The sequence below is a fragment of the Cygnus atratus genome, chromosome 11 (genome assembly GCF_013377495.2).
Source record: "Cygnus atratus isolate AKBS03 ecotype Queensland, Australia chromosome 11, CAtr_DNAZoo_HiC_assembly, whole genome shotgun sequence".
NCBI classification, from domain to species: Eukaryota; Metazoa; Chordata; class Aves; order Anseriformes; family Anatidae; genus Cygnus; species Cygnus atratus.
The window spans coordinates 395,180-448,992 of record NC_066372.1 but is presented as its reverse complement, the minus strand read 5'-3'; the positions used below and the strand labels follow the sequence as shown (position 1 = coordinate 448,992).

At 43.6% G+C, this 53,813-nt stretch overlaps 2 protein-coding genes across 8 annotated transcripts in view; both read right to left on the bottom strand.

Annotated features, from left to right (window-relative positions):
- CEP152 (centrosomal protein 152) overlaps positions 1-16,768 on the bottom strand; it is a 21,848-nt gene extending 5,080 nt beyond the window's left edge. Inside the window, exons 1-21 of one of the 6 annotated variants that reach the window (XM_035554043.1) lie at positions 16,538-16,768; positions 16,053-16,175; positions 14,622-14,722; positions 14,302-14,368; positions 13,750-14,091; positions 13,087-13,255; positions 12,136-12,276; positions 11,135-11,274; positions 10,639-10,839; positions 9,244-9,391; positions 8,036-8,127; positions 7,032-7,195; positions 5,768-5,975; positions 4,158-4,271; positions 3,923-4,053; positions 3,607-3,735; positions 3,309-3,444; positions 2,350-2,529; positions 1,404-1,676; positions 1,141-1,272; positions 356-1,006 (exon numbers count right to left, since the gene is read on the bottom strand). In XM_035554043.1, coding sequence (XP_035409936.1) covers positions 356-1,006; positions 1,141-1,272; positions 1,404-1,676; positions 2,350-2,529; positions 3,309-3,444; positions 3,607-3,735; positions 3,923-4,053; positions 4,158-4,271; positions 5,768-5,975; positions 7,032-7,195; positions 8,036-8,127; positions 9,244-9,391; positions 10,639-10,839; positions 11,135-11,274; positions 12,136-12,276; positions 13,087-13,255; positions 13,750-14,091; positions 14,302-14,368; positions 14,622-14,722; positions 16,053-16,139 — 3,606 coding nt within the window. In that variant the 5' untranslated portion in view covers positions 16,140-16,175; positions 16,538-16,768. Of the gene's footprint in view, positions 1-355; positions 1,007-1,140; positions 1,273-1,403; positions 1,677-2,349; positions 2,530-3,308; positions 3,445-3,606; positions 3,736-3,922; positions 4,054-4,157; positions 4,272-5,767; positions 5,976-7,031; positions 7,196-8,035; positions 8,128-9,243; positions 9,392-10,638; positions 10,840-11,134; positions 11,275-12,135; positions 12,277-13,086; positions 13,256-13,749; positions 14,092-14,301; positions 14,369-14,621; positions 14,723-16,052; positions 16,176-16,374 lie in introns of all 6 variants that reach the window. The other 5 variants (XM_035554042.1, XM_050713003.1, XM_035554045.1 and 2 more) reach the window with 5 other exon arrangements.
- Positions 16,769-21,144: 4,376 nt separating this feature from the next.
- On the bottom strand, positions 21,145-53,037 carry SHC4 (SHC adaptor protein 4). Of its 2 annotated transcripts, XM_035553893.2 has the most exons (13): positions 52,570-52,877; positions 51,538-51,739; positions 44,334-44,404; positions 36,450-36,513; positions 35,454-35,573; positions 33,754-33,807; positions 30,778-30,829; positions 30,120-30,246; positions 28,005-28,182; positions 26,371-26,431; positions 24,833-25,012; positions 23,108-23,361; positions 21,264-22,401 (listed from the first exon to the last, which is right to left on the bottom strand). In XM_035553893.2, the coding sequence occupies exons 1-13, from the start codon at positions 52,728-52,730 to the stop codon at positions 22,246-22,248; spliced, it is 1,680 nt and encodes a 559-aa protein (XP_035409786.1). In that variant the 5' UTR covers positions 52,731-52,877; the 3' UTR covers positions 21,264-22,245. The 2 variants fall into 2 exon arrangements, with proteins under 2 accessions (XP_035409785.1, XP_035409786.1); XM_035553892.2 differs by having other exon boundaries at positions 21,145-22,401; positions 51,538-53,037.
- Positions 53,038-53,813: the final 776 nt, after the last annotated feature.

Genomic DNA, 53,813 nt, shown 5'->3' with positions numbered 1-53,813 from the left:
ACCAGTAGACCTAGTAATTGCATCCCAGGTGCTTTAGCCCTGCAAAAGAACTGAAGACAGCAGCTCAAATCAGGACATGATGAGTTTTGAACAGGCTCCCAGACTTAAGATGGCAGGTGCACCTCCTTAATTTATCTGTCTCGGTGCTATAAAGGAACGCTCCTAACCTGCTATTCCTCTTCTTCAGACACTGAGAGTGTTAGAGATATGCTTAGCCTCTTCCTTTTCACTCGCTAGCCGTGCCTTAGCCCTCCCTCACAGGTCTAAAGGACTCTTCCTACCAGTAAACGTAGGTAGGAGTCTGACTTCTCAAAACCCTCTTCTGGTTGGCACTTACCACTTACAGAAGAATTACCTCTTTCCGTTCTTGCTTGTCCTTTTCCAGAATTGTGTGAACTGTTCTTCTGTAGGCCTTCTGTAAGCATGCCTTCAGTTTGCCTTTGCATTGATTATTTAATTGATCGGGAGCATCAGAACACCTGTCCTTCCAGGAACACTTACTAGCTGCGCACTCAACTAGCTCTTCATGGACTTCTTGCAACACGTGCTCAAGCTCAACCAGAATCTTCTCCTCACAACGACTGATCTCATCCTGAAGTCTCTTTGTTTCCTGAGCCTCCCACTCCCGCTGCTTCTGGTCTAGTAACATCTTCATTTCCGCCTCTTTCTGGGCGGAGAGACTGTTCTTCTGCTTTGCAAGATCCTCCTTTGCGGTGGCAAGTACCTCGTTAATCTTGGTTCTGTGGTCATCCAAGAAAAAACGGTAGTCTCTCTCATTCTGCTCTTGTATCCGCAAGATTTCTTCTTGCTTTTCTTTGTTCCACTGAGCACGGGCTCTGGCTAGTTCTGCTTTGATAGCCGCAGGCATTTCTTCTTTCTTTAGCTCCAACTCCTTCCTGAGAGAAACCACCTTTTCCTCCAGCTCTTTCATTCTTGCTCCAGACCTCTCTGTATTCTCATGTTCTTTCTTCCACTTCTCTTCGGCAGCTGAGAGAATCAGGGCTAACTGATCAACATATAAAACAGACCCGATCAATAAACACAGAATTCATATTAAAGCGTAACTGAGTAAATAATTAAGTGTACCTCAAAGTAAAGGAATAGCTCAATACCATCACCCATATGAGTGTTTTCAGCTACCTGCTTTGCTGCAGTCCCTTGGTGTTCCCTTTCACATTTTTCTTCTTCCGTCTTTATATTTACTTTATACTCTCTGAGGTCTCTTAATACTTGCAGCCACTTGTCACGAGCTTGGGTTAAAGCTTCCTCTACCTGTGAACAGGTAAAGAGCCTGCTTCAGTCGCCATCCCTGGGAACATTTTTATTATTACTTTCACATGGCAGCGAAAGTTGTGCATGGCAGTTACAATGGATCCAGGCAAATTGAACTATTTTTTTGTTACCTGGATGGCAAGGTGTTTACAGTATTTATTTTCCAGTTCTATTTCAAATTCTCTTAAGGCCTCTTCAGAGGACATATTTTCCTTCAGAGCCTTCTCGATCTGCAGCTTCTGATCTGCAATGATCCTTGCTAACTCTTTGAATGAAGCATCATCCACTACTGTCACTCTGTCAGTTTGGCTGCCACAGTCATTGCAGTCAGCTACAGTTCTTCTCACTTCTTCCAGCCTATTTCGCCATTCTCCTTCTATCCCTCCAATGACTTGTTCTATATTCTAAGGAAAAAAAATACATATATTTTTAAGACAATCTGCCCATTATTCAAATATAAACACACCTGCACTGGCATTTAACAAGCAAAAGTCAGCTTACACTAGTAAGCTTCCCTGACAGCAGAACACCAAAACCGTGCTCTGAGAGCACCGAGGTTCTTCCAAGCCACGTCTCTACATTTCTGAAAAGCATCAAAACCTAACGCTTTGAGGCGCTTCTTAGTCAGTGGGTCCCCTCACGCTCTCCCACTCCCCCGCGCCCTCCAAATACACACTTCCCGCTATCTGTTTGTTAAAGGAGATGATTTTTCTTCCTCCTCCCAGCTTTATTCTGTGTGGAAGGAGACAAAAGAAGACTTTCTCAGGATGACCAAATCAAACAGAATACAAAGCATAAACATTCAACACCCAATTAGTGTGGAAAACTCCAGCATGTTATAGCTGTGATTACGGTCTGTATGCTGCTTTACAAGGTCTAATTTTGCAAAGATCCCAAGCATACGTCATACCTACTGACTTCATCAGAAGCGCCTGAAACAGCAGACCCTTAACAACCACCTCAAACGGCAGAAGCACAATGAGTAAGTCTAGTGCACATACATACAAGTCCTCCTTCTGAAAATAAATTGGTTGCTTCATTTGGTTCATTTGAAATCCCCAGGTAAAAGCTCCATACCTTTTTTTCTTCCTTCTCCCAGTGGACTTTGGCTAACGCGACTTCCTTTTCAACCTGCTCTCCTTTTTCTTTCAGCCACTGCTGCTTTGCTGCTCTCATAGAATCACTGTATTTCTCTTCAAGCTTGCTCCTCAGAAGGTTAAGAGACTCTTCTTTTTCTTCTAGAAGCCATTTCTTGAGCTTGGCCAAAAAAAAAAGTGGCAATAATACTAAAAACACACCACAGATGAAGCATTCTCCAACATACAGCAAATTGCTCTGGTACAAAGCAGTGAGAATGCATGAGATGCACGATGCACTCTCTAGAGCTTGACTTTACCAACAACCCCTAGCACAGGAGATTTAGCTCTCAGAAAGAGGTGTTGTAAGGCACAATATCAGAGGTTACTACAGCCTATTGCCCTAAAGCACATTCTCTTATCTAGCATCCGCATCTCCCAGCGCTTTTTCAGCTGCATCTCTTTGCTGTGCTGGACTAAGCAAGACAGCTGACCTCCCTTCAGTCATTCTGCACTCATAGCTTCAGGAAAGCAATGCTGTTAATCAATGCTGCAGACTCCATTCGCTATTACTTAAAAAGAAAAAAAAAAACACAGCATTTGCACATCAGGTTTCTACAGGGAGAAGGAAACTTGCACTGTCACTAAGGTCTTTTGGAAACAAGCTCGAGATTGCAATAGCTCACGCTGCTGGCTGAATGGTCTCCAGGAGTCCACTTTATAAGAAGGACAACTGTGGGAAAAGGCATTGCCATTGGAAAGGGTTACTGCCACTGTATGTTAAACCACACAGCACAGCAGTAGGCTAACTTAACAATCAATAGGTCACACTGCTTATCTTTCTGATACGGCTGCATCTCTTCCAAGGCTCTGCTCCAAACAAAGTTCAAGCCACTCCTGCACATTACATTTTTAAAACAGGATGAACTGAGAGTGGTGTGTAGGTATGTCCAGTAGTACCTTCTCTTCTTTCAGCTGCTGCTCTTGCTCAAATTTCTGCCTTAAAGTAGCTTCCAAGGTGTCCTTCTCACCACAGACCGCTATGTAACATTCCTTCACCGCAGTCATCTCTCTGTTCAGCTCCTCTATGGTAGCCCTTCACAGCACAGATTACTCATTAGCAAACAGTCTTTACACTCACAGGACACTCAGTCTGTTTTAAAAAAGCATAACTGGCACCAAGGGCCAGACAGGAGCGGGGATGCTTCAGGAACAATGACAAAAAAGAAGAAAAAGAAAAGAAAAAGAAAAGCCTTACTTCAGCTGCGAGACCCTCTCTTCGTGACTTTGTAGAAGCTGCTGGTTTTCTGCAGCATACTTCTCGATCAACTCTTTCTCAAACTGGGCTTTCATATCCTCATGATGTCGCTGATAAGTTCTTTCACACCTACAGTTCCAGGAAAGGAAAGGAAAGGAAAACACGCTTTAGTCCCCCTTGTAAATGGAGTTCTGCTCTTCTTTAAGCAAGAAACCAGATTTCCAGTGCAGACCCTTCCCCACAAACAGCTGGTACACAAACACACATGCAGGATAAAAATATCACAAAAGAAACAAAACAGAGTTAACAGACCTACCTGTCAAGCGCTTCTTGCTTATTCTCATCAAAATCTTGAACAATCTTTCTCATCTGACAGCAGAGATCCAGGTTTGAGTTTTTCAGTTTTTCCTCATTTTCTTTCAGTTCTTCAATAGTCAAAGTATGTTTCTGGACAAAGAGAAGTCAAGTAACAGGCAGGTTTTAAGGACCCTTTATAATGCAGGCTTTGGCACTTTTTGTTTTAAATGGAATACACAACATTTTTGTCTCACCTGAACTTCTTGCAGCAAAGTTTCATTTTCCTTTCTGAGTCTCCAAACTTCTTCTTTAAGATTATCAAGAACTAACGGATTGGCCACCAAAGGATCATTTGTATTCTTCACTGCCTAAAAGTTAAAAAAAAATTATTATAACTTTCAAGATTTATATGCTTTGAAAATTGATACTTTAAAAACAGTTACAGCTGTTGAATAAGTATTTTACTTAGAGAAACTAAAAAACAAAAAACCTGAAGTAAAGTATTGCAGTGCAAATATAACAGTATCACTGTTATCCTTGAGAAACAGCTCTAAGTTTTTTTTTTTAAAAAGCACGTACTCAACATTGAGCTCAATGAGTGTTACTATCCAAATCAAGAGAGTATGCCTATGAAGCATACTATATTCCTGTCCCACATCCCGGTCACAATGTACAGATTACAAAAGCAGAAATTATAAATCCAATCGTATTACAGTTGGAAGTTAATTATGTGGTCGAGAGAGGCATAATATCAGTGATTTTTCGTGGATCACAGAATGGTTTGCGTTAGAAGGGACCTTTAAAGATCATCTAGTCCAACCTGCTGCCATGAGCAGGGACACCTTCCACTAGACCAGGCGGCTCAAATCACAGCACTCTCAGACATATATAGTTTAATTTTGGGGTGGTCTTGTTTGGAGTTGGATTTCATGATCCTTGTGGGTCCCTTCCAACTCAGGATATTGTGACTTCCAAGGATGAGACATCCACAACTTTCTTGGGCAACCTGTTCCAGTGCCTCTCCACCTTCATACCGGAGAATTTCTTCGTTACATCTAACCTCAGTCAACCCTCTTTCCAGTTCAAAACAGTTATCCCTTGTCCTATCACTACATACCCTTGTAAAAAGTCTCTCCATCTTTCTTATGAGCTCCCTTTATGTATTTGGAAGGCTCCCATAAGGTTTCCCTGGAGCCTTCTCTGCTCCAGGCTAGGAATTGCAAGCTCTCTCAGCCTTTCTTCATAGGAGAGGTGCTCCAGCCCTCTGAGCGTTTTTGTGGCCCACTCTAACAGGTTCGCATCTTTCTCGTGCTGGGGGCCCCAGAGCTGGATGCAGTACTTCATCCAGTAGTGGAGCAGAGGGGGAGAATCACCTCCTGGGACCTGCTGGCCACACTTTTTATGCAGCCCAGCATACGATTGATCAAATTACGGCGTGAATGCAATGAGAAGGCAATCTATTTAATGTCTCATCCATGATACCATTGGCTTTCTCAGAGAAATTACAAGTCTTTTGGGATAAAGAAAACCTACTTTCTCCAGTGAAATACAGTTCTTGTAGAAAAGCAAAGTGGTTATTAAGTGTTATCAAGCAAATAATCCATCATATCAGAACTGACCTAATAAGATATATTCTGCCCAAGTTCTGCTATTCAATTCGTTTCTTTTTCACCAAAGATAAGAAACAAGACATCATGAAAATGACTATTTTCCTTAAGATCAAAGACAGATCTGCTTAATTGCTGTGACCATAGCTCTCATTAAATTCTTTGACCTGTTTTCACAGTAAGTTTAAATGATGGTTTGGCTTGCTAAAACCCAGTACATCTTTACAAGGACTTAAAAAAGTGTAAAAAGAACAAACCTCTGACTCTTTTGATGCTTTTTCTGCTTTCAACAACTGCTTGAATTCCTCTAATGCCTTCTGGCAATCCTTAAGATCATTTTGTAATTGAGTAATCTGGTTTCTCTTCATTTTATTACTGCTCAATAAGCGCTCCAATTCAGCTTTTAATTCTACAATAATTTCGTCTTTAGAGAGTTCTTCGTCCATGCCTCTGTTCTGTATTATACTATTAGGGAAGACATAACCAGATCAGCATTTAAAAGACAAAACACACTTATCTGAAAGGTAGTGCAACTAACAGTACCAGAAACACAGAGGAAAAAAGAATGAAAGAACACGAATACAAAAGCCATATGTTTTCTCATCAAGCTGCAATTAACAGCAGAAAGAACAAACTTTCTGTATGTTTCCACAAAAGATCCATTCTCACATGACAAAGTACTTCAAGACAACTTGATTGGTTGTTTTAAAAACAGCTTGGGCATTAAGTAACTACGTGGAATCTTTGAGCAAATAGGTATCCATGCAATAACCCCTACAAACAGCAAGAAAATCAAGTATTTCCACAGGCAAAGATATGGCTGCTTCTTATTGAGAAATTACGTTGCACTCCATATGCAGTTAAATTGCCCAAATATATATATATATATATATAAAAATATCATCAAATATATATATATATATATATATATATGTATATATGTATATATGTTCTCTACTACATTCCAGATTTTACCCACATAGAGCTACAGTTAAAGCAGGGTTCAAGTCTTGAAGAACACCAGGCTATTCTCACATGCCATGCAACGCTGACTAGGCATAATAAGTGAAAGTCCTCCTTACTTTGCTACACATGTTAAATGCTTTCTAATGCATTCTCTAATGCATTCTCATGGCAATTGGTAAAAAAAAAAAAAAAAATGGTTAGGGGTGTCGTTTCTTAGCGTAGGCTTCTAACTTATACCGTGAAGACAAACCTATTTCATTTCTACAACTTCCCCTTCGCTCCAGAAAAACACCAAAAAGAAAGGAACAATAACATAGTCCTTATGAAACCTGAAAATTTATTAAAGCAGAAATTAGGTATCTAATTTATGGTATTAGTTCAGTTTCCTGTTTCCCAGATTACCTGGCAATACAAGCAGTATTTCAAGTATTTACCAGGAAAACCTACATATTGATCCAGTAACACCATCTTTTACTAAAGAAACTGAACTCGCACATTACTTGTGTAATTTCTTGGGGATTTTAGATTTGTCTTTCAGTAAGAATCATTCAATACCTGCAGAACCTTGCGTTTTTCTGGGTGATTTTTTTAATTCCCAAATCTACATAGGAATCACTGAGGTTTGTATGCAGCTCTCCACCTGCATCATTCAAAAATACTCCATATTTGGCAGCAGATTCATAAAAAGTTATTTCTTCTTTCAGTTCCATTAATTCTTCCTTGAAGTAAGAGACAGAAAAAATGATACTCAAAGAAACTACAAGTAAACATATTAAGACCATGGTAACTCTTCTAAAGAAAACAAATACATGGAGCTATTCTTTCTAAATATTATCTAATTATTATTCATTACTTAAATGATCTAGCTTTAGGTGGTGTTTTTTTTACACCATTATTGTTGATACCTCTAGCAATGCATATGTTAAGACTACAAATTAATTAGGTAATATTTTCTGCCAATTAGTACATACTATTGTTTCTTTCACAGTTGATACATGAAACAATTATTTTTTCTTCCCTCCTGACACCCTGTTGTCATCCATTTTATTATAGCAGAAACATATATAGCTTATTACTCTAGCACATACTAGGATTCATTACTTCAAGATGACAGATTTAGACAAGTCAAATACCTGAGCTGAACTGGAAAAATAGATTTTCACTGATATTTTAGAGGACTCCCTAGCATTCCCTCTTGTTGGCAAAAGGTAAGTTTCAGAAGGTAATAACTCCAAACATCCCTATAGGCCCCCTATATGATATCCAGCACACTGAATTTACATTCTTTTTTTTGGAAGCAAGTTAGACAGATGTATGATATGATTTGTGCTGATATACTCCCCCACGTTTTAATTACAAAAATAAAAAATAGAGTTCCAGACATAATACTGGGAGATAAAGTAGTAGGTAGTTGTTTACTGAAGGGAGTTGTGCTAGCTTCCCCAACAAATGAATAAGAATTTCAACTACCAACCTGTTAGCTATAACGCCCTTCCCTCTAAAATCCAAACCAAATTAAAATCAAACTAAACATTACATATTTTATAAAATAAATTAACCTGCAAAGCCTTGTTCATGTTATTGCTTATCATATGTGCAGACTGAGCTTGTTGCAATTGAAACCGTAACTGATTTGTCTCCTGTATTGAGCCTATTGCAAGGGGGGAAAAAAGGAGAGAAAAGGTAAATCAAAAACTTGCAAGAAAGACTATGCAATCTGAAAAAAGATCACTGTTAAAAATAGCCACGTTGACTCTGGTAGTAAGTGTTACTCTCCTTCCCTGAACTTGCTAATACAAAATACAAAGAACAAAGGCAAGAATACTTCTCACTATATCAAACAGGTGAACTTGGACTACTACAGTTCTCCAATTTAAACAGCAATTTGTTTTAAACTTTGGGAACTACGGTAACTCTGTTTTTTCAAAAATTTTATAGTCACTTTAAAATTAATGAGATCAGGAACAAGATTTGCCAAATGTTTGGTGTGCCAGGAAGTTAGCAAAAACAGGACCATCTTAGAAAACAGGCCACTTTCACCTCCTCCACAGGCAAGGAGTTTAGCTTTATGAGTTTGCAAATTTATTATTGGTCTAAGGCATTTGATAAATATAGCATGGAGAAAAGTCATGGTGATTGGCCAATTGGCAGCTATATCTTAAATATCATATGTATTACTTATTTGCTACATAGTACAGATCTAATAAGATTTTTCTCCTCCTTTCTTACTACCAGGCTCTCTAGAGACTTTTCTTCTAGACTACCACAGTTCTCAAGCAGAATACACACTTAATCCAGGATCCATTAAGAAAGACATTTTATTTACTTAAGAGGTTTGGATTCTAAGAAAGGACATACCTAACTATTAGAAGACTTCGGTGTCTAAAGGTAGGCACAAGTCACATACAAAAATCAGCAAAAAAATCCCACACACTATTGTTACCGATATAAATTCTCAAGAACCAGTCTCCAGCCACAAAAGCAATTATTTTCAAATCTCTCAGGTTTGAATTTTGAATGGCAATTCAGGGTTGTTCTTTTACTGTACAAGAAAACAGCAAAGCTCTGCTTCTCAAAGACCTATCTATTGAAAACCGCTTTATGTCTGTTTATACTGAAACTTCACAAAATGAGGAGCTTTAATTCTGCTACTGCTGTATTTAAATTGTTGGTTCCATTTCAATAGGAACACAGATTTGCAGTTTCATACTTCAGAAAATTTGAGTCATATCTGCAAGAAAAGATAAGGTATGAGTACAAGGCTGACCTGTTTGCAGTAAGTTTGCACACTGCTTTTGGCTTTCTTCTAGACTTCTTGTCAATCTATTTATTATTTCAGTTTTTTCACATTTGGTTTCTTCAAGCATTTTCTCAAGTTGCTTAATGTGCTCTCCTAGATTTTTGCAGAGTTCTTTCTAGAAAGAAACATTATTTTTATTCATGTTATAAACATCTACCCATCCAGGACAGCTCCAGATACAGAAAAAGAGGCAACGCATAAAAGACGTGAGGAAAAAAATATCAGTCCTAAGGGGAAAGAAAGGCCAGCCAAATTAACCACAGCAGAAATGCTATCCTTGGCTAACAAGTCACCTCTTACAGCAACTAAGTTTTCACTAAGAGACAGTGAGTATACCCATATATAAACATACATGGATGTGAACCATTTTGTGCTTCCTAGAGCAGTTCGTTTTTGACATGTTGGACAGGCCCTGCAATTAGTGACGTATACTTAGCTCACTGCAGAGAAATCAAGCCTTCACATTATTTACCTTAAGCCTGAGCTTAAATCATCTTGTGTCTACTGAGCTTAAGACAAGCTAGTAAGTTTCAATGCTCCCACAAGACGAATTGTAGTTTTTTACATGATATTTAAAGTAGACATACATCTAGCACTGCTTAGCTAGGTGTAAAGATGAGGTATTCTATTTCCTTCTGACTTTTCTATTTTCTTTTAGAATCAGGAGTTCTCTCTCTAAAGACCCCAAACATAACACCATAAAAACATTTTTTTTTTAGTAGTTGTATAAGCAGTGATAAAAAGTAGTGCTTAAAGACAGAAATTTAGCAGTGTTTTCTCATTTGCAAAGATGATTCAATTCAAACATACAGCCCATTTATTTTTATGCATATTTATGTTACAACAAAAAATTATAGAAAGTTCTTTAATTCTATTTCTTTCATGGGAAAGAAGATGACAGTTTATCAAGGTCTGCCCACAGTACATTGTTTGAATATATTAAATAGCACGATGGACTCTTATGAAATAAGAGGTAGAGTAAGTTGTATAACTATGTGACACAAGGTTAATTCTTTTCTTTCCCGGATAGATTCCTAGGTAGTCAATTCAAGAAAAGATTGCTCACAGAATGAAAGCTCAATAGGGATGCTAAGATACTGAATTCTTGCCTCCTCCAGTAAAACAGAGCCTCTTTTGCATCTGCTCTATTAACAGTTTCAAGTTACAACTGCCTGGAGATGTTTACAAACACATACCACACAGGTTTCATAATATTAAGACTTATATAGAATCTTCTTCCCATTCAGCAAACACCTTCCATAAGGAGTTATTTGGATTATAGGCCAAGAAGTGCGGTTTTGGAAATGTGGAGTTCTGCAGCTTCTGACACAAAGTACTCAGTGTCCTATAATAATTTCTCACCTGCTCTCGGAGTGCAGATTTTGTAACATCAAGGTTCTGCTCTAATGACAATACTTGCTTTTCATGCTTCTGCTTGAGTGCTGAAATAATGGCATCATGCTGTTCTCTGGCTCGCTGAAGGGCATCTGATCGCTGAAGTTCTAGCAGCTGCTTCTGCATGCTTTCCATGGCTACCTCTGCCACTTTGGATTGCTTCAATATCTGTAGGAAGAGTATTAGAGTAGCTCCCAATTACATTTATTTCACCTTTGCTCCAATATTCTGTATGTCAAATCAGTTTTTCATGCAAGAGTTGCTAAAAATCCTCAGATACTGCCTAGATTTTAATACAAGTTATTTTTCCACCAATACATTCCATTCATTCACCATATATTCATGCTTCTGCAAGGATTATGAACAGCGTGCTGTGAGATTAGCAATGATATTTAATGCAAATGCACTACAAATATCCTGTATAGATCTTCTACAATAAGCAGTTTAAAAATATTTATAGTACCTGCTCTTCCTTGGCAGTAAGAGTCTGAATTTGAGTTTCAAGTGCCTTTATTTGACCTTCAAGATGCACTTCCCGTTCTTTTCCATTCTGATAGAGTTTTTGAGATTCATGAAGGCTAACAGCCAAACCATCCTTTTCATCTGAAGTGAGAAAACACACATTGCATGAGAAACACAGCCACACACACAGCAACTACATGGAACATGATTGTTCAGTATCCTTGCTCTACAGAACTATTCTGTGAGCATTCTGTGAGCCCTCTGTCTCATACTATAGGCAACAAGCAGAAGACAGAACACAGAGGTTCAGTTAGTCTCCATCTGGCAACCACTTTCTTCCTCTGATAGCTGGAAGCACTCTGATACGTTGTACCCTCAGAAGTCAGGTGGAAACCGTCCTGTTAGCACTCATAACTATCATCATCCCTTAACACTTCTTAAGGGAGAAATAAAATAATTCCCCCACAGAAACAGTCAAGACATCAAAGTGGTTGACAAATAGTCTTCTCTCTCCTGCACTCTAAAAATTACATTCTTAATTCTGTAAGTTCTTAGCATGTTTCTGTAAGAAAACAAGAGAACAAGACAACCACTAATCTCCACTATAGCTCTGATCCCTTTGGAAGGCACATTTCTCCTGTTCTTTGTTGTTGTTGTTTCTTTGTACTTTTAGCACACTACTTTTGCAAACTTCTCATTTTTCTGAGCATTTCTGATGCCAAACACATGGGAACTCTGAAGTACAATGGTAGTCTTGAGAAACAACGCATTGTAAGTTCAGACAGTTACGCAGCCAAGCACTAATGAAGGGAATTTTCTTTAAAATAGTGTTGTGCGAGAGGGTTAGGTCCCCATAATCCTGAGTTGAGTTTGTAAACATGATCAATACTTGCAGAGACACTACATAAATCATAGTTGCTAGATATAATAAATAAGTTCGCTACAAAAAAGTTGCTAGATATGGATAAAAGCTAAAAATCAGAGATCAGTACAATATTTTACCTTTGACCATTGAAAGCTGATGACTCAGATACCTAATCTGCTGTGCACTCTTTTCTAGCTTTTCATTAAGTTCTTCCAGTTGTCTTTCTCTTGCTTTATTTAGAGCTTGAAGCTGAAGAATCCGCATATTCTCTGAAGAATCTGCCAAATTTCAAATACAGTATTCTGACAAGTCAGCACAGTCAATGAGCCAAACAAGTTGTGACCATAAGTAATTATTGCCCCAAGGTATTTCTTCCACATAGTGCCAAATTCAATGTTAGTTCACAGCAGTATATCATGTTTTATACACGTTTGATTCACATCACCTGAGTTGCTCTGTTAGGTTTGAATTTCGTTGTTAGCACCTACAATTCTCCAGCCATCAATAACAACAAACCCAGAAAAATATTTGCATGATGTGAATTCATGCCCAGTTTAGTGGCAACTGTAAATTTTCAGGATGGCCAACAAGCAAAGTAGTTCTGTCATTTTAAGTGGACTTAGCAGAAAAACCTCAATCTGGCATCAATCAACGCATGACTCATACAGTACAGCACTTCATTATTTTCCAGTATTATCAAGACATAGGGCACCAGCACAACTTGAGATCAAGCCATCAGAAGGATGAAATGTGTTGTTTTTTGTTCTTGGTCTTTTTTGTTCTTGTTGTTCAGTCTCACCAGTTAAAACTACATTTAAGTTGCCTGAAATTCAAACACCCCAAAGAAAAGCTGAATAGCTGAAAAGCTAAATAAAGAGGAAAAAATCAAATAAAAATAGGCTATCCCAATATAAGTCCAGAACAAAATAAAAGATCAAATAAAAATAAAAGATCATATATATATACACATATCTCAAAATACTGCTAGCTGTTCTCTAAAATTTACTGAAACCAACAGGTTTTCTGTTGATGATTTCCCATGGACTTTTCACACAAGCTTATTTCAAGTCTAAATAAGAAGCACTTACTTTCATCATTGCCCAAGAATTCATTCTTCAAATCTTCAAACATTTCATTTCTTCTCATTCCTTCTGAGGTTACTGGAATTTTTTGGTGAATTCCATTTTGGTATGGTTTATATGCCACTTTGTAAGTTTCCGCTGACTGGCCGCTAACAACTTCAGATGCAACGAACTGCTGTTTTGACAATATATAAGAACAAAGAAATGAAAGCTACAACTGTAGTTTTCCATCAATGAAAATATTTTCCCTTTTTGCTTTACAGGCTGACACTACAAGCAGCTCTATTAACTCCTCTTCCTATTTTCAGGCTCCAATTCAGCACACATCATTCAACTGAGATGGAAATTTCAATGAAGGTTTCTGCTTTAGCAGATTGGTGAGGCATCAGCTTCAACAAAGTCATCACACACTTAAGTGCATCACATTCATTCTACCTCATGGACTTTTACCTAGCCAAAAAGAGCAATAAAAAAAGAACACACACACACACACAAATCTAGATATCTAATGCTTTCTTGTTTTCATATACAAAATTGATTACAGAAGCCTTCCATCGCTGTTTTAACTGGTAACAACAGACTGAAAACATTTGGAAATATTACTACCAGCAGCTAAAGACCTATGAAAATTTTCACAAGGACAGAAAAATACATAAGCTTCTGAAATACCTTAAGATGTTCCTTTGAAGCATCTGGAAAGTTTATTATTTTACTTTGTTGACAGTTAAATTCTGGTTTATGGCCATTTGTATACTGTCTAAAGTTTTCAGGAAGATGATACAAATTGTTCTGTTGGTAGCACCTTGGACCATTAAACCCATCTCTACCAAGAAAGACATTATCTGGATCCTCTTGACTGTTCTGGCCACAGTAATCTTCTTTAGCATCATATAAACGTTTCTTCTCTTCATTATGTAGGCCATTCCAACTCTTGGCATGCTTTTCAGCATGATCATCTTGCTGGTCACACAGAAATTGTTCAGGATACAGATTTTGTCCTTCCTTATAATTCTATAAATGAATAAGAGGTTTAGAATTTGCTCTCTGAAAACTCAGATTTTTTCTTTGTGGAGTTACCAGCCCTCAAGGTCAAAATACTTCAGATAAATAGCAAAGTATGCCACCAACGTAAGAACTCCTCTAGTGAATTCAGAGAATATTTAGCATGTTACTACTGACAAGCAGTTCCTACTCATTATACCTCTATTTAGATAAACTTACGTTTTGAGGATCAACGATCAATGGATGATCATTCCACCGTCCATCAGGCTTCTGAGGCTCAACTGATCTAGAGAAAGACAAGACGCTTACCTAGGGTACTACGACCTCAACCGAGCAAAACAAACAAACAAAAAACTACTTCATTAAAGTAACTGGCATCTACTTTATTTCTCAAAGAGCCCCTGCCATACTGCCTACTGCAGTACAGCACTCCTTTTACGTGGATTACTCTCATTTACCCCATCAGCTGAGACTTGGCTCTGCTCTCAACAGCACAACTTAAGTAAGAATAACAAAAAATAAAGTACAAAGGGACTTACTGCTCCTCACTCTCGTGAATGCTACAGTCTGAATAGCTGGAGAGCTGGTCTCCACTGTCCTCCAGCATATCATGCGGAAGGTCTGTCAAGAGTTGTTGCAGCTGAAGCAGAACAAACCATATGCATTAGACACTTTTCAAAAGAACCCATAGGACTTCATGCAAAGACAGGCAAACACAGATGAAAGAGGCCACTTGCACAAAACCCTGACTTTCTTCCTCCATTGAAAAGGACATCATTCCTTGACAACACTGGAATTCACAGAGATTTGCACCACGCAATGCTTAAGAGACTACAGTTACCAACCTAGGAATTTTTCTGGCAAAATCCTGTGACAAAAAGAACCACACCCAGAACAGTTAAGGGAGAGGCTACTGGACAGATGTGTCCTAGGATAATCTGTTACTTATCATGCTGAGATTTCTCCTCCCTATACACCAGGTAAGAGGTACTGGACATTCAAAACCTGCTCTTACTGAGAGAAATACACATGTAAAAAAACGTTTCCTTACTCTTAGAAACTCATGTGCTTCAGTTTGTGCTCATTGCCTCTTGTTCTGTCACTGGGCAGCACTAAGAGCACGGCTACGTCTTCTTTACACCTTCCCTTCAGGTATTTACGAACATTGATGAGATCACCCCCAAACTTTATCCTCTCCAGGCTGAACACTTTGCTCCCAGCATTTCCTCATAGGAGAGCTGCTTCTCTCAACTCCCTGAACAACATTCTTTATCTGAGTAGAAAGTTTTGGATCTGAAGTAATGTTCTCTACTATACTTGCAATAGCAACTTTACAAGTCATGCATCTATCGTTCTGCTACATGTTTTTGTGAATTTGTCTTTACATTACCTACGCTAAAGAAAGGGATACCTTAAGCAGATCTCAGGGAAATTACCTCATGTGAACATGATTTACCAACCCATACAAAACCACTCTGCACATTCATATCAAATGCACATTTTTGCTAGTTTCCTTTATGAAACAAAGAGAATAGAAACACCTAAAATATTTCCACTAAAAAAAAAGGAATATATTTTTCTAGGTATTAGAGTATCTAATTTATAATCAGTAGCTTATAAAAGTGGTTCCTTGTTGTTTTCTGGGCTAAGTAGGTTGTCATAGAGAGCAACAGTTTTCTTTCATAAGTAATTACAGTAAGTATAAAAGCTGTGAAAAAAAAAAAAGACCAGAAAAAGTGACTGCACCTTTTGGCAGTCTATCTACTGCCTCAGCAACAGATTACAGCCTTTCAGCCTCTACATATGCCATTGCTTAAGACGCACCATCGCATTATCTCATACTTTATATGCCACTTTTGCAAAAGTCCGTACCCTGTGTTTTGCTCATATCAAAGAGAATATAAATCTAAACCAAAATGGTGGTACGCTAGTTATGAAAACCTTCACATAAACTTTCTTTTTTTTTCAACCTCTTGTTCTCTTGCGTAGTCCTCTTGGTCATAGTCTTCATCGTCATGTTGAGTTTGTAGAGCTCCACTATCAAAGTCAAGGGACATCGTGGTCTAGCAGTGTTTTTGGGCATCCAGCAAAGCCTATCACAAGACAAGAAAACATCATACACGAGTAAAAGTAGGGAGGAAAAAGGTATATACCGAAAAGTACCACGCTCCCTCCCTAAATTAAGGAACCAAACACGAATATTTTTGGCACAAACGCTGCAAGTTATCTGTGTGGTTCGCTTGAGTGACTTTTTGTTTCTAGGTGAGAGGGGTATTTTTCGTTTCTAAGCACCTTCTAGGTGACGCCATGAAACGAAACCAACTCGCGTAAGGCGCGGTACCTCACTTGGTGCCCTAACGCTGCGTTACAGGAGCCCTGCGGTGACGACCACGGCCCCTTCCCGCCTTGCCCCGCATGGAGCTGCGAGAACACAAGCGCCGGGCCGGCTCCCCACCGAGCTGCGTGACGACGAGGCTCGGCCTCCCGGGAGCTCGCCCACCCCCGCCAGCAGCACTCTCCTCACTGCACCGGGAGCAGCGCGGGGCGGCGACAGCCTCAGGCCCGTCCCCTCAGCGCGGCCCCGCCGGCGATACCCGCCGGGCCCCACAGCCGCCGCTGGGCCCGCCGCTCTTCCATGTGACAACCTGCCCTGCGCCCGCCGCCTCGACTGACAGGCGAGCGGGCCAATCACCGCCAGGCTGCGCAGGAAGGAGGCGGGCACACGCGCCCGCCCCCCGTAGAGTTGGGCTGCGCCGCAGAGCTCCCGCCCCGCTCGTTCGAAAGCAGGCGCGGAAGGAGGCGGGAAGGAGGACGGCGCGCCGATTGGCTACACGGTCGGCCAATAGCTCGTGGCGGTTTGCGGAGGGGGCGGGTCTTCTGCGGTGCGCGCGCGCGTGGTGCGGGGCTTGGCGGGAGGGGGCCGGGCGCCATCTCGCAGCGAGCGGGGGTGGTTGCCTGGCAACGTGCCATGGCGTCGCCGGAGCGCAGTTCCCGGAGCCTCCAGGCAGGCCCAACGGGGCGGCGGCTCGCTATCGCGACTTATGTCGTGACGGCAGCTGGCAACGCAGCCCCGAGGGGGGATCTGGAGGGCCTGTCGTCGTCCCGCTCCTCGCACGGGCGTGCCAGAGCCGTCCTCTGGCCGTGCCAGAGCCCACAGACCGCGGCGGGCACAAGATGGCCGCGGCGCCCGGCGGGGGGAGCAGGCCCCTGCCCCGCCAAGCCCCAGCCGGGGGGCCTGTGTGGGCTCCCAGGCCTCCCAGTATTGTAATCTGCTTCAAATAAAATAAATAAAATAAAATAATAAAATAAAGGTTCTGGGCTCCCAAACTCCTTCCACAGAATAGCCTGCAGCAAACATTCAAAAAAAAAAAATCAGGAAGGTTTCTCAAACAATGAGCGTTTGTTCAGTGATGAGGAAGACATGTAACAGCTCCATCTGGTGACACTTAGCCTCAGCTGTAAAAGTGCTTCCTGCCCTAGCAGCTGAAAATGGAAGTTTTGGTTGGAGAGAGGCAATTGAATCATTTGTTGTAATGTTTTTATTGATGGGAGCAAACAGATATGTGTGATAATGTGTTTCAGTGAAATTTCTAGGCACCTTGAAAAAGAATTAACATGCTAAGCCTTCTAAATGTGGCAAAATTTCCCACAGCATTCTCCTCAAGAAACTGGCTGCTCTTGGCTTGGACTGGCCTACGCTTCGTTGGGTTAGAAACTGGCTGGGTAGCTGGGCCCAAAGAGTCGTGGTGAATGGAGTTAAATCCAGTTGGAGGCCAGTCACTAGTGGAGTCCCCCAGGGCTCAGTACTGGGGCCAGTCCTCTTTAATATCTTTATCGATGACCTGGATGAGGGGATCGAGTGCACCCTCAGTAAGTTTGCAGATGACACCAAGTTAGGTGTGTGTGTCGCTCTGCTCGAGGGTAGGAAGGCTCTGCAGGAGGATCTGGATAGGCTGGACCGATGGGCTGAGGCCAACTGTATGAAGTTCAACAAGGCCAAGTGCCGGGTCCTGCACGTGGGGCGCAACAACCCCAAGCAGCGCTACAGGCTGGGAGATGAGTGGTTGGAAAGCTGCCTGGCAGAGAAGGACCTGGGAGTATTGGTTGATAGTCGGCTGAATATGAGCCAGCAGTGTGCTCAGGTGGCCAAGAAGGCCAACAGCATCCTGGCTTGTATAAGAAGCGGTGTGGCCAGCAGGGCTAGGGAAGTGATTGTCCCCCTGTACTCGGCTCTGGTGAGGCCGCACCTCGAGTACTGTGTTCAGTTTTGGGCCCCTCACTACAGGAAGGACATGGAGGTGCTCGAGCGAGTCCAGAGAAGGGCAATGAAGCTGGTGAGGGGTCTGGAGCACAAGTCTTATGAGGAGCGGCTGAGGGAGCTGGGATTGTTCAGCCTGGAGAAGAGGAGGCTCAGGGGCGACCTTATCGCACTCTACAGGTACCTTAAAGGAGGCTGTAGCGAGGTGGGGGGTTGGTCTGTTCTCCCACGTGCCTGGTGACAGGACGAGGGGGGAACGGGCTAAAGTTGCGCCGGTGGAGGTTTAGGTTGGATATTAGGAAGAACTTCTTTACCGAAAGGGTTGTTAGGCATTGGAATGGGCTGCCCAGGGAAGTGGTTGAGTCACCATCCCTGGAGGTCTTTAAGAGACATTTAGATGTAGAGCTTAGTGATACAGTTTAGTGGAGGACTTGTTAGTGTTAGGTCAGAGGTTGGACTCGGTGATCTTGGAGGTCTCTTCCAACCTAGATGATTCTGTGATTCTGTGAAATTAGCTATTATTCCCAGGGTGTACTAGTAACCATTACAACTGAGATTAACCAGTTCTTACTATTTCCTCAACATCTTCACAAGCATTTTTAAATGAAGTTTAAATTGTTTTTAAAAGAAGTCTATATGTGCCTGAAGGTCATATTAACCTTCTCAAAACCAATACTTTTTTAAACTTTTCAGAATTCAAATTATTTTAATATAGCATAATTAATTCTAAGACTTCTACATGGGGGATAGATAGCGTAGTTTACATGAGATGGCTGGTCCATGGAGAAGAAGCTGAGTGAAGGTGAAGCCAGGGATAGAAGAATGGAGGCTTGTTTAATCACATTAATGATTTCTAAATAAAACAATCATTATTATTAAAGTCAGGAATGGAAGAATGGGAGCTTGCTTAATCGCATTAAAATAGATGTTGCTGAGTGTCTTTGCTTACTACTGTGCAAATTAACCGAAACAAGGAGTCACGGGGCCCCTCACAGAGGATGTTTCCTGACAAAAATGGGGAACCTGTCTCAAAAACCAGCTGAGACCGACCTTGTGGTTTGGGCAAGAGCCAAGGAGCAGCTGAGTCTGGTGGGGGGTCAACTAGTGGTGATGAAGAAGAGTTATCAGCCTTCATCCCCACGACCCTCCGACGACCACCACCAGCAGGCACTGCGCAAGTGCCAACGGGAGGAGTTTATGGAAATGACTTCTTGGAGCTAATTTGAATACAAAGCGGGGATAGGTTATGCATATATATAGGTGTATTGGGAAACATCATGCAGATGGAAGGAAGGCGTTTTTAGTTTGCTTTTAGTTCTCACTGCTGTAGCCTGTTATGAACAGACAATAAATTACATTAATCTCCCTTATGTTGAGTCTGTTTTGCCCATGACAGTAATTGGTGAGCAGTTTCCCTCTCCTTATCTCAATCCATGAGCTTTTTTTTCCATTGATTTTTTTTCACTCCTCAACAGAATGAGGGAGTGAAAGAGAGCAGCAAGATGGTGTTTAGCTGCCCATCAGTTAAATCACCACATTATTACATTAGCACCCAGTTAATTCATTTTTCTTCCCTTTTTCCTTCAGAGTGTTACTTCACATACAAAAGAATTGGGAACAAAACAAAGATTCCGGTCTTGCTTCTGTTAAAGTTAGTGATATTCAAAGAGATAGACTTGGACTGTATTGTACTGTAATCCAAACATCACATAATCGCTGTGGCTGTTTTTGCCCATTGGTAAACTGAAAATGGTGAAATGAAAAAGTCAGTATCAGCCAAATTCATACAACTTCGATCTCATACTATCACAACTCCAAACACTATTATTCTAGTTGTCAGTAGCTTTGATTTGTACTAAAAATAGAGATGGAGTTTCACACATTTGCTTTCTATGACCTGTCATAAAATTCAGCTTTGATGAAAATATCAAAACTACCTTATGCAAGTCATTCTCTTCCCTTGACATGCCACAGAAATAGCTATTTTTGTTTCATAGTTTGCTCAATAAAGTCATGTCAAGCATTGTACACTATATGAAGTTTGGTAAGATGTATGCAAATGTATACTATGCAGGCACTTTGTATTCCACTCACTCACAGTTTCTTGCCACCTGTCCTTGCAGTGGCACAAAATTTGAACATGAATTTCTACTGGGGGCCTTTTTTGCAGGTGGGAACCTTGGATATGATGGAACAGGCATAAGCTTGATCTGTTCTAAAGCCTTGAAATATCAGTAATGCCAGACTATTATCAAGGAAATGAGTTACCAACGTTTTAAAGCTTCTCACCACTTCAGTATATGTAATTGAGTTGAGTATTTTAATCATGTTGTTATCAAAGAATGAAATATATTTTGTGCGTAGTAGCTGAGGAAGAGAATAAAGCTGGTTTTAGACAGCTCTGAATGTGGCTCTTTACATCATATTCTCCCCTCTAAGAAAGCATGTGTCTTAAATTATTTTATTTTATGTGTATGACCCCTTTTGTTTTCCAGAGGAAAGAGCTCTTACTATACTATCCCATGTAACATGAACACAGGCAAAATAACAGAATTTATTCTTTTACAGTCAAATCGTTTCTTCCAGCAATTGGTGACTATCCACAATTGTCTGCCTTATGGAACTAAGTTGGTGGGCTGGGAGACAGAGAGAATGTCCCTGCTGGTGCCAGAAGACATCACTTATCTTAAAGGGACAACTTTCTCAGGGTATCACCCAGGCTACCAGTCTCATTCTCCAGATCCTCCTTCCCTTTCTTAAGCTACTTACTAAATCACTGTTTCTTCAACAGGAAGCCCAAGAAACCTCTGTTAACTCTGAATATAGGATTGTTCATATTGAGAGTATTTATTGTGACCAAACAATTCATAGGTTTCCTTTAAAAGGCTTTTTGGGAACAAATGGACTCCACATGATTACAAGTAAAATCATATATTGTTTTGGAAAGAACACTGAATAAGGGCACATGCAAAATTCAAACAGTCTTTTAAATAGTTCTCTCTCAAAATGTATCATTAGTTTTGTTCAGCTTTTCTAGTTTGTAAACAACTATTTAAGCAGTGAAAATATATTTTAGCCTACCTTTAAAAAGGGATGTCTCCAGTATTAATTAGTAGTAATACTAAAATCATATGCAGGACAAAAATATTAGGATCTAGCATGCTTGTCCTTGTAACAAGTTCTATTCCAAAATTATATTACATATATTAATTTCAACTTCGTAAATGTTGCATAATCTCAAATTTTTGAGTAGTCAGTGATAAAAAAACAATTAAGAAACCAGACAAACCTTTCTGTATTGTGAATGCCATTCATTTCAAACATTACTTGCTAGTAAAGTGCTGTTACAAGCAAGGTGAAATTGTTAGTGTCTATCGAAAGCAGGTGACATTTTAGTAATATTCAAATCGTATTTGTTTTTGGCAAACAGGTAAAAGCTTTGACATGTTTGTTTAACCACCCCAAATTAATTCAGTATAAATAATATTGGTTTCCAATAATTCTATGCTAAAAGGCACATACTAATGTTCCAGTAGTTCATTCAAGTGAGCTTTTGCATGTAGAGGTTTAATTGTGCTTTTAAATAGTTACTGATTCAGTATGACCTTGAAAGTGACATTTGTGCATGTCTAAAATACCTTCTCACAAATGAATCTCACACTCTGAAGGTGTAATTTTGTTAAGATTATATATATCTATATAACTATGCTTATTGATCTCTATAGATCTACATAGATATACACATATACATATATTCATACATACATACACAAAAGAATATCTTCTGGAACAGCAGCAAAAAATGCAGTCTATACTTTTTGAATTGGCTGCATAATATAAAGTTTTATAATAGTCAATGCAATTTTCAGATACAAATTGTCTTGGGATTTGTGAGATCCAAGGGATCATAGGTGATATTGCATGTGTCCCATATTATTCTCTTTCCTTACAGGCTGTTTCAAGCTCACTTCACTTCCAGAAGAGATGATTGGCAAATTATTTTCCATGTGATACTGAATAAGATGACTCACACTATCAAATATATGGTCTTTGGTTCTCACCTAATGAAAGAAGCAAAAGAATTTAAGATTATATTGTGCTTGTAAGTAGTTGGACATGAGCCTAGCCCATTGAAGTCAAAAAAACATTTAAGCTACTGAATTCAATGGAGCAGGATCATTAGGCTATAGCAGTAATTCAGACTTATCCTTTGACTTACCATTAACTGACGTGAAAATTAGAGGACCAAGTTAAAGGAAACAAAATCTTTTTTTTTCTTCCTCCACAGAGGAGAGATATTTTTCCCTAAATCCTACTAAGAATTTTGTTTTCTGATTTACTGTCTCCTCTGAGAAACGTCACTCAAGAGCACTCTTCTAGTCCTGAGCAGAAGCAGGTAGAATACAAAAGACATCAAACCACCTCTACCTTTTCTGTATCCAGAAGCATGTTAGTAAATCAACTTCATTATTTAACATTAGGGCTATTTTTCCGGAAATTTAATAATGAATCAAAGGATATATTAAGTTTGTACGCTAATTATCAGCACCTGGACTAACAATTATATTTAAGCACCTCACTTCTATTTCCATGGTGCTTAGGTGCTTGTAAGTTCTTGAATTGAACTTTTAAACCTACTTTAGTCATTGGCTCAATTTAAATTAACCAGAAGGGAATCAGATCAGTTCCACGTCCAGGAATGCACCCATGCATTCTGACTGAAATACCTGAGCAGCCTTGAAATTTCGATGTATGAAATGTTCATACCTTGCCCTCAGGATCCACCAAGAGAAGATGCTTTGCTTGCCCTCCCTGAAGCCCACTGAGGACGTACTGCCCAGGTGACGTTGCACTCTCTCGCACCAAAAAATCCCCATCGTTGACTAAGAGGCTCTCTGCTGCTTTCCTGTTCAATTTGCCATGGTAACAATCTTCATTCTTTAGCTGTTTTTTTATTTGTGGCAGAACACAGACATCAGCTGCGTTGCTTGTGGCACTCTGCTGAACAGCTTCCGGTAACTCTGAAATGAAAGGGAACATACTGGATACTTCACCTAGAACTTCACCCTAAAAGGAAGTAAGAGGATATTTCTATAGCTTTTAAAAATTCAAATAATTCAGTCTTGAAGCTGTGATCAGGCCAACCTTACAGCCTGTAATAATACGCATACATGAATGCTCACAACCCTCCAGAGCATTAGGTAATGTTATCATGAGATCTCCTCCCGTACCTTAGATGGGTAAACCTTGGGTTGCTAGGCAACAGGGATTGGAAACAATTTTTTTTCTGATGCTCTCATGCTTTGGTTTTGTATTTCTTTGGTTTTATTAAAAAGTCAAATCTTCCCCATAAAAACCAAGACTGCTGTTGTTTTTAGCCTTTAAGATCTAGTTTTTCCTTCTTCCTTAACAAGCTCTGAAGAGATTGTCACAGCTTGTTAGGAGAGTTGTGTTGAGTGGCTCCAGCTATGTGCAGGAATGTCAGACAACATGGCCAGTGTAGCCAGAAGGGAAGGATTACAGCATGATGCATCTGCTGTGAAAAAACGAACAATTACTGAATGTACTAACAAAACTGGGTGGTTTGGGATATAGCCAGTCAGACTGCAAATGATTCACAGGCAGGATTTTTCTGAGGAAAATAAGAGGATACCACTTCTTCAATGAAATTGTGCAACATAAGGCTCCTCAGGATATAGCCAGTTCCTTTTAGAGCGTAATACAGCCCTGGGTTGGAAATGTCTCAATGGTCACAGATTTCCTTTGCTGTAGATAGATCTGTCCAGTCCTTAGCCCACTGTTTTGTACGGAGACAACTCTGACAGAGAAAACACTCAGTGGGAAACCATAAAAAGTAAAGCTCTTTCAAAAAGTGTTTTCAATAATAAGAAAAATCAGTAGCAACGGTATAGTCACCTAATGGATATCCACCACTTGGAGTCTTTAAATCAAGACTTAATTGGACATATATTTAATAGATACTGCTGATCAAACAATTTGATTTAGAAGTTATTGGATGAGATTGAATGGTCATTTATGCAAGAATGGAGAACAAGTGTTCATAACAATCCCATGTTGACCTTGCATGCTATTGCCTGGGAAACAAAAGAATCTGAGGTCATTTCCAGCTTACAACAGGTGAGATAAGCACAGAGGAGAGCCCTCTTCCTTAAAGCACAGTGCAGTCCTAAGCTTCCATAATATCTTAAATACTTGCTTATTACCACCTGTGGAATATGTGACACTATTTGTTGTCATCAAGGAACTACAGAAGATGAAAGGTTATTCTACATGCTCAAGCTCGCTGTCAGCACTTTTCATCTTTGCCTTGAATTTAAGAAGCGAAAAAAGAAGAAAAAAACAGGAAGGACCCTTTCCACACACAAACTCTGTATTTCTTATGGGGAAACCAAAAGCTTTCTCTTTGCCCATGGCTGACAAGTCCCCTCTTTTCAAAGCATAGAAAGATACCATATAGCAACAAGCACCTACTTGCATGATGCAGTGGGCTCCCATGGCCATGAGCTGCTGCTGTACCACGGGCTGTACAGGCTGCAGACTGCAGGGCCTGTGTGTTGATGTAACACGGATCATCAAAAAGATCTGTTTTGTAGGCAGGCTTCAATAACGTCGCATCTCTCTTTGTCTTCTGTGATCTTTCACCACAATGACCTGCAATTAATAAACAGTATGCATAGATTTAAAAAAAAAAAAAGCAAACCTCAAAATAACTGCAAAAGCTGAAATACGAACATTGTTGTTCTTGTATATCCTATTAAAATCATTCAGAAGGGAAACAGAAATTGGCAGATGAACTGTTTTTTTCTTTCCTTTTTTCCCCTCTTATGGCTACAAGGCACAAGGTACGCTATTCAGAATCAGTTAAAATTATGTTTTCAAAAATGTTCCACACTGGTTCAGTTCTGCTTCAATTAATGTCTGCAGTAAAACCCCCACTGATTGAAAAGAAATTAATACATACGACTCTACAGAGACACAAGCTGTATGCATTGTTTGTTGCAAAACCCCTTCCTTCCCCTCTGCACCACAAGCTTCGTGGGAAGCTGAACAATTCTCTCTTGCTGTTCTGGTGGAGCATGGAGATGGAGGAGGTTGGTGCTTTGTGGTTCTGTCTACAGAGCCAGAGCCACATCTGTCAGGTTAGGATCCAAGCCTAGGAAGAGACTAACAGAATATCCCCTGCAGGGTATGAAAATAATGCCGCTTCAGCTAGCCAAATACACACATAGTTTTGCTCTTTAGCAAATATTTTAGTCATAGATCTATTCATTCATTCATTATTTGTTCACCCTCTCTTTGTAGAAACCATTTGATTTTTCCTTTCCTTAAATCAGAAATAACACAAGAAATTGCAGTATCCCCTGTAGACAGTGTAATTGATCTCCTTATAATAGTGGAGGTGGGAATTCAAAAAAGGATGTCATTTTGCAGTGAGAGAGATGAGCTAAGGAAACGTGCTTAGGGCATCAGCTGTGGCAGGCAAAGTCCAGAAAGGGATGTAGGATGGTAATCCCTTGGGGACCCAGAGAGCAGATTTTGCTAAAGCAGGATTGGGGGCACAAAGCTCCCCAAGGGAAGGGAAGGACACGGTTAAACGCAGAAGCCAGTGACACTGGAATCAAGGCCACAGACTCCACTGGAACAGCAACCCAATGCTGACAGCTGGGTCTCCTAGTGTATATGTAGGGGGAAGGGGTATTTTCAGAGACTGTTAAAGCAAAGAAATATCTTCCTTCTTCAAAGAGTAGGAAAGAATAAAACAACAAAGAGCTACTGTACAGTATCATGACAAGTAAAATGAGTAAGTCTGCCAGAAGACATGAAGACAGATTAGTGCCCTTTTGAAAAGCTGTAAGGCTTTGTTGTCCGCCCTTCATCTAGGAAACCAGAAATGACCCACTAAGCAGGACACTTTTCACCATTGTATGGAAAGCAAAGGCACAGCTCTTCCAGTCAGATTGCCTTGGTTACTTTTTGCATACACAAGTGAAGGAAAATAGAGTACATACCCACAGTTCTGTTTTCTTCTGGGCAATTTTCATATATATTGATGAATGTTGGGCTGCCTGTCTGCACAAAAATCATAAAAAGAGTCACATACAATAGTCCCTTGGAAACCTCCGATAACTTCATAACATCCATGCACTAGTTAACTGTGATCCAGTTAACTTAACAAATCTTCACAAAAAAATCCCATCTCCTCAATATTTCATGCTGATACTTTCTCCAGGATATCACATCTGGACATACTCCAACCCCCACTGAGACTGTTAACTGCCCAGTAATGTACCTAGGGCTTAATGTACCTAAATCCTATGCCCTAACTGCCAGTCCTGTGCAGATGCACCAGGTGTGGGTTTCAGCAGCTGAACTGAGCCCTAATTCTGCTTTAATGGATAACTCATTTTTTCACTGTCATTTCTACAGATGTTATCATGAAGGTGAACTCTGACTTGCTCTGATGCCAGGTCTGATTGAGCTGGAGGCACTTTTTTTTTTTAATCAAAGTCACAAAAGTAACAGTTTCAAGGGAGATAGTTTTGAAGTCATAAACTGAAATATGATGATGACATATAAAGAACATGCAGCAGGAACAGATTAACTCCTAGGTAAAGTTCATATTTCCTTATAACTGTTCCTTGCAATAAAAAAACAAGGAAGAAGAACTACAGACATCATGGTGTAAAAGTGAAACAGTCACCAAGTTGTCTAAGCAGCACTAAAAGAACTGAAGAGAACTAAGAAGAAAAAGTTAACACCCCATGGAAAGAAGGCAATCGCAATTACATGTTGCAGGGTAGTTCCTTGCAACCCTGGAGAGCTTTGAATGCAAACTCAGAATAGAGCCACATACCATTTAGAGAATTGTTTGGGGGCCAGGGATGGAGTCTACCAGGCCCACAGCAGACGTGGACTATGGTTTAAGTTAACATACTGGAAAACTGATGGAGTGGTTGCTGCCAGAGACAAACCACCACTGGGAGAAGCAACTTCTGAAGTGGCACCAACTTGCTGCCGGCAGGCATGGCCGAGCGTACACCCTCTTAGCAAAGTGATAGTGCCTGCCTGCTTCCCTGAATGAGGAAATGACAGTGTTTCCTGATTTATTTATTTTTTAATTCGTGACTATCCCAGGCAAAAGCCATGGATATTTGCATTTTTGCTGCCCTTGAAAGCTGTGGCTAATTTGACAGAATCTCTTCAAACATTCCAAATGTAATTAATGTTGCATATACATTGCAATCAGTTAATGTTGTATGTATAGATTGTAGAACATAATGGACAAGATGAAATACTTATCAGATCACAGAATTTGGAGCCAGGAAGTCCCAGGTTTTATAAATGTTCTGTTAGACAAGCTATTCAAGTCTGTATCTATTTCCTTCTCACAACTAAAAAGTGAACAAGGGAATATTACTTGGTCTCCTAAAAGTACTCTAAGGACAAACCAGTTAATCTTCAGAAAGTGCTTTGGGATTTAATTATGTACTAAGCATCATTAAATCTTGCCTAAAAAAAACCTTTCCCAGGATAATCAGGACCTGGTTCTGATGTTAACACCATGCTTTATACCACAATAACACTTTATTATTCATTCCCATAATAGGTAGTGAATAGTTATTCCAGAAGATGATGTACTTACTGAGCAAGGCTGCTTTCTGCACTGTATAAGACAGCAAGCCCTTTGGCCTGTTCGCACTTTCATTCGCATGTCTAATACTCCACCAGTGGGAGGCTCTTTCACTGGAATTTCATTGTAATATTCATGATCCTCCCTCTCCTGTAAATTCCCAGCTGATCCATTAGTATTCGCTGCCTCACTGAAAAAATATGGGAAAAAAAGAAACTAATGTTACCAACTGCTTTCTAATGCAGGCAAACATCCCAAGTGTTTGTGCATCACACGATACACAGATTAGCCATACAGAGGCTATAAAGGGGTTTGGGTCTAAACTTTTAGAGTTGTTTATTTTTCCAGGTACGTCTCTCCAGATTAAAAATGGAGTCACCATAGTTCAGACTGCCAGGAGATGATCTTAGCACCAGACAGCCCAGATCCCTGAGATGCCAATGTGTTGTTCATTAAGGTATCCAAATTGTTGACCATAAAATTGATTCCTCTGGCTTCTCATCTCACCTGTATAAATCTAGGGGTTGGGGGGCGGGGGACAGGAGAGAGACATGACTTACAAAAGAAAATTAAAACCTCATGCATTTAGGCAGACAAGACTGACACTGTTTTAGAAAAATTAAACATTGCTACAAAAAAAAAAGTCGTTTTCTCAAGTGGAATGCACTGATTTTAATAATCAGAATCAATACAACTATTCTGTTTCTGCTTGAAGAAAAAACTGAATGACATGAAGGATGGTGGCCGAAGTTTTTCTTGAGCTAAAACAGAATGATGATAGCTTAAATGTACAGCTGATACACTGCAAAATAACTAGGCGCTTCCTGTACTGTCTCCGGTCCCGAAATAAAAAGCTCATCTCAAATCTTACTTCTCTGTTTAACAAGAATATAATTGGATAAAAGGCCTCGAGCAGGAAAGAGATAAAGTTCAAGTAGTTGATTATGTGATATGCAGTGCAAGTATTTGATTATGTGATTCATAGTAGTTTGGAGGTGGGTGACTCATTCACACAGCAATATCCGAGTTCTCTGTCTGAGGACCATTCTCCAAGAATGGCTGTGGTTTTGGCTCAAGGAGGGAATTTAATTAGCACCTTCCATTTCTCCTTTCTGCAATTTACTTGTGGCAAAACCTAGCAGAGTTTCATAGCACAGACTCTTCCTCTGGCTATTGTCTCCAGGGTAAACAGACTAGTATTAGCAGTTGAATGGCTAGAAACACTATATAATGAGATAAATATAACCTGGAGGTGGTACCACTGTCATGGAATAAAACCAGTTTTGTTGCATTGTGTCAGGTGCTGTAGCAGTGACACCACCTGCACACTGACTCCAGGGTTTCAGGAAGCAGCTAAGCAGCTTTACAGGTTTACCTGCTTGTCAGAGGTAGCAAGGGTTCCAATTCAGCATCACTAAAGAAAAGCCTGAGAAAAAGACATGGCTAACCTGTGAGGAGAGCCATAAGTCAAAGCAAGAATTGTGTGTCCAGTGCAATGGGAAAAGGGTAGTTGAAATGGGGAATTGCAGTCTGAAATTTAATCTAGGTCCTGTAATTTGAACAATGTGCAGAGGACAGGACTGCATACTTTAAAATGCCAAGTAGTGGCTGGGCTTATTTCAGTACGTGATGCTGATTCAAGTCATACCAGGTGGAACTGCAGGCCCCTGCCAGGACACAAGCAGAACAGCACAAAGGTGAACTACAACTGCTTTTTTCCCCCACCACATACTTTCCACAGCTGCAGTGAGTTTAAACTTGGCATGGCTCGGGACTGAGCTCAGTGTGTGTGCATCATATTTATAGAGCAGAACTTCTCCACTTCATTTACTCTGCCCTTGCTTGGGCAGAATAATTTGAACATTTGCTCAATTTACTTGCATCATTTAAAATAAGGCTGTTCCAGCTAAGAAACAATACAGCTGAATTCTATCTTGTTATGCACCTGTACAAATGTCACTGGAATAAGCTAATTTTCATCTATTATACTCTGCACATGCAGCATATATTACAATTAGCATATGTCCAGAATGCATATCCAAAGCATCTTATATACGGAGTATACTGTTTTCTTGAAAAGTAGTAAGAGAAGAAAATTGCCAGTGAAGTGACTGAGAATATGCTGACCTTTCATTAGAAGTAACCAGGCTGGAGGGATTCTTCAGGTACTGCTTAAACCGGAGCTCAAAAGCCTGCCCTATGGTGTTTATTACTTCCTGTGCCATCCCGTTGGGACATTCCAGTATGTGGCATGCTGCAAAGAGACACCTTGCTTTAATTAGGTAAACGCACTTTATACCAGAAAATAGAGCCAAGCTGTAATGCTTACAGCATAAAAGCTGAGCATGAAATTATGCATCTGGATAACTTAGGACATTATGTGCTAAGGAAGTTGCACTGGGGGTATTTTAATCATAATACCAACTTATACATCAATAAAATAAACTCTCCATTTATGGTTTCTTCATGGAGTGCCCCTGCACCTTCCTCCCCAAGCAAGTCAGAGCCCTGATTTTTGGCTGCCTGGGGAAGAATCCTGCCCCAGCGCAGGGCCAGCACCTGGCACAGGTGTAGTCTGACCCATGGATCCTCACTTAATTGCACAAAGAGTATGACATCTAAAGCCACAGTCTGCATACCATCACTCCCATCCATACATGGAAGATGGAAATTGTATAGACTATTGGGCTATTCAGTAGTTCTGATTTTAAAACTCAAGCAATTCCTTGGTACAGATAAAGCAATTGTAAAAACATGCATAACAATCTGGAAATTGTTTCCATACCTCTCTGATTAATGGGATCTTTTGCTACGTATGCAACATAGTCTGTTGTATCCTTTAGGAAAGAAGAACACAAATATTTTAAAATTATCATCATGGACAGTAGGATTGTTCAGCTACCACCATAACAAAGCAACTAAGTATACACAGAGAGATTTTCAGCTTTCAAAAAATACTTCATTCAGGAAAAACTAGAGGTTCTAGCAAAGGTGGCTAAGGATTAGTGATACATTGGTGGATATTGACACAGTAATTGTGCAGGAATGTTTTTCTTGTAATAAATGCAGTAGACCATTTTGCATTCTTTGGGTTTCCAATAAACTGTGTTTTCAGTTCCAAACTCTGCAACAGAAGAAACTCAGCTGGTGCCTCATCAGCAGACAATACTGCTCTCTTCTGCTGCCCCCACAAAGCTCAAAGCCTCTCCTGTGGAAAGCATCAGAGCTGCGTGACTTCCAGTCACATCTTTTAGCTGGGACAGTCCTTATCAATATCTATGGAATATTAAAAAGTGCAAAAATAACGCAAAGGGCAAGTTAGAATTTTCCCAGTCTGTAGCCTGAAGATTGACTTTCAAAGGCATCTTAGAGAAAAAGCTGATCTTTAAAAAATTGCAGAACACAATAGGGATCTGATCTTAATCACTGCTGCCTGATTTTAGTCTGGCTAACATCAGGTTAAATTACTCTGGACCTCAAGGCTGCCGCTGAGATCAGACAACCTCAGTATAATCAGTTGTCTGTTTCAGATTTCTTTTTCCAGCCAGCACTGAAATAATAATCACTTTTTCTTGTGAAACTGAAAAGGGAACTGGAATGGAAAAATTAAAATTTCTGGTCATATTGCAAAAGCAAAGAGTCACTTGATGATTTAGTGTTATAGTAAAAATGGAGAGGTAATGAATAACATTCTTTTAATAATTAAAGATGCATTTTGTTATTTTGGATCTTTAAGGCAGAATGGGGAAAGCGCAATTCGCAGCTTAAAGGCATGGCTCTCTTGAGGGAAGATGCAATCAGCTGGCAGGAAACAAAGGCCCCCATTTGCAATATGCACAAGAACAATCATTTAATAATTCACAATGAATGACACAGGAGGCAGATCTCAGGGTCAGCAGATCTTGTCCTAGATCATTAAAAGAAAAAAAAAATCTCCAAACTTAATATCATTAAAGCAAAGAAAGCTAAATATTTCTCATGCATTTATTGAGCTCAATTTCCTTCCTTTTCCTCTCAGGTTTTTCTTAAGGCTCATAAATATTTTAGCATACACTTTCAAAATAAATTAGATCTTGAGAGCAACTGGAAAACTAAAGCAACTACAGTAATACCTGCTATTTTTATATCTTTACAATGTTTAAGTACTTGCATGGATGGCTTTGCTTTAAAATAAAGCCCCCTCTAGAGCAGAATACTGCCATTCCTTAACATTGAAGAGCAACACTGAGCTGTGTTCAGGCCGTGAATGTGGAGACAGGTGGAGAGACATGTCCTATGGAAACCATAGCACATTTTATATGTAAGGGGAATTTCTGAAAAAAGCTCAGCAAGCCACCAGAATTGCCCTGTGTGAAGTGCCACTAGATTCATAGTTCCCGCCCATACCGAGACCTCTGTTTTACACATTCTCTCAGCTGCACCACCAAGAGCAATCCCTGCAGCACATTGTTGTGCTAGCACATTCCTTGGAGGTCCTACCACTTAAGCACTGACCCAGCCCTTGTGTATCCTGTGAGACCTGATGGGATCACTATGTAGGACCAGTGCAGGATAATGATAACAATAATAGTAATAAAAACACCACCACTAAAAAAAGGTAAACAAGCCCTGTGGAATTACCCATCCAGCCCACTGCGCATAAGTCACTAAGCATAAGTCTGAAAATGTATCCCTGAATTTTCCAAAGTGGAGATGGTACATAAAGACAAACTATTTACACAGCCAGCATCTAGGACATAGTACATACTTCAGAGGCAAGACAGATTAAGTGACTGCACACATGCTCCCTCCTCACTTCCCACCCCAGCTCCAGAAAGCTCCTGTTTTCAGGCAACTTTGGGCAAAACCTCTCAGAGGGCTCCTTACATCACCACGATGGCCCTCCAGAGAAGATCCATCAGTCACACAGGGCTGGTTCCCAGCTATTTTCCCTTGCTTGGTCCCAAATCCAGAGGGGCAGATTTGCTATTTTCCACTCAAAGCTAGGCCTGGCGTCAGCCCCCACGTTATCAAGAACATGACCCAGAGCCTTCTATACCCCTGTTTCATAACACAAGAACAAGGAGACATTTCACAAAACTGAAGGGCAGAAAATTCAAAACTGATTAAAAAAATACTGTTTTCACAGCACATGGAGCGTGAAATTCAGAACAATGGCAGGGCTAGGAACTTGCTGACATTGGAGGAGTGAATAGGTCATGTTTATGGATGACAAATTCCTCACTTACAATCATTTCCAATAAAGGACTTGGAAGAGGATAGAAAACTTCTTGCATGACATCAATGAGTTTGTAACTATAATACTAGGAGAAAACTGCATGTCTGCAAGCAAAATAATGCCACGTTTGTCTTGTAGGAGCTTTGTCTGACTTGAAATTTGTTTAAAATTTACAGGCACTGGTGCTGACCACTTTTGTGACTCAGCATGGGATTACATAGAACTGATATAATTCCTATGTTTGTGTGTTCTTACACTTCGGTCCCCACATCTGGGGACTCCTGAGTGAACTGAGGTTCACTGATGGACAGTGAGAAAAGTGACTCTACCTAGCTATCAAACAACCACTGAATCTCTATTCCAAGCATCCTTTCCCCATCTCAGGCCCACTGTTTTATTGTTATCCTAGTCACGACGCAGAAGCATGGCATACTGTTAGTGCTTGCAGATAGGACAGGATGAAATAAAGTATTTGCAGGTACTTCTGTTCTGATAATAATTTCATTATACCTGCGGAAGTATATCTTATAAATCAATACTTACTGGGTCACCTCCAGAAGCAAATGAGATGGACTGCATGTGATGGTTGGCAATAATCTGAAAAGCATGACAAAGTAGTTAAACATGCTCATGTGCCACGCATTTGGAAAACAGCAGAGCGAGCAATTACGTTCATCACAACCCAATCTATTAATACATGGACACATCATTTGTGAATGAAGAAACTAAAAATAGGAGTATTTTTAGAGACAACCTGTTCACACTTGGAAAAATCTGATCAAACTTCCTTAAAGGGTTTTCAGAATGAATTCAGCCAACAGCTTCTAACCTGGTCTGTATAAAGCTACATGAGTCTCTGACAGGAGAAAACTGTAAACACTGGATGCTTTTACAAATTCTTGAGAAATTAATTCAGTTTAAAATGACCAAGAATTTTGTTTAAATGCATGAAGCATATAACAGTTGCATTTTTACAAACAGTAACTGACAGTAACAGTACAAATACTGATACTCTGATCACGTTCTCTCAGCACTAGCACCAAACTGTTATCTGGTAGAAAAGTTGGTGGCCAGATCATGCATCAACTTTTCTTCATTTCAAACACTACCTCATCTCCGGAGACAAACTGCAATTTATTATAAAATCAAGTGCACAAGATTACACAAGTGGGAACACAATGAAATATGGCAGCAGTGCAGGAATGGAATAAACAGGATTTCCAATTTGCAAAGGCATAGCAAGAAAAGATCTAGAAAGAGCTTCAAGACAGTCCCCCGAACACCCCCATCCGCGGCAACAGGGCACGCGAGCGCATTTGCAAAGAGATCTGTCTGTCCGGCTTAGTCCTGTATCAAACAGGAACAGCTTAGAAGGCCATACTTTAGCTGCCAGCCCCCAGAGCTTTGTCTGGCATAGGGAAGCCCTTTGCTGCTGTAGCTGAAAGGAGGGGAAGCCTCAGGCCATGGACCCTTGCTCCTCCTAGCACAGGAGAGCTCAGTGCTGCAGGAGAGCCCCAAGAGCTGCCCGATGCTCAGCCTGGCCTCGGGGCAGTGCAACAGGTCCTTAGAGTCAGTGAATCAAAACTACCTCCCCGATGCTCCCCTGCTCCAGCTTGGAAGGAAACCCGCTGCTGGCCCTGGGTGAGATCATGCTGGGAGCTGAAGCCAGCAGCTGAAGGAGGAATTAGGTGGGCAACACGAAGCTCCCAGCTGCATCTGCCACGAAGGGTGCACGCCCCAGTCCCAGGGCAGACCCAGGCTCTCAGAAACATGCCTCAACGGAGCCCAGGGAATCTGTATAGTGTAACTGATTATGCACATATATTACCCAGCTGTAAAATAGCTTTGAACCACTGCAAAGCCAAGCTCTGACTCATAATTTATGTCAATTTTTTCTTTCCCCTAGGATTTGTCAGAAACTCCAGTCAGGACTAGTGCCTTGTTTATTAGGCACAGTACAGACAGTGACACATGGAGAGAAACAGTTTGCCAAGTGCTTAGAGATCCCTGGACACAAAGGACACTATCACAAACAAAAAGAGCATATGCCATATCTTGAATTCCCCCAAAATACTCTAATTTTTAAATTCAGAGGAATCACACAGTTCAGCTTTATCAGGCATACATGGGAAGACTAGAGGGTGCTGCTTTCCACTCAAGCACCCAGCCTTTCTTACAGATATCACAAAAAGAGGAGAAGATGGTAGCACAGAGAGAAGGACACTGATTCACATGTATCCTACCTGCTGTGTGTCAACATTAATCAACGTGAGGCTGTTTGTTGAAATGGTCAGCTTTATAGTCATGCCAGAAAACTGAAGGTTACTTTTGCCAAGTACAGAAGACAGAAATTTAACTGGAGGCTTTGAACATAAACAAAGAAAGAGACTGTCAACTGGGTTTGTCAGGGACAGAAGTATATCAGTCAAGTAGATTTTACAGCATTTTGTTGAGAATTTAAAGGGAACAGGGATAATGTCATGATCAAACACAAGTAGACTTTCTAACAAATATCAGCTTTGAGTATGACTCATGTACATGTTTATTATGTCAGTAATGTGGAAAAGTTTTAAAGAAACAAAAACCCAGGGAGCTAAATATTATAGCTGGCTCAGGAGCTCAGAATGTGTAATTTTCCCACCAAACTCCGCTTCGTTTCCTGAGGATGAAGTGTTTCGGAGTAAATCAAGACATTCTCTCATACATTCATTTTTCAGGAGCATGTTGGTTCACCTTGAGCTCCACGGTTACAGAAGGAAACCAATAACCTCCCGTGAACACTGCCCCACAGCAGCCACTTGCATTGACCCCCTCTGCATGCCAGCTATTAAATAAATGACAGGCCCATTAAACACTGCCTTTCTCATTGTGCTTATTTTTTTTCAATATAAACAAAAATCGGGGAATCCTCCAGTGAAGGAGCTCCCTTTCACTATCCAAAAGACCTCCTACATTTTACCTGCCAGAACCTAGGATTTGCTAAGCACTGAGTGCTGCAAAGGCTGGTAGGAACAGGAGCTCCGGGCAGAGCACTAACCCTGGTGAGAAGAGGTCCAGTACAACCTGAGCACCCAGAACAAGCAGGCTAAGCATCCTGCTACAAACGCTTTTGTGTTATACCAAGCTCAGATGGATTAACATGCACTCCACCATGGGCTGAATCCTGTTGGGGAATCGTGTATCAGGCTTATCAGAAGCAGACACAAAAAAAATAATCATTCAGCTAAAACTGTATTTACCTTCCGCTTCTTTATTGCTCCATTTGTACCTGATACGGCTTCACACAGTCGACTTATTGCTTCCCTACAAATAGAAAAATACAGCACAAACTGTTGGATCATTTAACATGCATCAGCTGTAACAGGGCCAGCAACCTTCTGATTTATTGTTATAATTCCACTTAGAAACACTTAAATCTTCTGGAAAGCCTTTCACAGTTGTTTTTCCTTTTTTATCCCTCCCACTGTTAAAAAAGAAAAAAAAAAACAGTATTTAATGAAACACAATAATTCAACAGCCTGCTTTGGGTTGATTCTTTTTCTTCACAAAATGTACCAGCGTCACCTAATGAAAATTCTTTGTTTAAAAAAAAAATGAAATCACCTAACCACAATGAAACTCCAAGGACCTCATGCCTTCAAGTCCTTTTTCTCAGTAAGGTTGGCAGGGCTCTTATTGGCAGGGAGGGCTCCTACCTGCCTTAATCCATTTTATTTAGAGCACCAGGGGTGTGCTGAGTGAGGCCAGCTGGGTGCTCTTATAGGCTTCCTGGTGTTTGGGGGTTCTCTTTAAAAAAAATAAATATTTCATCTGTCCTTCAGCCAATTTCCCACACTTTTCTCTCACAGGAACATTCTTGCTTCCCAGCCTACCCTGTTTGGGAGTTATGCATGAACATTTCCCAGCACTGCCCTTGCTAGGCGTGACAGTCATTCCAGGATTTGGTACCTGGGCTGCTGATAACACATCTCTTTGCCAAACTGTGACATTCCTGGCCAAACCACTGGTTAGACATATACATGCACACAAAAATAAGATCTCTGAGTGTTGCTGTCAACAGTTCTGTATCCCTCCATGCAGAAGACTTTTCTCGGGGAATACTGCATAAATCTTTCCCTTTTTAAGGTGCAGGTGCATGGTTTGCTCAGCTGAAGCTGGATTTCAAGGCCACTTCTCCTAGGCAAGGGGTTTTATCGTAGTGCTTTGGAAAGTCATGGTTCAGGGGAGAAGTTTGGTGCTGTAATCAGCTTCGCAACTTCTTTTCCAAATCTGAGGTCTCAATTTCATATCTTTCCATCTCTAGCAGGTATTTCCCAAATCAGACGTCCTTTCCCAGACACACAGTCATCTCTGTGGTGCTTCTTACTTAGGAAAGCAGAAGCGTAAGGCATAAAGTACCAATGGTCTGTATCAGAGACAGCTAAATTACTCACTTAATATAACCAAGTGTCGTGCTGCATCTATTTCCCATGCTTCATGAAAGCAAGTTCTGATATACAATCAGTCAGGCGACTGGTTTCCACATATAGAGCACTCGACAGTCCTGATGGAGGTTAGCATGGCAGCTGGGAAAAAAATCTTTTATTGGCAGCCATAGACTTTTCCCTGACTGACACTTACTGTTTTGAAGCCAATGGAAAAATGGTGACTGACTGGGTTGGGATGTGCTTAGCAGATTTCCTTAACTTTCCTGGACATCCTGGAGACAAGGAAAGGCCAGGTCTGCCGCAGCATGCCACGAATTCCAGGATCCAACCCGATAGCCTTATCTTGATAATCCAGCAATCGCAGGTGTTACTGGCGCAAATTTTCCATGTGTCAGCCTTGGACGATGTCCTGGGGAGCCAGACACACTGCTAACAGCACAAAGCCACCTTGTAGGGTCTGGCCTGCTGCCCGTAACCCTTCTGGCCACCCAGGACCTGTGCCGGGGGTGTGGGGGGCATCCCTCAGCCCCGTCCCGCAGCCAGCGCTTCACGCTGTACCTCCTGTATGGGCCGCCTTGGCCTGAGTTCAGACTTGGGCTTTCAAGGGTTTGGATTTAATTTCATGCCTGAGGGGAAAGGAATTAGTTTGTTTAATTTTTTGCTTATTTTACTGCGTTATTACCCAACGAGCTAATTAGGAAACAAGCTAGTTAAGAAAGTCCGTCTATTTTCAGATACTGGCGGGTGTGTGGGTGGAACGCGCTGCTGGGTTTTATTTCCAGAGAAAGTTTCCTTTCAGAAAGGCTAAAAATTGCCAGAGACAGAGCCGGGACAGGAGGCTCCCGGCCAGGTACATCCCAAGCAGCACAGTCAGCCTGGGGCCTGAGCTGGGCCTGAGGAGCAGGGGTGGGCCTCAAGCACCCAGCATGGCGCTGCTGACCCCTGGCATCTCTGCTGGCCCCAGCATGTCACCCCACAGATGTTGCTGAATTATGTGAGCATAAAGCACTGGAGATTGCTGATATTAAATGGAGTCTTCCTGTCAGACAAAGTCCTGAGAACCTGGAGACCTCACCAAGGGCAAAGTAACAAAAATGTAGTGAATATGTTCTGAGTGAAACCAGCAGGGAAGAAGACGAGCATTATAGTGGGCTACACAAGATGCTTCAGATTCAGTTTACAAACACAGCCTTTTTTTACCCTTTCAAAGCAAAGCATTTCCCCCTACACAACCAAAAATATGCTTTTGAAGTGAAATCCTGGCATCCCTCTCATTTAGCTCCTTTTTTATTTCAGTGTTACCCATAGAAAGGCCAAAGCTAAACAAAATGGGAACGGCATCCTGCAGGATGATCTTGCAGATTCCAATGATTCGTTTGGAAAATGAGAGCTCATCTTCTCATTCAATATTAAAGGAAATTAAAATCAGAGCCAAGACATTAAGGCTACCTGGAGCCTTCAAGTCTAGCTCTACCTAGAAAGAAAACCAGATACCGAAAAAATTGGAAAAACAGGGAAGTCTTCTATTTTGGTGACAAATGAGTTCCTGCACGCTTCAAGCAGCCTGTGCGGAATAAGGAGTTGCAGGCAAAGCTGTCCACAGTGGATCCCATTCTGCTACAAGCACATCTTGTCACTGCCCACTTCACCCTGCTCTGAAGCAATTGTCCAGCAAACAGGAACAAAAATATAGGCAACTCATTTCTACTTAATAGTTTCTATTTCCTCTCTTTAGTAGGGGAAGTCATCTTCTCACAGCTATTCCTTGCTGTGTATCTCTGGATGGTTTTCCAGATGATCTAACAAACCTCAAATATTATTTTAAAGATGTGAGGAGCAGCCATTTGATAACACCTTGCTGCTATAACTGAACACCTCTACATTTCAGTCACTCCCATGGGGCAGGCAGACCTGACCTGGAAACTGCACACTAGGAAGAAAAGAAACTCTGGAAATAACCGTGATAAACTGAAATAGGATTTTCTGTATCTGTGCCTTCTTCCTGGAAACCTGCTATTAACTCCTTCGTACAGCTGTTCGTTTTCAGTCACTTGCTTGGGCAAGTCTCTGCTTTTAGATCTGCCAGACGGCATACACCTGTGTAGGCCTTGTAGTTAATCTTGTTCTCAGATGAATGTGCAGCTTCATGCGTTTAGGCATTTGCTTGTCCATTTTACACTTGCCATTCCAGTCATGTTGTTATTCCAGTCATGTTGCTGCTTTTCGTTTCTCTCCTCCCTGTCACTCATCCCAAAGCAAAGCACTTTGGGTTTGTTTGTTTGTTTTTCTTTTAAATCACACTGAATGAGATAACTCCACTGGCATACTCTGTGGCAATTCCTCTTGACCCTGGGAGCCACAGAATGAAATCAGGAGAGCTGTGAGGAATTTAAATCGTTCTTCTCGGCTAAGGCAAAGAAAATCTTGCTCCTCGACACCTCAGGCATCTCTTGCCATGTGAAGTGGCATCACTGTCTGTTAGTCTTGTGGTGCCCATGCAGAAACAATAAACCAACCACTGGTAATTTGCACGGAAAGTTTTTGCTCCATAACAAAAGGGAGAGATTTGGGTCAGCTCCTGAGCAAGCAGCCATAGTCAGCTCCACAGCTCCGGGGCTGAGCTGGGCCAGCACCACAACCCCTTACAGCCAGTGGGTGCTGCAGAAGCCGAGCACAGAGGGGACTCGTAGTTGCTCGCCCAGGCCCAAGGGCTCTGTGGCCCTTGTCACCCCCATTTTTGGCACCCGTAACCTTTAAATCAGCTCAGCTGTACAGTCAAATCCAGACTTCTTCTCTGGGCCTGCACCTCTGGAATAAGCCCCACCACAGACGCTCCTTCGAGTGTGCGTGCAGGAGGGGAGGCACAGCACTGACAGAGAGATGCTTTGTTGATTATTTCCCCAAATGAGAGCAAAAGAAGAGCGAGGGGCTGATGTAAGCAAGTAAGCATGCTGCTGAAGATTTGCTTTTAAGCATCAAGGGCTCTGCCTACACTATCTAACAGAAGGGGATTGTGTGTCTCAACAAAGTTGAAATTAATCTCCCAAACAAAGTCAGCCTTCTTCGACCGGCTGCCCCACCAGCCCGTTTCAGACACCCCTCACCCCAGCCTCGCTGCCTGACCACTTCCAAGTTTGCAAGTCAGTGCCCTGACCTGGGATACAGAATCCCCTTTCCCATAAATGTCCAGATACCAAGCTTGATTTAACAGAACTGGAAGATGTGTAAAAGGAAAAAAGCCAAGGGGCTGGACAAGGGGAGGACAGGTCAGGGTCCAGTGCAGGCGTGGGACAGGCAGAGCTGCCACCTCCACAGCACAGGGGCTCCAGCCCCAGCGCCTCGTGCTGTCAGCAGCAAGCACGGTGTGCTCACAATGACCACACTTAAAAATAAAAAGTCTCTCGAGCAGAGGAGCCTGCTACCCTTATTGTTATTTGTTGGCATTGCTCTTGTCATCTCCATGTAACTTGGAATCACACATTTCTGAGAAATGGAAGGGATATAATAAGAGCAAGAGAGTGCTATGATGAGTCTCCCACCCCCTGGTTAAACAAAGATGTGTGGCACAGCGAAGATGTCAGCAAACCGCCTGGGCAGGGCTAACCTGGAAAATCGACAGCATCAGCCCCACATCGTAGCCCTGAGAACCAAGCACACAACTCGTGGCTGGGTTTGACATGGTGTCTCCCTGCACAGCACTCAGCAGTGCTACATGTGGGTCTAGCCCACCCCAGCAACGCTTCAGCTGAATGCAAATGACCCTGAGTTTACTACAGACTGGATTTAAAACCAGCTGATTCAACTGGTGCGGAAGGGAGCAGGGATTTTCTTAAATTCATCTCAATCTGGATTATATTTTCCCACAACGGACGAGGCATACATCACAGCAAGATGATTCAGAGCCACCCACCCTTGTCATTAGGTCTTGCAGCACTGGCGGGTGAGTTCTGTGAGCTTTAGCTGCAGGACTTCAGGATGTTGTCACCCCAGTGCTTGGACCAGCCTGTCTGCCAGAAGTCACCAGCCCAGACTGCAGCTCTCCTGCGCCACGGATGAGGGCAGCATCTCAGTACTGCAATAGCCTGCTAATTTGGGTTGCAGACTGTCAGAAAACTAGAAGAGAAAACTGCTGCAGCGAAACCTCCTCTGCCAAGCTCCTCACCACACAACTGCCAGGGCCAAGGGTAAAGAGCACCCCAGTGCCTGGCTCTTCCCTTGCTGTGCTGCGGTCATTCGGCCTGAAGGCCCCTACGGTCTCACAAGTCATTCACAGCACTGGGGAGGCCACTTCTACCCTCCCCAGCCCCGTGCCAGGTCTGAAGGACCTCTCCAGGTCAGCTGTACGGGTGGTAGGTCTGCATGCTGCCCAGAAACATCGCACTTACGTGCCCAGACAGAACGCATTTTGGAAGCCCCAGTTCTTACCATCTCTGGTAAGTGACTCTGAAAGTGCAAGTATGGCAATAAACTGGAAAATAAATCCTTCACGCTCAAGTCCTTTGACTCCTCACAGCACTTCGACGAACATCAGCTTGTTGATTTTTCCAACATGCGTGTGAGGTAGGTAAAAAATAGCTTTAATTTTAGAGATCAGGAGACTAAGAATGCAAATAGACATGCAGCAGGGCAGGGAAGAGACATAATTAGAGACCTTGTCTGCATCGCTTTAAAACAGAGCATGGCCCTTTGTTTACTGAAATGCCATCACAGAAAAATATGGTTTTACCCCCAGTACAAATAACACAGATTATTAAAATGGAACCATTCCCAATAAGTCTTTGGTTGTTGTATTGAGCAGGCCATCTATAAAGTTACTTGCCTGGGAGAACAATAGAATAATCAATGCTATTGTCACTTAGTTTGTAATCGATCAAACTTTAAAGTTCACATGCATGAGCTCAGCACTTCAACATTCAGTTTGCAAACAGTTTAATTTTGAATTTCTCATACACAAAAGAGCCTCTTAAGGTCAGCAGTGGCATTTTTTTTAGGTAATGGAAATATTTCCATTGTTAAGTTTTCACATAGCCCTGGTTAACAAAACCTTACTATTTGGGCCAAATTTAAGTTGGCAGCTTCTCTTTAGGCAGTAATTCATATTCATTATTTTCCAGACAAACCGTCCAAATCTCTGTTTTGTAAGTCTAGCAACACACACAGTCAATATCTTACAAACAGGAGATAACCTCACTTTCTGGCTGATGCTGTTGATGAGTGGGTCTGAACATGCCAGCCTGATTACTCTGGGCAAAAAAATACCACATTTCTGTTTTTGGTCAGTAAACAATTAGGGTGAGGGACCTATATTTGTATCTCAGGCACTTCTTTGTACACACGTGCAGGAACTGGGTGAGTGTGTGCTTGTGCTGATTGTAATTGTCAACAACTGCTGATTGAGTGCAATATATAGGCATTTAAGGACTCCAGTTTTTCTGTTTCTTCTTTTTAGCTGGTAACTCAGGGAGCCAATAGGTAGAAGTTTAACACTTATCTCTTCGTGCTCCTTTCCTGTCTCCAGACCGTTTGATATGAACACTTCAGGAAGCAAAAGAGCATCTGTAAATCATCTGCCAGCAGGAAGGAAGAGCTGGGCAGCCACAGGAAGCCTAAACCACACTTCCGGCATCCTCAGCCTGAGCCATGCCAGAAAAATGGCTGAGGGGAGGAGGGAACACATCCAAGGCAGGGCAAAAATACTCTGCATGCAGACAGCCCTCCAAGAGGCATTTGGAGGCACAGGGGCCGGGGTGCTGGGAGCCACACTGCAGGACCATGAGTGCACCCCAGCAGCACGCAGCTCTGAGCTGGGAAGAAGGTGTTTCTTTGGAAAAGCACTCTTGCACGCACTTACAGACACAAGGACTATATGGGTAAAAATAAAGCTGGGCTGTTCTGTTCCTGACAGGACGTTTCAACAACCCCACACATGCATATATTGATAGTCTACACCCAATGACTGGCAGCGATGCAATCTGCAGCAGAAGTAGCAAGCTTCTTGAAAGACCACCAAAATATTTCATGTTTAAACTAATTTCCATTGTATCTGAGACCAGAATATTCATCTTTTTCTGATTTGCAGCCTGGAAGCTTAGGCTCAAAGTACTGCTGGAAATGACTGCATTTCAGCATGTTTTCCCTGTGTCTCCACTTCCAGCTGAGCCTGGTCTTGGTGCAAACAGGGCCAAGCAATGTCACATCTGACAAAAATTCATTAGCCACTCTGCATCAGGTGTGAAGCAGAGAGAAAGCAGCAGAAGAGATGCCTGTGAGCACCCAGGCTCACTGCCTTGGCCACCCGCAGCAGCAGTGGGGCTGTGGCGGCACCCACAAATTCACCCTGAACCCCGGGTGAGCCAAGGGGCAGTGCTGAGCCCATGGTCATGGCCTGGCTGCCGCCAGAACCCAAGTCGCTGGGGATGTCTGTACCATGCTGCGACTGCAGGGGCATTCCCTCTGCATCCAAAGCAAGAACTGAGAGAGAAATGAGGTCTGTGGCTGAAACAATTCTGTCCCCAATGCAAATAGCCTATTGTAATGATCAAATATTTCAAGTCATCACTTGGGAAAAAGAAAAACAAAGCATGCAAACTCCTATTCAAAAGAGTCTATGAGCTTGGCATGAGCCTGTGGCTTTGTACAGAAATCAGCACTCAGGCTTTTCATTCTTGTGCTGAATTGCAGTTTGACAGTGCCTACCTGGTGACTTGCGTTCGTGTGCCAAAGTCCAGGGACCTCATTGACTGCAGCACTTCAATGCAGCCCATGTACTAGGGAAAACAAAGAGACAGAGAGAAATGATGACTGTGTTTATATCTGCAAAACAGGCAAGAGGAGGGTCACAGAAGAAAGCAAATGTGATTTCAGTCCACTGACTATATGCAGAATCAGAGTCTAAATGGAAAATCAAATCAGCCATTCTAAAGCAACTTCCTAAACCTATCTAGTTTTACTGAAAAGTGTACAGAACAGCAATGAAGATATCAGCAACTTCAACAACATAGCACAAAAAAGAGGTAAAGCACTCTGGATACACAAAATTCAATCCTTCCTTTTTCCTAATTCAGGTTATTCTCACTGATTAGCCTGTGTCACTGAGCTGGGAGGAATACATAAACGCTGGAGTGAAATTCTCCCACGAGCAGAGGATGCCTGGGTGTCTGCAGGAACACTGCACTCAGCCTCTGTGCAGAAGAGCTGAACGTCCCTTTGGGCAGCTTACTAGGCATGACGAAAACCACTGGCTCCATGCTGCTGCAGGTCTGATGACAAATAACTTCTGCAGAAGATGAAGGAGGTAGGGTTGCAATTCAGGATCATAGCAACAGCTCTTAAGAGCCTGCACTATAAACCAACCTGCTTTGAATTAGAGGCTGAGTCCCACACTTCTCTTGTATGGGGCACAGCTGGGGGCTCTTTCTATACTCATTTGGGATTTGCATAGGACAAATTTTCAGAAACATTGAGACTGTGACGATGTGTGAGCACACAGACTCCTTTGACATTATGCACAAACCTGTGGAACATTTTCATCTCAAAGAAGTGCACCAGGCTAAATCTATCCGCTGAGTTTACCTCTCCTAAAGCATAGCTTACTAGTTCCTTCAGCATTTTTGTTGATAGCCATCTCTGTTATTAAAGTGCTCAGATGTCTCCATTCCACAGGGTCGACATAGATCTGTGCTTCCCAGTTGGCATCCCCTGCTCCATTATGAAATATTTGCCTGGGAATGGAGCTTTTGGGAGCATCCCATCCTGACCGTGGGCTGCAGGCTGCAGCAACAGCCCACCCCTGCAGACCTGTCCTGCAGAGAGTCAAAGCTTCTGGGATACATCAGAGAGACCGGAAATCCCAGGCAGGCATGTGCACACTCCATCCTCTTGTTTTGAATGGACAGAGGAAGCACTGTCTGTCCAGAGAAAGGCCCTGTATCTACCTCCTCTGCACCAGGCTGCCTGTGAATTGATTCTTCTGCTGGGGCGTTCAGGGGGGGTTGGATTTAGGTATCTGTTTCAGCTTTGGAGATTTTCAGAAATGACTGTGTTAAAAAGAGAACGTATGTGTGCAGTCAAGCAGGGATTCCACAACAATGGTATTATCCCTGTTTTGGTTTCTTTCCAAATAGCAATACAACCCTTGGGAGAACTCCAGAATTAGGTCAGAGCCCTGGAAGGACATCAATAAGAATCTGAAGGGTTTGCAGAACTGCTTCCCTAATGAACATTTAATGACTTTGTAAAGGACTCGGAGAGCTATCTTACTTGTTAAAGATATTCCTGCTTAATGGGAACAAAGCAAACATGGAAAATATGTCTAGCGCCTCAGCTTATAGCATGGCAGAGACCTCTGATCCTACAGGATAAGGTCAAGCATCCTGTGAGCTGGTTGGGTGCTCCTTGAGAACAGAAAGATTTAGAGGATTAGGTGAGTCATATGCTGATAAGTGAGTCCCCACTGCATCCTGAGCAGATGCGTGGGAAGCTACTCTAAGCAAAGATGTAAAATCAATATTGTTTTTTTTGCATAAGTGACCCTGAGTGAAGCTGAACTTATCAATGATTCACAGAAGACCTTTTTTTTTTCCCTTAAAAGCCTAAGTAGGGGAGTGCATTAACATGGCACCTCACTGCATCTCTCATTTATTTTTGTTGCAGCCGGTTATCTAAACCAGCACAGCCAGTAACAGCCGAAGCTCCCCATCCCAGCAGAAGGGGTACAGCAGAACCGCAGAGCCCTGCGCAGGGGGAAACCGGGCTCACAGAGCTGGGGAGAAGCCTGGGGAGAGCTTAGAAAAGACAATGGGATACTGGAAGCCTATTAAAGAAAACAAAAGACATCTCTGAGGAAGAAAGAAGAATTAAAAAACACAGAAGGACTTGATTAACCCCACCACAGAAGGCCCTGCAGAGACCAGCAACACGACCAACGTACCAGAGTGGGGCAGGCAGCTGCAGCAGTGCTCAGCCGCACAAGAGCCATCTGCCCCATGAGGGGCCACAGCTACCTGCAAGGCATTTTTGTAACACGGGGACAGTGGTATCTAGGGTTCGACCATGGTTTGAGAGGGGAGGGAAAGGTGACTCGTGCCTGGGCTCCTGAGCACATGAGGTGTGGTGTCCAAGCAAGGTGTTTTGCCTTCCAAAGCCCACAGATCTGACAGCAGTGGGATCAAGAGGTCTTGCCAGGATGAGCGATGGCTCTCAGGAGAGAGAGGAGACACTCACTGGTCCCTGCTGGCAAGGGAACAGCTCCTCTAATGGCGACACGTGCCAAGCTCTGTTCCCCATCTCCCTGCAGGGGCTGGGGAGAGCATCTGCACTGGGGGAGCTTCGTCTCTCAGGGTCTGAAGGGGAGGATGATCTGGGGATGTTTCTGTTTCATCATGCTGCAGGGTCGGGGGGGGGGAGCAGGGTGGTTCCTGGAGATGCACATCTTTTCACATCTCTTTGCAAGAGATGACAGAGAGTGACTGCAGGCAGGATGAGGGCTGTGTGGGAGGAGATGTGAATGCACCAGGCAGGGCTTGCGTGAATAAGCTCTTGAGGCACCCTCTAATAGAGCCCCACATCTCGTTTCATTCCTTTCTATAACACAGTGGCTCCAGCTCCAGCCCAAATGTCAGCCAGTGATTCACCAGCACCAACAATACTGGGAGCAGCTGATGGAGCTCATGATTAAACAACACGGCTGCAGCCGTGCAATTAGACCTACTAGTTAACAGGTGCTAATTCATAAGTAATGCCTAGGGCAGGTCCTACAGACCCCAGAGCCATCTAATGAGGAATCCAGGTGATAGGATTTGCTAGCAGAGGCAACGAGGTAACACACTGCTACTAAACAGCCTCTGCCCAAATGTAGGTTAGGCTGCAGTCAAATTCCCTAAAAAAAGTACAGATGCCAGGGCAGAAACCCATCTCGAGCAGCAGCACTGTGTGCAAATGAGCATGGCAGGAATCCCACTCCCATCCAAACATTTATTTTCCCAGCACTGCTTTAACAAGGCACTTCTGAAGTAATGGGACAGGATTTCTGAGCCACCTACCCTCTTTTTTCCTTGCAGGGTGAGGGCTGCCAGGTGGGGAGCGCCTGGGGGTGCCCCTGGGCAGGGGCTCTCTGCTTTCCAGGGCTGGGCCTGTGTTCTGCTGTGATGTTTTTGAGCAACTCACCGAGCTTGTAATGGATCCGGCAGAAAGGGAAACCGGGCATAAATGAGCAGCAGCCAGCAGCACGTGGCAGGAGCGTGGTGCTGGAACTGAGACTGGCCTCTGCCTCTCACACCAAGGAGAAACGGCCCGTGCCTCTAACAGTAAGAGTGTGGCATGCTTGGTTCGCTTTGGCACTTGCTGCTGGCATGAATCCCACCACGCTTCTGCCTCCGTTTCCCTTCCTTCTGATGGGGTGCCCCAGGTCGTGGAGGGGCCGGCTGCCAGCCGGGGAGCAACACAAATCGCTGCATACGAGCACCTCGCTCCCTGGCATCAAGCACGCCGCCTTCCCCCAGCAGGCAGCAACCCCTCCCCGAGCTGGGAGCAAACTCTGCTCTCCCATCCCTCCTGAAACCAGCGGAGAGGCAAAGGCAGCCCAGGGCAGCAGCCATGCACAGCAGGGCATTGGTACCCTCTGGGCCAGAGAGCATGAAGACTCTAGCAGAAAGAGATGGGAAACAGCCTGGACAATGTCACGGGAGAAAAAAGCCCATTAAACACACCAAAAGCCACAACTGGTTTGTCAGTGTTGGCTTAAGCTCCTGCACTGCAGAAGTTTCTGGGGCTGGCGACTGCTGAAGGACCTCCTTGCGTGCCTGTCCTGTGTTCATCTTCTTCCTGCTAGCAGCACGTGTGGACAGACCGACAGACAGGTCTGTCCCGCTCCTCCTGGCCGTGCAGCACTCTTTCTTCAGGGGCAGCAAGCTGCAGCTTTTGTATCAAAGAGTGGCTTTTGCTAAACAGAAAATATGCTGGAGAATTTGACCCTTCCGTTCAAGGGTTTTCAATTTTTAAATAAGTGTTGAGAAAAAAACAGGGAAATTTTCATGAATGCATATATGTGTGTGTGCACATATATATATACACACACACACACACATTTTAAATGTATGCACACACTTTTTTTTTTTTATTTATATACACACACATTTTCCCTTTCTTCTTAGTTTTGTGCTGAAAAAGCACTTTCTGCACTGGGGCCAGGCTGTGACAGACATGGTTCAAAAGGAACCTGACCCAGCAAATGAGCATGGGCTATGCTCATGGTGCTGTTTGCTGTTAAGGAACGATTACCCAGAGAAGAGCATCAGTCTCGGAGGCGGTTACAGCTGTGGGATGAGGGGTGCCCTGGCAAGTGCTGCACTCCTGAGCCCCCAGCCTAGCCCAGCATCACCGTCCCAGCACCCTGAGCCCACGGCTCATGATTCACGGCTGCAGCCCTGAAGCCACGAGCCACCAGAGCTGATCTCCTTCCTGCAAGAGGAGCACAAGTCCAAGATCTGTTTTTAAAGATAATTGCACGGGGATAACTGCACTGGCTCTGTTAAAATACCAATATTTGGGCTCTTTATTATTCACACGAGCGGTTCAGGGGAGCAGGCACAGTCAGGGGTCTCGACATCCTTGCCAGAGCCCAGGTGACATGTGGCCGAAATACAAGGGGCCAAGACACCGGTGGCCATCTCCACCTGCCCCGCACAGCTGCAGCCGCCTCTTGGGGAATACAACAAATCCAGTCACTGCCACCCCTCAAAACCAGCCCCAGAAAGACGATTTCTGCCTCGCTCTAGTCTGTAGGTGACAGCTTTTGATCTTTTTATTACTTCAGCAGATCATTGTTTTTCCAAGATACCTACAGATGCTCTCCCTGTAAGTGTCAAATCCTCTTCAGACTCCACTCAAGCTTCTGAAGCCAAAGATCTCTGGGGAAAGGAAGCTCGGGGAAAGGAGTTTAGCATCCCTTGCTGTGATGCTACGGCCCTGAAGCCCCCAAGCTGCTTCCTTACCTACCTGCTTGTCATTAAAGGGGCTGGTTGAAAAACCACAGCGTTTTGCCACAATGCATTTTGACGCACATTAGCAGCGCTCCTGCAGCTCTCCTGGGCTGGCTTGTGCAGCCCCGTGCCACCCCCCTAGCATCAGCAGCAGCAAGTTGCAGCAGAGCTGCAGGAAAACATTTCCCTGCTGTCCTGGGAGGTCCCTGCCAGCAAAACCCCTTCAGAGAGATTTCCCCATGAAACATCATGACCCCAGAAAGACCAGCAGAAAAACGTACTGGAACTGCAGCCTGGGGAGCAGCAGGAGGCGATGACCCCTTCCCCACATCTCTTGACCTTCCTGTCAAGCTGGGCTCTGTTTTTGCTTCTCCTTCTGCCTTTTTTGTTTGCGTGGTCCCCTGCGGGTAACACCTTGCTACCTCTGCTCTCGGGTCTGGGCCACCACAGAGACCTGGGAAATCCCCCTGCGTGTTACCTTCTCCTCCCCACGCCAGAAACCTCTTTCCGTAGGTGCGCCTGTGCCAGTAGCACCTCAGCATCTGAATCCCTGCAGCTACTTCAAAGCCTCAGTTGTGACTCAGTTGTGAGTCAAAGATTCACAAAGACTCAGTTGTGACTGCTGCACCACATCACGGACAGGCAGGTGCCACAAGCTGGGCATCGTGACACCGAGACACCATGACACGACACCGTGACACCACTCGGCAGCACAACACTTCTGGTCAGCTGAGCGAAAGCCCAGCACCAGGAGCCACGTTTGGCACTTGTGCTTTCAAGTCAAGTATTAGACTTTAAAGAAAAATAAACACAAGAGGACAACCACGATGATAGTTCAGTTTGTGAGAGACTCCTCCCAAGCGCAGGCTCTCTCCTACTTCTGTCTTTAACAAGAAGACAAACGCAAACGACAGCGCTTTAGTTGCCATTTCCCATGGCTGGTTTTCTGCTGGTGCCAGTCTCACAACTAATGCAAGCCAGAGCGACAGGAGCCTTTGGCCTGCCCAGCCATTACGCTGGTATTTCTGAAGTAGTTTCAGACCATGCTCTCTGTGCCGCACTGGCTCTGGTTCCCCCATGTCAGCAGCGGGCAGTTTTCACCTGGCAGTGCCTTTGTCAGATGAGGCACAAGCACTGAAGTGTGCAGGGTCGGAAGTTCCAAGCACAGAGCACGGGCAGTGGTTTTCCAAATGGCCAGTTCTGGATGCAGAAACGTAAAGCCCAGTGAGAAGAAAACGAGAAAGCTCCTGAGTGTGGCATGGGCAGAGGGAGTGAAACCCTGAGCCCAGGGACTCATTCAGGCCACCTGGTCCCCTCTTGGCCAGCCACTGCTGCTCAGAAGGTGGCACGTACCAGTGCCAGCACACGGTGTGAGAAATACCCAGGAAGTCTATTCCGGGGTGTCTCATGAAGGAACAGGCAGGGTTTTCCATACTCGGAGAATCAGACGCAGCCCTACAGCACCAAAGGAGGTGGGCAGCTGGGGCACCCTGCATCCCAGGAAGGTGCTGCAGGGAGCAGCAAAGGTCCTAGAACCCACCCTGACAAACATTTCAGTGCTGCCAGCCAGCACCCACCTGGTGCCTCAGAGCTGCTGGGAGGGCTGGGAAGCCCTCACTGCAGTCCTTTCCACTCCAACATGCATTTTATGTCAGAGCAACCCCAGTCTGAGCTGCGGCTTGGCTGTGTTCCTCAAAGAGTCTGAGGATATTCTTTTGGAAATGGATGCCGTGTTAGCTCTGGGGGTGACCGCTCCTTTTAACTCCCTCAGGTCAATGACACAGCCCTACATCCATCAGGAAACGGGAGATACAAGGGACGGGGCAGTGGCTTGGGGCTGCAGATGTGGAAACAAAGAGTTCACAGCGGAGCCTCCTGCCCCGTTTGCCCCAGAGAATGGCAACCCCGTGCCAAGTACTCACCCGCACGCCGTACGTCGCACCTGGCTCCCCCGTGTTCTCACTGCTGCACACGAGGGCCCCATCCTGCCTGCCCGCAGGAGCGGCCTCCTCCGCTCCCCGCCCGGCGCAGTCCCCCACAGGCTTTGGGTCCGGGTGCAGCTTGTCCAGGTCAGGCTGCGGGTACGATGCTGAGAGGCAGCTGATCTCGGGTGAGGTGGGGCTGCTGGGGATGGTAACGCACTCTGTGAGCTTAATCCTTGGCACCTCTTTCATTCCCAGGCAGAAGCTTTTCAGCACGGGCAGGCTGGAGGGGTTGGCGAGTTTAATGTTCGCCATGCGGGGGATCAGCGTGCACAGGGTGGTGCAGGTGTCCTGCGGCCCCAGAGGGCCATCTTCCGCCAGCAAGTTAGGTGATGAAGAATGGGAAGAGGAGGAAGAACCTTTGATGTTTAAAGATGTATTTTGTGGGCCTTCATCTAGAGATGTTATCGAATCATTCCTGAATCGGCTGTACTTAGCCCTGTGCAGCATTCCTGGATGTCTGAACAACCCTACATACAGGACGTGTCCACTGAAGCTCTGCTGGCTGCGTTCTCTCATAGCCTTGGCAGTTCTGTAACTGGACACTTTTGCATAAATTGCTCTTGTAGATAAATGATATGGAAATTAGGCAAGTCAACCGATTTTAAAAACAGAAACCTATTGGATATTTTTGCTGACTCCCTCTTGAGTGGCTTATTTTCCTCAATGTGTGAGGCTTAAAACTGCACGGACATCTGGTATTCTGTAAGCAGGAATAAAAGCAGTGTACAGGAAAGGACATCGGTGGCACAGCAGCTTAAGCCAAAGTGCTGCTACCCCAACCTGCCTTCGTTACTGCCTCAAGCCGGACACTAAAATCACAGCCAGCTCTGGAGACTCACAGTTGTAGCATCACTGATCGCGGAGTCCTGGCTGCAGCAAAAGCCCAAGCATATTCCACACAACGCAGAGCAAAGCTACAAGCTGCAAGCTCAAACACATTTTCAGACCAGCAAGAACCCCAGAAGGTACCCAGTTCTTGGCATCTTCAACCTCGGTGCCCCAATGGAAAAAAAAAAAAAAAAAAAAGCAAGCATCCGTGTGCTGCATTGCTCCTGCCCGGCAGGCAAGCTGCAAGCCGGGTGTATTTCAAGAGAGGCACTGGTGTGAGCAGCGGCAGCGCTTCTCAGCATCGCCCTCGCTAATTCTTGCTCCGAAGTCCTTCAGCGCCGGAATCCGGAGCGCAGGGACCGGCGCCGGGACCATCGCTGTCCTGTCCCGTGCTCTCCTGTCCCGTGCTGGCCCGGCCCGGCCCGGCCCGCCCGAGGCAGCAGCTCCGCAGCGCGGGGCCGCCGCGGCTTTTATGAATGAAGTTGTTGGGTTTTTTTATGAATGAGCCTCGGCGCGTGCAGGCAGCCAGCGCCGTGAATGGCGCTCGGCGGGCGGCCGCGGCCCGGCGGCCCCCGGGGTGCTGCCGGCAGCCAATCGCCGCCCGCCGCCGGCTCACGCGCCCTTGGCGCGCGCGGGTTTTGCGGGGGGGGAGAGCGGGCGGGGCCCCGCGGGGGGCGCTGCAGGGCTCGGGCCCGGGCCCGGCCCCGGCGGAGCGGCGGCGGTGGGGCCGTTGGGCTTGGTTCGGCCCCGCCTCTGCCATGCAGGCACCGGGAGGCCCCGCACCTGCAGCCCCCCCGCCCGCAGCCTTAAGCCTCAGCCTTGCAATTTCCACGGCCCGGATGCGCGCAGAGGGGCTGAGCGAGGCCGCGGTGCCCGTGCAGGTGAGCGGGGCCTGGGGCTCGGCTGCTGCCAGCAGGGGTGCAGGCTGCTCAGGGAAGCCCGAAAGCCTGCAGCCAGCCCGCCCAGGCCTCTGCTCCCTGCGAGACTGGCCTCCCCGTCCTTCCCACCAGTGAGGGGCTTCCTGCCTTCCAGCAGCCCCCCGGTGTAGACGATGGCACCAGGAAAGGGGCTCGGGGACTGGGATGCTGCCCCGTGCCTTTGCTCAGGCAGGGATGGATCCATGGGCCATGGGATGGCCTTAGCCAGTGCTGGTCCTCATCTCAGCCCTCCTGCTGCTTGGGGAGACTGGAGCACCTTAAACCAGCCTTTCTGGGATGCAACTGGAGCACCTTACCGAGGTGTGAGGTCCTTGCATGCCGCAGCAGAGGTGCACAAACACCTCCAACCCCGCTAATGGAGGCTGGCGAACCTGGAAGTTGAAAGTGCTGACAGGACTGGCCCTAAACCAGTGTGGCAGAAGGAGACACTGTCAAGAAAAAGATCCC

Excerpts from the sequence above, each read along its gene's own strand:
- SHC4 (XM_035553892.2), bottom strand. The coding sequence starts at position 52,116 with ATGAGAGAACGCAGCCAGCAGAGCTTCAGTGGACACGTCCTGTATGTA. Across the intron at positions 33,808-35,453 it reads TTAATGTTGACACACAGCAG|ATTATTGCCAACCATCACAT; the intron begins GTAGGATACATG and ends CATGCTTTTCAG. Across the intron at positions 28,183-30,119 it reads CTGGTTACTTCTAATGAAAG|TGAGGCAGCGAATACTAATG; the intron begins GTCAGCATATTC and ends ATATTTTTTCAG.